General features: G+C 37.1%; 2 protein-coding genes across 5 annotated transcripts; both read left to right on the top strand.

Moving 5' to 3' along the window:
* Positions 1–4,841: 4,841 nt before the first annotated feature.
* Positions 4,842–30,862, top strand: WEE2 (WEE2 oocyte meiosis inhibiting kinase). The gene is made up of 11 exons (XM_037837423.1): positions 4,842–5,171; positions 10,367–10,563; positions 12,362–12,413; positions 17,044–17,216; positions 18,474–18,595; positions 23,615–23,761; positions 24,429–24,536; positions 24,683–24,768; positions 25,508–25,678; positions 27,419–27,561; positions 29,822–30,862. The coding sequence occupies exons 1-11, from the start codon at positions 4,842–4,844 to the stop codon at positions 29,976–29,978; spliced, it is 1,686 nt and encodes a 561-aa protein (XP_037693351.1). The 3' UTR covers positions 29,979–30,862.
* Positions 30,863–45,692: 14,830 nt separating this feature from the next.
* On the top strand, positions 45,693–55,185 carry SSBP1 (single stranded DNA binding protein 1). 4 transcript variants are annotated; one of them, XM_037835998.1, is made up of 7 exons: positions 45,693–45,765; positions 46,459–46,540; positions 49,155–49,215; positions 49,895–50,035; positions 50,223–50,310; positions 51,796–51,884; positions 54,971–55,185. In XM_037835998.1, the coding sequence occupies exons 2-7, from the start codon at positions 46,517–46,519 to the stop codon at positions 55,012–55,014; spliced, it is 447 nt and encodes a 148-aa protein (XP_037691926.1). In that variant the 5' UTR covers positions 45,693–45,765; positions 46,459–46,516; the 3' UTR covers positions 55,015–55,185. The 4 variants fall into 4 exon arrangements, with proteins under 4 accessions (XP_037691926.1, XP_037691927.1, XP_037691928.1 ...); XM_037835999.1 differs by having other exon boundaries at positions 45,736–45,775; XM_037836000.1 differs by lacking the exon at positions 45,693–45,765 and adding an exon at positions 45,822–45,997.
* Positions 55,186–61,049: the final 5,864 nt, after the last annotated feature.

Below are 61,049 nucleotides of genomic sequence, written 5' to 3'. Positions count from 1 at the left end.
CAAGTTTATGGATGGATGAGTAGAAAAATGGGGGAAGGAAACAAACAAACAGACAAAGGCAACCAGTGTTCTTTTTTACTTTAATTGCTCTTTTTCACTTTAATTATTATTCTTGTTATTCTTGTGTGTGTGATAAAGAAGGTGTCAGGGATTGATTTTGGTGATGAATGTACAACTATGTAATTGTACTGTGAACAATCGAATGTACGATTTGTTTTGTATGACTGCGTGGTATGTGAATATATCTCAATAAAATGAATAAAAAAAAAAAAGATTGAGGCACAACAGATCCAGCTCTTAGAATGAGTGTTTTCCATCCCTACTGATTTCTTCCCTGAAAAGCTGTGTGTGTGTGTGTTTGTGAATGAGAAAGAGAGAGAGAGAGAGAGAGAGAGAGAGAGAGAGAGAGAGAGAGAGAGAGAGAGAGAATGAGAGAGAGAGGGCTCATCTGTGTGGCAACAGGGCTAGGCTTGGTGTGAGTCACATAGGCAACCCATTGCCTACTCTAATTTTATGAAATCTGGCATTGATCAAATCCCTATAAATTCTCCCAATTGTGGCTAAAAGAGAAAAGGTCAGTTTAGTGAGTCTATACCATAGCTTTAAAATATCTGGACCTGATTATGGGCAGTGCATCAACAATCTAAATTATTGAAATATCAGGTCAGAAATCTGTTCCTGTTCTAAGAATACTATCTTGTGGGTGGACAAGGGGTTTTCTATTATAATAGCTATTTTGATGAATATCCTCTGGTTCTAGTAAATGGGAAAGTTTAGCAAGAGAAGCAATTCATTAAAAACTATTTGATTTATTCAATCAGGTAGATTTATAGTAGATTTCTAATTACTAGATTCACCTATGGATTTTTACTAATGGTGCTAAAGTGTTCATGGGTAATGTAACATGCTATCTGTGATCTGCTTTAAAATACCTCAGCACCCATCCCCAACAGCTATAAAGGAAATCAGACTGTAAAACTGTCCATAATTTTTGAAGCTATGTGATGGGTACATGGGAATTGATTATACTCTCTCTATTCAAAGTGTGGTTGACCATGTCCATAAGAAAAAGTTAAGCAGAAAGATGAAAAATATTAATAATACAGTTCTCCACACTTTATCTTCTCTAGCCCACCATCTGTCCTTGGCATTTCATTCTGCCTGCAATGCTACCCATTAGATATAGATGGATAAGCACGTTGAAACAATAAATGTGATGTACAAATATAAAGTAATGTTAATGATTTATATAATTATCACTAGATTCACTGTGACTGGCAGGTGTTTGCTTCTGTGCACTCTCTCTTCCAGGGAAAAAGGAGATAAAGAGAAAGTCCTTTCCAGGATCCTGGCATTGCTGACCACGCTGGTCATAGAAGAAGAGCTGTTAGAGTGAGGGGTACAAGAGGCTCTCTTGCTCCAGTGGATCAGGCTTAGGTATAGCTGCATTGTCTGCACCTGCTCAGTGTCACCCCTGCTGACGGCGCATATATGTTTGTAATGAAAAAAATTCTGCTTTTCTCAAAGGTACTGCTAACTTTCGGGTTGAAGCAGCACTTCCAATTGTGATGAGATATTGAACAAGGAAGAAAGCAAGCAAAAAAGGTTAAAGCTGGCAGGGACCTTAGAGATATTATTGCCTAGCTCTCTGATTCATCATTGGGCTGTAGATGATCCCTCCACATCGCAATGAGACCCACAGGCCTTTGTCAACAATGCTTTGTTGCTTTTCCAGGGCACATTCTGGCCATAAAGGTCAACTTTTTATCTCCACCACACTTGAGTTCCCTCAAGTTTGTCTTTGGTATTCACAGTCCAGGTCCAACAGTCTGAAGAGTTACCTTCAGCCTAAACTCTCTTCAAGTCTTCAAATCCTATCCTAGAATCTGCCAGCTTCCCAGGAGAAAAAAAAATTGACAGAAAATAAATGTCCATTTCTTGCTGGGGAAACCAGACCTCCCAATGGTCCCCAATGGGACAGTCCCATCAAATATATGACAATCCAATATCAATATTTTCTCAGAGCCTGAATTATTCAACCTTACTCTAGTCTTAAGTAAATAATGTGGTACAGCTTTGCTTTGGTCTATTCAAGTGGTTTTAAAGTTCTTTGCCCTGACTGAAGGGGACGATCAGGTTCAGATGATCAAATCTGGAGCCACAGATTATCAAAAAATATCTCATTTCCCATGGCCTTAATTTGATTTTTGCAAAGGAACACTCTACCCCAAAGATGAATGCAAAACTCCACCTCTTGTAGAAACAATTTGAATTGATAGGTTTTCCTGCTTCCATTCTTCCCATCAGTGTTTCAAAGACCTCAGAACCAAGATAGGGTCAGAACTGAGCTCTGAGTCCTAGGAGCTTCCTCACTATTCAGCAGTATCTGCCAGAGGAGAGCATCTATGCACATGGTTTAGGGAAGTCATCTTGAGATGCAAATTGGCTTTCTTCTTGTACATTTTTCTCCTGGGAACACTGAATTTCCACTGTACAGCAACCACTGTTATAGCAAGAAAAACAATTGAATGTTTAAAATGGCCAGTGAGTATTTTAAATAAAGCTGAGATATATTATTTCCCCAAATTCCTTCATTCAGTGGGTGATTTATTGAACACCCATTATGTGTCAGTCATCAAGGGGGAAAAAAACCTCCTCTTTTCTTCTTATTGCCACAGATTACGTGGGATTATGTGTGGGATGACACATCATCTCAACTGGGAGGTGAAGCTTTTTTCTTAGGATGCATGCCTGTGGTGTTATCAATGAACTGAAGCAAAAAGGAATTTTTTATAATGTGAAGAGGGTAAGAATGAAGAAAATAGTAAAGCATGATAACAAAATAGTGGGGCTGTGGGCCAGAGGCAATATGTGTGCTTCCAGGGATCCCCTTGGGTTGTCAAGATCAGAAACAGTTCAATTCTCATTATTTTATTTTTCAAATTAAGAATATCATTTTTGTACTTGTTATTATACTTTTATTATTCTGAAGCCTTAGTCACAATCATTATCTGCTGAGTGGGACAATACATGGGAATGTGATGGTGCAAGTTTCTAACAGAATTACTGCTGATAAACACAATGGTGGGTTTGCCTCCTTATGCAAACAATGTAGTCATAAATAAGGATAATTAAGAATTATAGCAAGGCAGAGGGGAAGGACAGGTGGTGATGGTAAAAAATAACCTGGCCTTTTTGGGTAAAAATAAACCAGCCCCTTTGCCCTACCTGCAGCCTCTGGTGCCAGGTCTAGTCTGCTTGAGAGCAGAACCAGCCCCAGCTGGCCTGGAGAGGCGGTATTGATTAGCCACGCCCTACGAGGGGAAACTGATCAACGCCAGAGCTGTAGGGAATGAATTGTACCACCTGGCCTGCAGGTTTGTAAACAGGAAACTCTCTCCTAGGCCCAGAATCTCAATGGTAGTGATTTCTTTACTGCTAACTTATGTGTCCTCCTTTTCCTGTTGGTTCCTGTGGGATGCTGAACCTCTGACAAAGGTGAGCAGTAAATTACTGTAAGAGCAATATTTTATCCCCTGCTGAATTATTTGGGAAAATCTATATGGCAGGGAAGGGATAGGGAAGGGCAAAGGAAGGATTGGGTGATGGTTGCGCCTAGAAAGAGCTGGTCATGGCTGAAAAAATACTTTCACACCCCCCAAGTTAGTTTTCTTTTGCATTAACACCCTCAGTTCTGGTTGGAAACAGGAAAGGAGTGAGAGAGGAGGAAGGGTTGGAGGGGTTGGTGAGGAGAAAGAAAATGGAAGAGGGGGGACAGGCAAAGGGTAGACCGAGGAATATAAAGAGAAGGGAAATAAAATGTTTCAGTCAAGATTCACCTCATGAACTCAGCCTTGGATCCCCAGTGCCTCTCTTTCCCCAGACCCACGTTTATCAGAGACTCTTTCCCCTAAGGACATCGAGGGGCTCATGTACATTATCTTCCTTTTACATGGATTGCTTTTCATGTGTTTTTCTCCAATAAAGTGATATAGGTGTTATTTTAAAATTTTCTCATTCAAAGTGTTTTAACTGAACAGTAAGAAAAAGGGTTTTATAAAATAAGGAATTTTTGGTGAAAGTAATTTCCATTTTAAAGTGGTCCATATTTTCATCTATGTATCGGTGATCTTTCTAGCCTTTCCCCTGTTGGTTTTAAAATTTATCTGATTCCCTAAAAGCTTTGACTACTAATACCTGGAGGGGTATGTGTGGGTGTGTGTGTAAATTAGGGCAAGTGTGTGTGGTAAAGACCTAAGGTGTGTCTATTAGGGATATGAACTCCAGCCAAGATCTGTCAGAGGCTCTTTAAGGATCATTATGATATTCAGGTAGTGCTGAATTCTAATTAGCTGCTGTTAGCCTTCAGGTGGGTGGGGGGGGGTAGACGCGATATTTAAAAATGGTAGGTGTAAAAGAATGAAAATAATTCTTTCTAATAATGAGTTAGTTCCTGAATTGGCTAATGAGTATTTTTGAAAGCCATAGCTCAATGAAAGGAATCTAATCATCTCACTACTATTTTTGTAGCACGTGGGTTCAGGGAGAATATGTGGGCTATCCAGAACAATTCTATATATAAATTGGATTTAATTGCTCAAAGAGTTACTAGAGCTTTCTTTAATCAGAATAGGAATAAGGATAAGCTGAGGTCTTGCAAATTTATGACGTACTTAAGGGAGAATACTGTCTCTTGGAGTAGCTGTTAATTGGCAGAAGGAAAGGCAAGCTAAAATTTTGGAACTCGCCAGTTTAATCTCTTTTCTCCTCACTTCTGCAGATTATATAGCATCCCCTTCTGATAGATCTTCTTACCTATGCTCTGAAGCTCTTTAATTGAGATGGATGACAGTGATATTAACAAAGAATTGAAGCAGAAATTAAACTTTTCCTATTGTGAAGAAGAGACTGAGAATGAAGGGCAGAAGAAAGCACAAGAGAATAGAGAGGCCCAGAGTCAAACCCCAGAAAAGTCTGAATTTCAAGCTTCAGAGGCAAAGTTTACAAATCCCCAAACCCCTGAACCCAGCACATTTCAGGGAAAAGACAAAGGAAGTCCAGATGAGATTCTGAAGACTCCAGTATCGGGCTCTCTCAAGTGTCCCGAAACACCGGCACAACCGGACACCAGGAGAAAACTGCTGCACTGTGACAGTCCCTTTACTCCCAAAGTAAGTAAGCTGTGAGGAAAGAGGGACCAAGGTCTCCAAGATCTGTCTTCCTTAAGTTTAGCTGATAAAGAGGACTCAGTAGTTTATGTGCTTATGATATATTTGTCTAACATGCTGCATAGCGTCAATTATATATCTACTAGTGAAAATGAAGAAGGGTTTAAAGTTACCAGAAAACAGAATTGAATGTCTTGTCCACTGTCTTCTCAAAACCACTGTTGCCAGCAGCTATTCGGTGTAGGCCACAAACAAATCTTGAGTGGGAAAAAATTCTTAAAGAAATTGGAGCTGAAAGGAGTATTTGAGATCTAGCCCAACTGCTGCATTTTACAGATAAGAAAATCAGGGCCCCAGAGATGAACTGGCTTATAGTTCAGCCAGTGGCAGAGACAAAGCTAGAAACCTGATCTTTTGGGTTTAGTGTATTATTTTTATGTAATTACTTACTAATATTTCTTATTAGAAGAATGTTCACATTCGCTGTTTGAACATATTCATATCTCTTTGTTGCTGCTCTTCCCAGAAGAACTCTTCTTTCCTCCTTGGTTAGTGAAGTACAGGTACTTCTATTGTGACCAAAGAGGTAACTTGTTGATACCTCTATAAACTGAGGCTGACAGATGAACAAAGATCTCCAGCAGTCAGCATATTCCTTTATTCCTGCTATCAGTCTCTTATTACATCTTTCACGCTATTAAAACCATGGTGGGGTTATGGTTCTGTCTCTTAGATTCTGGTGTCATAGTACATGATTCCCTAGGACTGGTATTAACGCTGCTTCCTGCTAGCCCAGCTGGAGGTACTTAAGATTATCATAAGAACATCTGTGATCCTGATGCAGCACGGACACTGTCAGCATGTCTCTTTAGTACATGCTGAGTATGGGTACCACATCTACCAGGAAATACTCAGTTTCTGGTTTGAACTCTAGGCAAACTACTTTAACATGGTCGTGTGTCCACTTGCAGGATTATCAGTATTCCCAGCATCAACCAATCAGTCATTCATTTTTTCATTCATTAATTCATTTTTTAAAAAATCCACTGTGGGCAAGGAGCCTAATTCATAACCTCTGCCCTCAAATAGCTTACAATCTAGCAAAAAGAGAGATGTGCCTACAGACATTGTATGATAAGAGCTTCAAGAGTGGTCAAATAGAGACCTCTGGGCAAATTGCTTCTTTAATGAGGTGCTCAGGAAAGACAGATGAAGCAAGCATATAACTGGTAATGAAAGTTGAGTAAGATTTTGATTGGGAATTAGGGAGAGAGTGGGCTGATAGTTCCAGACAGAGAATGTGACTGACCAAGAGTACACAGGTAAGAAAACATGATATGGGTCTGGGAAATGGTGGGCATATTTTGCACTCAAAACCTAACTGAACACCTTGATAAGCTAGCAGGCCCTCTGTTGGAAAAACTCATTTACTGCCTTTAAAAAGTGCCCACAAAATGAAGATGAGTAAGTGAAACAATTAAAGTTCAGATCATGTGTGCCAGAGGAGTGGGTAGGGGGTAATAAGGAAGCATAGAGGAAGAATTCTGAATTAAGTCTTACAATATCAGGGAAGTCTTTTCACAGAAAGTAATGTTTGAAGAAGGCTTCAAGGATGAATTGAAGTTAGCCAGGCAAAGAAGAGGCAAAAGGAATAGCATCCACCAAGTTTTGGAGGGGAAAGAGTTTGCTGCACTTGAAAAACTGCATGCTAATCAGTATGGCAGGGGTCTGTACATGAGAGGATGCAGGAGATGAGGCATTTTTGAAAAATCATGGCATCCATATGTTGGATGGACTGGAGTAGGAGAGAACTGGAGGCCGGAAAATATCCACAGTAGTTCTGGTGAGAAAGGAGAAGGAACTAAACTAGACAGCGCTGGATCAGGATAAATTAAGAGATGTTTAGGAATTGGTAACTGACTTGAAAGGAGGGATCTAGGATGACTGAGATTTCTTTCTTGGCTAACAAGACCGGTAATAATTTAGGATGTATGGAATTGGGAAAAAGCAGGGATGTTGCATAAGCAGTTAAATAAGTGGTTCTGGAGCTCAGGAAAACAATATGAGTTGGAGATCTATATTTGGATCTCATTAGCATTTAGGAAGGGTCTGAAGCCATGGAAGGGGAATTAGGCCACCTAGCCCAAGTGTCAGAGTAAGAAGAGAAGTGGTCCAAGATAGGAATCTGAGATAACACTAAGATTTCAGGGACAGGTAGAAAACAGAGCTTGGGAGGGAAACTGGGAAAGCAACTGGGAAAGTACACACTATATGAAGAATGTAGTTTGGATCAGGGTCAGAGGATAGAAGCGAATGTGATGAGAACTGGAGACCTTATCCTAAAGACAAGACTGCCATAGGAAAGAAGGATTGGTCTAGCGTAGCCTGCCCGAGGGATAGAACCTGAAATCAAGAGAAATTGACTTCAGTCAATAAGGACTCCCTAGCCTAATTATCTAGAGATAGAAAAACTTCCTTAGGAGGTAGAGAAGTCCCTGTGACAAAACACTAGTTGATAAACACTAGTTGATGACTACTGAGTGGAAATATTATAGAATGGATTAAAGCATCAGGAGACTAATTGTACTAACCAGGCCTTTAAAGTCCCTTACAGTTCCAAGATACTATGATTTTGTATCTATGTGGGAGGTTGCCTTCTCCTTTTACCATCTTCAAAAATCAAGGAGATACCCCTCAAATTTCCTGACTCTTCCTTTATCTCCTGTAATAGACCTGTTACTTAAACACATTTATACTCTCAATGTGTGTCATCATTCCACAAATTTTCTATCTGCTTTACTTCCAGGTAGAACTTCCTTTCATGAGTCTTGCCCTGAACTTTGTTCTTTTAGATTTCAAGAGGATTAGTCATATTTCTACTATTCTGGCAATAAGAGCCATAGTCGTATAATTAACATCTTTCCCTACTTCATAACTGGAAATCAAAAATTCTCTCAGTCTTCATATTTCCAGACTAGAAACTCTAATATTATATGCCCTGATACAAATACTTTCCTTTCTTTTTATCTGAATTTTTTCTAGGCCTTCTTTGTTTTCCTTCTGATTGCCACCAGAAGAACGCGCAGTGTTCCAGGTATAGATATCCCACTGTTTCATATGGGATAGATGCCTTTTATTTTCCATGTGATAAGCAGCATTACAAAAACCTGTTTCTTAGGGAATATTTACTCTAATTTTGAGGCTCCTTTCTTGATTCCCACTGAGAACTGAGAACTGTCATCCCATAGTGTAGGTTTACTTATTTTGAACCAATACTCAGCCCTTAAAATAAACTTATAGGGAAATTGTGGGTTTGTCACTGAGGGCCTTATCTGTCGATAGCCCAGGGTTATTCACCCTATGAACTGCAAGAAGTATGCAAAACCCTTCTAAAAAATCTTGACTCTGGCAGTGACTTATTTTTATTCATTTCTTTTTTAAATGTTACGTTACTGGGTATATTCTACAGCTTCTTTCATTTCTGCTTATATCAACCATTTAGTGAGTATCTACAATGTTCATTCTTTAATCATGTTGTAGTTTAGCTTCTGCACTGAAAAGTCACAGGCAGAGATTATCAAAACAGAACATCTGTACAAAGAGCCTCACAGTACAATGATTGTACTGTGAGGTTCTATCCTGGCCTCGATGTATACTGCTGTTTTCTTAAGGAATACCCAGGTATTCCTCTGACCCCTTACACTTAGGTCATAATGGCATTCTGCCGTCTCATCAGAATTCTTTGTCTGTGATTTAGTTCCAGAGGCCAATTAGGTTTCAAGCCTATGATCTCTTACTGTACCCGACTTGGAACGGTAAGTTCTGTATATTTTTCTATTTTTTGGAGTGCTAGTTACAGTCATCGCTAAGTCCTGAATCTTAACAGTTTGTTATAGTGTTATTATTCAACCTCTTTATCCCATTTCATAGTGCTCTTCTCATTTAATTTATGCTCTTCATAGAGCTCTTCTCAGTTAAAAATTTAATGCTAAATTTTAAGTGGAATTGGAAAACTCTTTCATGTTTAGACTGTCTATGAAATCTTTCCCTTACAAAGTGATTGTTTCTGAAACATTGATGAACTGCTGATTAGCAGACCATGCATCCTTGAGAGCTGGAATTCATTTCTGTAACCATCAACATCTAGCCCAGCATCTGCTACTTGGTAGATGCCAAACAAATGTATGAATGGAAACTTGAGGGGAAATTAAAGCATTAAACTCTAAGAGGACAAGGACTAGGTCTTCTACAGAATTATTTTGGTTTGTCTCAACTTAAATATCCTCATCTTCAAAAGTTGAGGGTATCTAGATGTTAAGCATACAGCTGTCATGTAACCTAGTCATTCCATTACTAGGTAGTTACCCAAGAGAAACACAAACATAAGTTCACAGAAAGATGTATACACAAATTTCATAGCAGGTTTATAATAGCTGAAAACAAAACAAAGCCAACCTGGAAACAACTACAACTGTCCATCAACAAGTGAATGGATAAACAAATTACAGAATAGCCATACAATAGACTATTACTCAGCAATAAAAGGGAAAACACTATTGATATATACACATTATGTTGAGTAGAGGAAACCAGGCAAAAATAGGACATACTGAGTAATTTCATTTACTGAAAAGTTATAGAAAATACAAACTACAATAACAGATAAAGATCAGTTGTTCCTTGGGAATGTGAGTAGAGGAAGGAACGGATTACAAAGGAGCATGAGGACACTTCTGGGGATGATGGAAATGTTTATCTTGATTTGTAATGATGGTTTCACAGGTATATATGTATGTCAAAACTGATCAAATTGTATACTTTATGTGGTTTACTGTCCTTCAATTATGCTTCAAAGTTCTAAACTTTCTAAAATGAGAAAACAACAACGAAAAGTTGGAAGTAGGACTACAATTGGTGGTTTTCATAGCTAGCTATCAGAATTGCCTGGGGGGGGGGGCGAGGGGAGTGGATCTTAACAAAAGCATATATGAATCAGAAGATCTAGGTCTTCATGAATCAGAAGATTTAGAGATAGAGACCAAGAATCTATATTTTTTTTTATAAGAGGACCAGTTAGGGATGAAATTAGTTTGCACTGAAACAGGTAATCTCTAAGGCCCCTTTCAACGATAACATTCTTTGGTTCAAATATTAACTAACTGATTGATTCTTACCTGCCTTCTGTTACCCTCATTCAGGGCCTGCCGAGCCAGTCGGTGATTTCCTCAACAGGGAAGGTCCCCTCCCGAGGCTCTAAGCATCTGCGCCTCACACCTGTTTCCTCCATGGATGATTTGACCTCATTGGCTCTGGTCAACATTAATCCCTTCACACCAGAGTCCTATAGAAAATTATTCCTTCAATCCAATGGCAAGAGGAAAACCAGAGCAGAGCTGTAAGTGCACTGTCTCCTATGACTTTTAAGAACTGATCATACCAGAGCTCAAGTGGTAAGAGGAGAGAGTAAGATTAGAAGCAAGAATTCTATTCAAATGAGATTGTATGATGGCTTACATATTCTCCCCTCCCTCAGTGTCATTGTTGGTTTTAACCTGCTTTGTCACAGGGATTCTGGCAACTTTCTATTCTGATGTGTACTGTGGATGCCTTCTCTGCAAAAGAGCAGGACAATGTGTGTCATAGAACTCAAATTTCATTAGGAAGTTGAATGGGCTATGGAATTGCATTCAAGGGGTCTCCTTTGCTTAGCATGAGGCTAGCAGTTGGGAAAGCTGTAGTTAACACTTCAAAGAGTGAGTGTATTGCTGTTTTGAGTCTGGCTTATGCAAATGGTGATGAGAGTTGATGAGCAAAGATTCAAAAGTCTCAGCAGGTAATGGAAGATTGGCTGAAGAGACAAAGATAGTATTGCTTTCAGAGGTGCTAAAAAAATGTGAAGCCACAAAGCCCACTGAATGGTAGAAATTGTCTAAATAAGGGCTTTGCATTCTATTTAGGGACAATTTACAATGTCCCTTGAATGTTTCTTTTTTTTATAGAAGTGGAAACATTTCTAAAATGGGACAATTTCTTTAGAATCAATGATTATAGTATTAACCAACCTTGTGGCTAGAATAGGTTTACTTAACACTATCTCCTCGATCTTAAGTAAACGGGACATCAGCACAAATAACACTGGTCTACTTATGTTACCAAGAATTCTAATGGTTTTAGTTCTTTAATTTTGTTTCCAAGAACTCTAAAGGTTTCACTTCTCATTGAAGTCATCAGGAAAAACAGTTAATTTGAATTCCTGGCAATGAAAGTGGTGACACTTTAATCACTTAGTGCATCTGAAAAGGTATTTTTCCACTCTTATTTATTGTATTTTTGTTATTTTATAAAGTATCAGAATGTAGTATTAAATAAAAGTCACAAATTCCAAGATCAATTTCTTTCCATGAATATAATGTTCTGTTTGCCTTTTCTACCCTGTTCTTCTATGGAAGAAAAGTCTATACCTGGCTGATCCAGAAATTGAAACACTGCTTAAAGATCCAGAAGGCAACTCTTCATGCCAAAGAGAGGGTGTTGGGTCAATGACTTCGGCTTGTCAAAAAGTAGTTGAAAAGATCTTAGCTGTGGATAGGGCTCATTCTGCTGTAGAGTTTACCTGTGAACCTAACAAAAAGCCAGCTTCTGGGGGCAGGTGGGTGTTGGAGGGGCAGTGGATGTGGCAGTGAAGAGCAAATGCTTTGGTGTCAGATGAGGTTTCAAATTCCATTTTTGCCCCTTAGGAATTGTATGACTCAAAGTTATTTAACCTCTCTATGCCTCGTTTTTTTTTTTCAATTGGGGATAATAATCATGTGTGATCTGTATTCTCCCTGCCTCCAAGTCTTAGCACATGTTGTCCTACTTGCTTAAAAGCCTGCTCTTTTCTATTTCCCTTTCCCTTAGCTAGCTCTTTCTCATTCTTGGAATCTAAGCTTACATACTGTCTCTTCTGGGAAAGACTTCTACTCTTAAACCATGGTATAGCTAGTTATCCTCTTTTTAGGCTATCCTGGGTTCTTATATTGAAACTTACTGTTTTGTTATATCCGCCCCCAAAATAAATTGAAGAGGGGAAGAAATGGTCTCATTCACTGTTACAGCCTCAGGACTTAGCATAATACCATAGTACCAGGCTCAAGAAGTGCCAATCGCACATTGATAACACTTGTGTTTATTTTTGTTATTGTTTTTTTAAGTGAAGAAGTTGATCCAGGGGAAGGCAAGGCAGAACAAGGGCTGCCTGCCAAGGTAAGTATGGTTCCTTGTCGCAGCTGTCATAAACTTAGTAATTTCATCCTTCTGCCTCTCTCCTTCCTCCATTCCCTATCCCCTTCCACCCATTTACATGCTTCGTAGCTTTTCAAATGTGCTTTGCATCTGAATTTTCTGAACTTTAAACAGGGTCTATATTCTTTGCTATTGTTAGTTTTCCAGGAAGTGTCTGATGTATATATTGCTGAATCATTACCTTGGAGTATTTTTAAATTAAAGGTTGCTGCTTCTATCTTTGATCTTGGGAATAATTCTGTACTTATCAGCTAGAGAAGTGAAGGGAAAATCAAGATATTTGAAGTCCCCAATGGAAAAACAGAACAAAGAAAAATGGCATGAAGCAAGAGAAATGGTTTATTACATGTACACATTTATCAATCCATCTGTATTAGGGGATAGTAAAAATAGTTCTTGTAGAAAGCAAGACTTGGGTAGAAGAGAGAGCATATTATTGCTGAGATAATTCTCGGCAAAGGAAATAAATAACTTTTAATGCTATGAAGGCAGGATAACTGGTTCCGAGTGTAAGATGGGTGGGGTGGACTGGTGGTGGGGAGGCATGTGGATGGCAAGCTGGCTTATTTGGTGTCTGAGAAGAGGGTGGTGAGGGAGTGCATGTGCAATTGAGGCCTTTGAACAGAGCTTGAATTTCTCACAGGAGGCAATTAGGTATGTCTGATTCCACAGCATCATTTTGCAAAAAATAATTCTTACTATTGGAAGAGATAGAGAGAGGGATGGGTAGCTGTAGGAAATCAAGAGATAGCAGAAACAGATTGGGATTGGCTAAGGGCAATGAAAATTGCAGATCTTACTGATGAAGACTGATTGGAGCTTGATGTTGAAAATGAAAAGCTGGGAAAACTCAAGATTTTAAAAAAATTAGATGAGAAAAAAATTCCTGCTAATAGGAAGAGATGACTTCAGGTCAGCTGGATTGAGTCACAGACATAGTTGTAGATTTTAGTCATAATAGCTAGCATTTACTGAGGATTTACTATATTCTTGGCATGACATTACGTTATTTACATATTTTCGTGTGATATTTAAGAGATCCCTGGGGAATAGTTGCTATGATTGTCATCTTACAGATGAGTAAAGGAGTTCAAAGATTTGCCTGGAGTGGGTTATTATTAGCCAGGTAATAAGTGATGTTGCCAATTGGCCAGTAGGGGGAGGGGTTGCTATGACTGAGCCCATCTTCAGAAATACCCTGACAATTTTGTTCTCCAGACTATGATGAAAAAATATTCGTGGAAGCAAATTGAAAACATGTATGTTTATTCAGCTCAATATGAAAACATTAGCTGGATTGTGAGACAGGTAGAGAAGACAAAGAGAGGACTCTTCTTTTTTTTTTTTGTACACAAATATTTGTAGCAGCTTCATTCACAACAGTCCCAAACCATCAACAACCCAAATTCCTATCAACAGATGAATATATAAAAAACTGTGGCATATTCCTCCATAAAATGGAACACTATACAGCAACGAAAAAGGAACCACGTATACACACAGCAACAGGGCTGAATCACAAAAACATGCCAAGTTAAAAATGCAAATATGAAAGAGGATGTTACTGTATGATCTCATTTACATGAAACTATAGGAAAGATAAAATCTCTAGCCATAGAAAGCAGATCAGTGGTTACTTGGGGCCAGAGATATGGTTTGTGATGACTGGAAAAGAGCCCAAGGAAAACTTTCAGGATGGAACTGTTCCACATCTTGATCAACATGGTTATACAGATTTGTGAAAACTCGTTGAACCATACACTTAAAATGTTTGCATGATATTTTTCATAAATTATACCTCAAAAGAATTTTAATTGTGTTTTCATACAGAGTAACATTTAAAAATTGAAATTTAAAAAATCCCATTTATAATAGCACCAAACATAAAACACCTAGAGATAAATTTAACAAAACACGTAAAAGACATACACTGAAAACTAAAATTTGGTTTACTTCAATTTACTTTAAAGCTTATTTAAAATTTGGTTTATTTCAATTCTGTCATTCTATGTGACCACTTGGAGTTTTGGGGTTTAAATGTTAAAATAATTCAACAGAGTGTGAACTGGAAAGTTTAATATTTTTGTTTGGAAATACAAATTTTAGATCATGAAAAATTATTTTACTGAATTTTAATAATACCTTTAAAATTGGTTTTTCTTTTTTATTGTTATTTTAAAATTAAAGAAGAAATAAAAGAAATATTATTACTTTTTAAAATAATTTTGTCATATAGAGGAAGATGTGTTAAGAAATCACCTGCTCTGTCGTGTAAAATATACTACATATGCAACTTGTAGTATCCCCAACATAATGTCCCGAGGATGAAATGACTTGTAGTGAGGTTCTCATAATTATGTGCCTACATTTGAATTTTGGTCCCACCACCCACTCTCTTTATAATCTTAGGCAAACTGTTTTAGTTTCCACATCTATAAAACAGGAGAAATAATAGTAACCCATACCTAAACCAGAAGCTTGTGGAAATTAAATGAGTTAATGCACAATGCCTAGCGCATTGTAAGTACTCAATAAATATTACTTTCTATGATGACAATCATGCTCATAATATATTTAATGATGTGTAGTAAGCCCTGAAATATTAGTCACCTAGTTGTGTGACAAGATTTTTTCCCTTTAGTTTTCTTTATTGGTTAAAATTTTTGGAAATGACTGTATTTTTAATGTAAGTTAGACCTAGCAGAAACCCTAAAGCTCACAAATCTATGAATAAAGGTTAAGTGATATGCCCCAGGTAGGAGGATTACAACCAGAATCCAGAATGCCTAACTTTTGATCTTGTCTCTTCATCTTGGTACCAGGCTATAACCCTCATGAACCCTTTTCAAAGGTGACTCTCTAGTTAATAGAATGAAAACAAAGTACTGCTTTTCTAAATAGTATGTAATAGTAATAATAATAATATTTCACAGCTCAACCAGTACAGTTCTGAAAGCTCTGGACATAAGTTCCTAAAGCTGATGCTAAAGTTTCCCTTGACCCACCCTGGGCAGTTAAATTAGATAAAGGAATTAATCATCAGTAAAACAGAAAATTACATTTATCAGAGCGTTTCATCCCACTGACAAAAACATGAGGTTTCTAAAGCTAAAAAGAATGTGTTGGAGCAATGATGAGGAAAACTCTACTACCCATAAAATTACCAGCTGCTCCTTAACAAGCAGCTGGTCTTACCTACTCTGAGCTGTATCTCTTCTGTAGTGATTCTTAACCCTGGCTGTACATTTGAGTCCCCTGGAGGAAACTTTTGGGAGAAAAAAATGCCTGAGTCCCCTCCATGAATCTTTGGGGGTAGGGTCCAGGCTTGAGAATTATTGCTCTATGTTACTCGCCTAGACCTCAGATTTTGTCCAGTCAACACCTATACCAGTTCAGTGCTCTATTTATCCAGGAAACTTTACAATGAGGTTTTCTCTTCTGTCTTAAAAACAGGGAGCAAAACATGACCTAGCTAAAACAAGAGAAATTACAAATAACATCTATTCAGTATTCACTTATTTTCTCTTTAAATCCTTGCAACAGTTCTATCAGGTAAGCCAAGCTATCAGTATCCTCAACACACAGGTAAATTGCTCATAATTGTACACATCTAGTAAATGGTGCAAATGTTTTTTATTGCAATTTTATTGAGATATAATCACATACCACAAAATCCATCTGAAGTACATAATCAGTGGTTCACAGTTTCATCACCACAATTTTAGAACATTTTCATTACTCAAAAAAAAAAAAAAAAAAAGAGAGAAAGAACCCCAAACATCCTATAACCCTAATCCACTCCCTCCCTCCCATCATTAACGTCTAGCATTGGTGTGCTACATTTGTTACTGGTGATGAAAGAATATTAAGGTATTACCGTTAACTATAGTCCATGATTTGCAATAGGTGCATTTTCCCCCATATACCACTCTATTAATAACTCCTTGTAATAGTTTCATACATTGATTCTAGTTTGTGGAAGAGTTTTTTTTATATTTGTACTGTTAATCACAGTCATCGTCCACCACAAGATTTACTGTTACACAGTCCCAGGTTTTTACCTCTGGCTCTCCTTCTGGTGACATATATGACTCTAAACTTCCCCTATCAACAACATATACACACCATTCAGCACTGTTAATTATACTCACGGTAATGTCCCATCATCACCTCTATCCATTTCCACACATTTAACTTCGGAGATGTCTTTTTAAAAACATTTTTTTAACGTACTCCCCCCTGCTCCCAGCCAGGACTTCAGCTGAAAACAAAAGCTCTGGTTCTGAACAGATGTGTCCCCTGTAAGAGCATATAGAGAATAGTAGGGCCAGGCAGAGGAACGTTGAAAAATACATGAAGGAAACATCAGTACAGAATTGTGTGGAAGGTTACAAAGATCACAAAAGAAGGTAGCCAATAATTAGGGAGATTCTTGCTATCATGAATACTGACTTAAATAGAATCCACTGGATTTGCCTCAAAAATTTTTTGAAAACCTTGAGCAGTTTAAGAGTGAATTATGACTCAATTTTATTGCTCACAATATGTTAGGAAGAATTATTTTAACTTCCTTTTTGTCAAAATATTTCAGAGATGTGTCCTACGAGAAACCAACATGAATTCTCGCTATGAAAAGGAATTCTTGGAGGTAGAAAAAATTGGAGTTGGAGAATTTGGCACAGTCTACAAGTGCATTAAGAGGCTGGATGGATGTATTTATGCAATAAAACGCTCTACAAGACCTTTAGCAGGATCATCAAATGAGTGAGTATTCTTGAAACACGTTAGAAGGATTTTAGAATACCAGAAAAAACTTGAATCTGGAGAGTCCTTTCTTGTTAAAATATCTTAAATAATGGCACTGATGTCATTAAAAAATACCATTTGCTCCTTTTTTCTTTATTCCCTCTAAGTGGATGTTGTCTCATATCCATAACTTCCCTGAGTTTTCCATATCAGAGATGAGTTATTTCCCAAAATATAACATGGTCGTTTCGGATCATGTTGTTTTTTTTATGGGTTTTCTTAGCTTTTACTTTCAACTACTGGTCTTGTTTTTGTTTTTGTGTTTTTAAAATCTAGCGAATAGATATTTGGAATAATCTTTTGGTGCATTTTTAGTTCATTGACATTATTGTTAACTCACTGGTATATCTGTATTTTGTATTAACAATGAACTCAGTAGTCAAATTTCAAAGACTACATGCAAGGAAAAATTAACAAACATTTCTATTTCATTCCCAGAACTAACTGCTCAAAGTTCTTCCTTGATCATAAGGAAAACAGATATTTTCAGATTCAGACAAAGTCTTTCATGAACCGTGAGGATACATACTTAACATGCTGAATCTGAAATTATAGGCATTAGAATTCTTCATTTTTATACTGAAATTCATCAAGTACTATATTTTGCTCTTCTTGTTTTGGACTTTCCTATCTGCAACGAATACCTCTCCTGTGGACTGTCCCTATGACACTATATTGTATTGGCTGAGTTTAATATTGACTCTAATAACTGTCTAGCATTCATAGAGAAGATTCAGGGCCCACCACAATATCCACAATGAAGTCTCTCCTGGCATTCTCAGCCCACTAAGGTTTTTAGGAAATCTATGGCTATGCTAATTAACCTCTTCTTCTGGAGCTTATGATACAGTGAAAGTAGGACCTGAAGCATGTCTGCCACTGAAGCAGAAACCACCTTAAAGCCCCTCTTTAAGAATGCTATGTTCAAGTCAAAAAAAAGCATGGACTTTGTTACTGGGAAGACCAAAGTTCTGGTCTTAGGAACACCATTTGCAGTCTGACTTCAGGTCAATCACTTAACTTTCTAGAGCCTTAGTCCTCCCAGCCTTACCTTGCCAAGTAGTTATGAATATTAAATAAGATGAAACAGTGAGTAGCAGGCACTTGATAAATGTCCTGCCATTGTTGGACAATGGCAGGACATTTATCTTGTCTTTTCAAAACATTTTAAGGTATATAATCTTGATCAGTTTTTCTCAATGCTTTCTGTCTCAGGAATTTGGCTTTGCGTGAAGTTTATGCCCACTCAGTACTTGGGCATCATCCCCACGTGGTACGTTATTACTCTGCATGGGCAGAAGATGATCACATGATCATTCAGAATGAATACTGCAATGGTAAGTATGCGAACCGGTACCTGTGGAGAGGAAGATGGAGTAAATCTTTGCCTCCTCTTCACAGTTTATGACAGGTGTAGTAGAATCATACCTAATAATGTCTGGAAGCAGAGCTGAAGAAAATGAATGGAGCTGAAAAGGAATTTCCAGGGTTCATTCTAGTATCTTACATCTTTCGAAGCTGGCATGTAACTGATACATAGAAGCTATCATTCCCCTCACATGTGATGCTTCAAGAGAAAACTTTTACCTTAGTGGTTTCAATAGTAAATCATCATTTTACCATTTGCTGGGTATTCTAAAAAAATACAACACAATATGTTTGGGGAGGGGTGTTAAACCTTTTTCATCATGCCTTGGTTAGATACATTGCCAATTTTGATTAATCTTCAAGTGGTACCTGCATTTAGGTATTGTTCATGCCACTTGCTGCTTCTTACCTTTTGAGTGCTAGTGATCTTATCAGAGTAAGGGTGGGGTGGGGGTGGTGCTGGGACTATAACTCAATGACTTCAGATATATTCTCCTAAGTCCTTTGGGACCATATATCCACAGTAATCTAGTAAAACTCTCTTTTCTGAGCTACTCAAATCACAAAGAGAGGTCCCTTTGGTTTAACATCTGTCTACTCTACAATAAAGGATTTAGCGTAACAGTTGTTACATCCTGTTAGTCTTGGAAATACTTTTCATCAAAATTTTCATTGGTAAAGTAGACAAGTCCTACCAAATTGAATAGAAGCTTACCCTCATTTTGGGAATGACAATCCGTTTTCTGGCTACAATAATATCTAATACCAGTCCTCCCTCACCCCCAATACACACACTGAAGTGGTTGAAAAGAGCAGTCCATCCTTCTGTAATTTTAGTACCACTGGATGGCCCCAAGTACATATGTCCTGCCTAGCTTCTGAGGATAGTGATCACTGATAAAGTCTCATCATTATATAAATAAACGAGTAAACATCTAGGTAAATAAATAACATTCTGAGATGCTAGAAACATAAAATATGGTACCCATATCCTGCAAAATAATGATCTGGCATTTTCCTTATTTTAAGAGTAATGCTTCCTTACAGCCTGATTTCCTTGCAGCTTTACCTATGAACATGTGGGTTTTTTCCTCTAAGCTTACCTCCAAATCTTTTTCTCTAATTGTTTGTTTAAAAAAACAAAGATTCTTTCCCTTTACTTGTGACTGAGAGGTTGAAACTCTTCTTAATCATTTTTTCTTCTTAATTCCATCTAATCACATCCTGAGATTACTTATTCTTTTTTGTTTCTTCCCTCTTTCTGTGAGGAAGATTGCATTTCCATGACTTTTAGCTACTGACAAAGATAATATCAAATATTTATTATCTAACAAAAATTATTAAAATGAAACTAGTATTAATCTATTTAACCTGATTTACAGCAATGTAAATACCTCAATTTTCAACAACAAAAAAGATGGTGTCATTATTCCTATTACAAATCATCTAACTCATCTCAACAATTGAACACCTTCAATAGGCTGGACATTCTAGGTTAAGCTCTAGGGTGAGAAATACTCTGGAGAGAAAAAGGTGAGTCCTTATCTTCAAAGAGCTTTACTCCACTTGTTAGGTTACAATGACTGCACAAGAAACAATTAGGTGGAAAGCTAGAGGGTATACCTATAGATAAAAAGTGTTCAGAGAAAATGAAGGTGAGCAAGAGGTGAGAGGTGGGAGACACAGTGTGGTGGAATGAGCCTGGGGTTTAAAGTCAGGCAGGATTCAAAGCCTAGCTCTGCCATTGACTAGTTGTATGATTTCCAGGACATTGCTTAATTTCACTGAGTAAAGGGATAGTAATACTTCTAAAGGAGAAGTTTTTGAGAATTAGCAATATATATTCAATGCTAGCACAGTGTCAATACCTGACACATAGTAGGAACTCAATTATAGTTGCTATTAGAGTAGCTCAAGAAATTTTCATAAAGGAGGCTAGTAGTAATTAGGAGTTGCAGAAGAATTACTAGAGTTTAGGAAAGTAGAGGGAAGGCATCCAGTTAGGGGAACAGAATGCAGGCAAAGGGCATGATGTTGGGAATGGGTCTGACTAGCAGACAATAGGGGACTAACTTGACTGAGGTGAACCTTGTACATTGTTTAGTTGTAGGAAATAAGATTAGCAAGGTAGAGTACAGGAAGACTATAACGAGCCAGGCAGTAGATTTCAGACTAGATGTGATAGATTATCTGGAATTATTGTCCATTCATCATGGTCCACTAATTTCAGTGGGTACCTGCCAATTAAAATTGAACACTGATTTGTCAAAATGTAATTCACATACACTGAACTTTTCAAATGTGTACTGATTGTGGAAAATAAAGCATGCCCCTTACACTTTGTATTGTCTATAGTTTTAGATACTCCATGTTGAGACTTTACTCTGTGACTCTAAATAGACAATAATAAATCCAAAGTATATGTAAGGTAGCATGCTAGCCCAGTGCCTCATTCCTTACTCCCTCTATCCTCTACTTCTCCTTCCTTACCTCATCCTTTTCATGTCCTGCCTTCCAATTACCACCCTTAACCTGGAATCTCATAGCAGTCAGACTGGAACATGGACAATTATGGTTTTTATTTAGATTATGAATTAGATGACTAAAATAACTTACATTATAAATTGGATGACCAGTATTCATCTATTTTTCCCTACTGGTCCTCCTGAGTCCTGAGTCAAGCTTCCCTACAAGTCACCTATGGGTCAGCCTCAGAAGTCTGAAGGTTTTCCAGTAGTAGGTTGATTCTTCAACCCCCTGGATTCTGACTGATTCAGGATTGGACTATTAACCTCTCCTTAAAGGCAGCATTTTCTTGTGGTGTCTTGTGTCAGGGAAGTTTTACTAAGCACAGTCAACAAGAAGAGTAGTTCTCACACCTGTTTGGGTGATGAGACGTCCAAAAGTCAGTGTCCTCTATGGGACAACAGGAAGATTGGTTATATTTTTACATCAAACAAACAAGGAACAACTTTACCAGCAAAGTGTGCCTGTGCTTATAGGTTACATCATAAAAATGATGATTGTGAGAATATACATGTATGAACCAAATGTCCTGTTGAATTCAGCATGATCTGCCCTTTACATCTACTGATAGAAGGCATTTGCTTTCTATTTATTTTAGTATCTGTTAGGCCTCAAAAGCAGACAAGAAAACATGAATATATTTTCTTTCTTTAAGATTTTCTGCCAAATGGTTAGTTTTTGTATTAACGGGGGAACTCAGTAGCCCATCTCACAAAGATGGTTTGAGAAGAGCTGTCCAGGAGTTGGTTATTTCCCCCTATGGCACAATGCTTGCAATTATAGTAGCCAGCACTAGGCAGGACTTTAAGTTAGAGAGATGAATCTTAGCTGGCTGAGATTAGGAGAGATGAAGCACACATTTGATTCAGTATTGCTATGTCTATAACAATTAATTGTGCTCTTCTATGAGAGATGGATGGTTAGTGTTAGCTACAGCAAAATAAGGGTATTCTAATACCTTTGCATAAACGGGCTCTTTTAAGTAACTTCTAATATTGTTATTTATTACTTGACTGATTTTAACTCTAATTTTACATACAGAACTTTCAGGTATAGAAAAGTGGTACTAGCACTCCTCTAGTTACTGGGAACTCAGGGGATTAGAAATACCTCTGCCTATAATCTATAAGAACATATTAAAGCATTTTAAGTACCCCCAGGATATATCTTTCTTTCCATTCCTTTTAAGGGGCTCTTGACTTATTCTTTCACTTCCCTCTGATGCCAGAGTAGACATACAGTTCAGAAAATATTTATTACATGCTGGACCTCGGCAAAGTGAAGATAAGATGTGGGCCCTGCCCTTAAAGAACACCCAGTTCAGTGGGAAGCGAGAGTTTCAATGGACACAGAAGCCCTAGATGCAGCCTTCCTCCTCTTTGTCGCACTTCATAACCTCACCTTTGAACTCAGTCACTGGATGACTTAGTTTTTAATGTGTCCCTAGACACTCTCTGTCTTTACTTATTCTTCCTTTCTAGTCAATAGTCATCTATAGTAAATAAATTCTTTTCTAAGAAGATTCCTGGGTGGATGGATGGCTCTCTTATTTCTTAAAGTGCCTGAATTCTTTTCCTTCTGAACATTTTTTTAAGCATGACAGATCAGTCTTTAAATTCAGTTTTATACAGGATACTTTTAAATGCAGGTTTACTCAAAATTCTATTACCATCTCAAATCCTACTGCTCTGATACATGCTTGAAGGGTGGAGCTAAGGGCTTTAAAACCTCAGTGAGACCTACGACCTAACAATTTGGCTGAAGAGTCTGCCAAAGAATGGTAATTAATGAAATAAAGTGTGCAGAGCATTCTAATACCTTAGGGCAGAAGCATCCAAGATCAGGTAGTCATATAAATCCAGGCCTTATTTTTATTTTTAGATAACTAAGATCATGAATTGGATGGTTAGTATTCATCATATTTTCCCTATTGGCCCTCCTGAGCCATGAACTAAGCAAATTGTGGCTCAAGTGGGATTTAGTATACAGAGGTTTTATATTTTTCTTGAGCTAGCAGTCACTAAATGTTCTCATTTAATGACAACTTTTAAAGGAATTAATCTTAGAATTAATGGTTTAATTAATGGAATAAATAATCTATATTAATACTAGCTATATAGTTAGGTCTGGTGGGCCTCTAGTTTTTGTGGGCTTAATAATTAGGTAATACCTTAAAAATATTATTTGGGGAATAATTCAGGCAGTAGGGCCACATATTGGATATGTTGGATACTGGAATTTTCTTTTCCTCTTTAAAAGCTCTATAGCTCTTCTTTCCAACATGTCTGTGATATATACAGGGGGCAGAAATTATATTTACCACTGACACTGAAGTAAGTAATCTAGACTAGTTGGACTGAAGCCATCCAAGGAATTTACTGAACATTTACATATGCTTTTATCTATAAGACTTATATGTTTTCTGTCATTCTGTGTGGCTACTGTCTGTTGTTCTTTACCAGGTGGGAGCTTGCAAGTTGCTATATCAGAAGCCAAGAAGTCTGGCAATCATTTCCAAGAGCCAAAACTCAAGGACATCCTTCTACAGATTTCCCTTGGGCTTAAGTATATTCATAACTCTGGCATGGTGCACCTGGACATCAAACCAAGTCAGTATGGCTCCCCTTTGCCATATTTTGTTCTTTCCATATTGTCATCAGAATCTGTGTCTGTGTGTTTATCAAGTGTCAAAAAGTTGTTTGCTGGCAGAATCCCTTCTTCCATTTGTCTCCCCTAAAAAAAATTCAGTTAAACAGCTTTAACCATTTTCTTCCTGGGCCCAGGGGACAGAGAGACAAAAGGCTTTTTCCAATAAAGTAAGGTCAAAATATGAATACTACATAGGTATGTGACAGCATGTGGGCTGCATCCTGATTGTGTTCACTACCAGTGCTAGACTCTTCACATTTCAGCACTAGTCAAAGGGAGTATGATTAGCAGATTTTTCATTTACTAACATGAAACTCAAAGACAGGTTATTATTTTGTTTTTGTTGTTGTTGGGGTTGTCGTTTGAGGTAACATTAATCTGCCACCAGCCTCTTCAGAGGATGGGGAAAGTATGGGGTCATATTAACTTAAACAGACCTTATCAATACCTGAACTATTCAGCAGCAATGGGAGAGATCCCATGAAAGAAAAGAAATGTTGGTAGTCTTGTTACATGTACACAGAGGAAGAGAACAGGAAAGAATCTGAAATGTCAGATATAGAAAAGAATATTTGGGATGAAAACGCTTAGGAATCATTACATAAGTCAAGTCTGTATTTTTTTCAGGTAACATCTTCATTTGTCGTAAGATGCAAACTGACTCTCCTGTAGATCCAGAAGAAACTGAAAATGAATCAGATTGGTTTCTCTCTGCCAATGTGATATATAAAATCGGTGAGTTTTCTTTACACCTCTACCAGTATACTCTCCTATAAAACTTATACTGATGACTCCATTTATTCCAGTTCTAAGAAAGACATGCTTTTAAAGAGCTCTCTATATCTCTTTCTCTCGCTTTTTTTTTTTTTTTTTTCTTTTAGGTGACCTGGGCCATGTGACCTCAATAAGCAAACCCAAAGTGGAAGAGGGAGATAGTCGCTTCCTGGCTAATGAGATTTTGCAAGAGGTAAAGATTGGGAAATGCAGGATATTTCATAATTCATTGAACCTTTTGACCCCAAATAAAAGCTCACAGTACAAGAAGTGGAAAGTAAATATTTATAATTTAGACTTATGGTATCTCTTTTCCTATTCAGAATAGACACCAAAGGAAAAAATAATAAAAAAAGATCCATCAAAAAAATTGGCTTAATCAAGGATAAATCAATACTCATACTTTTATTTGGACAGGTCCTTTACTGTTTTTACTATTTCTTAAAACTCCTAAACTCATTGTCTATTAGAAGGGAGCCTTTTCTCAGCCCTGATTGGTCCCACCTATCTTTATCATATTGCTAAGCTTCTGATAGCACCACCAGCTCTGGTCATTGCAATGATCTTCAGTTCTAGCCCATCTTCTAGGATGTGTTACCAAGTCAGACCTAAGAAGGATAAAACTTCCTCCAGGCTAATAGGAAAAACATGAGTCTTCCCTTCCTCTAATCAGGCAATTTATGCTTCAAGCCTTTCTGAACCTGACAGAGCAAAGTAGTGCTAAGATTCTGCCTTGGACTCTTCAGGGCCCAACACTGTTAACCAAGTTGATTTTTGCTTCCCTTATCTTCTCTAGAAATAAACTAACTACAATGAATGTGACCTTTCTGCTTAGATGCACTCAAATGAACCTCTTCTACTAGTTGTATTTTAGTCTAGACTCACTTTGCTTGGCAAATTAACTGCTGGCCTTTCTGTGTTCTGTTTTGAAGGATTATCGACATCTTCCCAAAGCAGACATATTTGCCTTGGGGTTAACAATTTCAGTGGCCGCAGGAACAGAATCACTACCCACCAATGGTGTTGAATGGCATCATATCCGCCTGGGTAACCTTCCGGACATTCCTCAGAAGCTCTCAGAAGACTTTTACAATCTGCTCAAGGTGATATCTCTTATGAGATGATGAGAAGATGGAAATGTCTATTTCATTTTAAAGTGATGGCAAGTAGTTGGGGAAAAGGAAATGAAGGATATTGGTAGTGCCATTAACAGAAGGAAGGAAAAAGGAACTGTGACTAGATAGCCCAGAAAAGCATAGGACAGATGGAAAATGTCTCAAGGAAACTTAAGAGGATATCATAAAATCTTTTGTGTTACAGTTCATAAAACATTTTTTCTTTTTATTTGCCCTTCCTAGCATTGTAAGATAGGCAGGTGGTATCCCATTCTGCAGTTGAGGAAACCAAGACTCAGAGCAGCTTGTGACTTGTATTTTCACCGTCAGTTGCTTAACTCCCAAATCCAATGTGGGGTCTTTGGGCTCCTATTTCAGAGCAAAAGGATGACAAGTTGTTCTTTCAGCTCCTATTTATTAACTATTATCAATGGTAACAATGATGATATGACTAGAAGAGTTAAATTTTGAGGGTAGAGAAGAAAGTGTAAACTACTTTATTGATTAATAACTGATGATACCACCAATCATTTGAAGTATTGGAAGAAAGGCATAATGTTAACTCAAGAATTTATGCATTAATTGTGCCTACTGATATCTGAGGCATGTGTGGTGACAAGGAATGAAATGTATTACTGAGAAAAGAGAGGTACAAAAAAACCTTACACTGGTGAGAAGCTTAGAATCATACCAAGGTAGCAAAATGCATATATAAGACTTCATGACTTAAAGAACAGGAACAGATTAGGATTCCTAAAATAGCTTCAGAAATATCTACTCCTCTGGAGATTATATTTCAGTTTCTCAGGTCAGCTGAAAACTACAAAAGTAGTTAAAACTTGTCCTCGTTTCTGACTTCTTTTAGTTTCTTAAAGGAGGTGGCAAATCCTTCTTCATATTGCTCTTTTGTTCATAGTCTAATCACCCATTTCTGTACAGAAACTGATTTTAGATTTAGTCAATACTTACCGAGTACCTAAATGCTGACCCTGTGCTAGGCAATACATATATGTTAATTCACTTAATTCTCACAACAGTCCTGGAAGATGAATACTGTTGTCCCTATTTTCAGGAAAAAGAAACTGAGTTTCAGCAAAGTTAAGTGACTGACTTAAGTTTACATAGTAAATGGTGGAGCTGGCTATGAACCTTGGTCCCCAAATGGAAAGCTCAGTATTGTGTTCATTACATTACATTGCTAACTGCTATATATAATCAGTTATGTTCAAACTATATTCATGTCAATTTAGGTTGTAGACATCCTCTGCCTGATGATAACTGCTTTAGGGATACTGTCATGGTGGGAGATTCTTAATTTTAAGAGATAAAGGAGCATGATATAGTTTCATGTAGGATGAAAGCTGACCCAGGAGTTGGGTAACCTACGTTTTGGTCTTGGCCTAGCCAATAATTTGGCCAAGTCAGTTTTTATTTCAGGACCTCAATTTCTTTTTAAACTTAAGGGATTAGACTAGTTAATCATCCAGACAGCTCTAAAATATGATATTTAAAGGCAAGTCAAAGGTGTGAACAACTGATGGTACTGAACCGGGATGATCTTCCTGTCCATGGTGGAGATAAGTTTTAATTTATTTCTTCCCCTGCACAAAGGAGAAGCAGGGTTCACAAAATCTACCAGCAAAAGGTGGGATGGAATTGGCTTGTGGGGAAGGGGTGGGTTCCCCTTAGTGAAACTTCTATTTCTTTCCTTTTGGTCTACATCATCAGAATATGATCCACCCTGATGCAGAGCACAGACCTTTTGCAGCAGCTCTGACCAGAAATCGAGTTCTCCGGCCCTCTCTGGGGAAAACTGAGGAGCTCCAGCAGCAGCTGAACTTGGAAAAGTTCAAGACAGCCACACTGGAAAGGTAGATTTTTTTTTTTTTTTGACTTACTACCATCTTTATAAAAATCGAATATACACATAAACACATCAACAATTATGAAACTATATCCAATAAACTTTGGTAAGACAACACAAAAGAACTAACAAATAGCTAAGACATTGCTGAATTGAAAGCATTTTCAATAACATTTTAATTTTAAAAGGTCCATATTTACGTAGTATGTTAAATGCTTTTTGCATCTTATTTTAAATGCATGATAAATAAAGAACAAAGATAATGGTTGCAATGGACCTTCCAAGAGGGTTCAGCCTAAGGTGCTCTGATTTAACTGCTGCCATTAATTTCTAATTCTGCTTTTTTCCTTTTCCATAGTTTCCTTCAAGAAAACTAAACTTTTATTACTCGGATTGTCTCGTACTAGCAGAGTCCATTTACAATGGTTATTTGTGTATTAAGACAGGCCAGACTGCATTTAGGCATTCTAGTCAGTGCTTTATTGTAGACCCAGTTCTACTTCATCTTTTCAAGAACATTATAGATAGGAGAAAGCTCACTTACGTATATGTGTAGACACTTATAGACACATACATGCTCCCATGGCCCTGTATCATACTCAGCTAATGCCAAAAGCAGACCTTAAGGTAGCCATGAAATTCAGGCTTGAACAATGGTGCCCAAATAGTATTTAGTGTTATCATGACTAACTAGAAAAAAAAATCTGCTTAAATACCTACTTTTCAGAGACAACACTCAGATTTTTAATTTCAAAGTCAACAACTCTCTCAGACCATTTCAGAAAATGGCACAAGTTTGTTAAGCTGATTTTACTGCATCAGTTAAGTCTTCCCTAATAACGTAAGTTCATTATCTGTAAGTCTTCTCACTGCTTTGGAAAGGTAGATTTTGGATGTTGGGGTTTAGAAAGAATCTATCTGTATGCTACTCACAGTGGTATGACTGACCTGGTGTGTCTTCTCCATGGATTTACATGGAATCAAACATTCAAATACACAGTTCCCTGCCCAAGGAGACTGGCATGGGGTTGGGATGCTCTGAGTAGGCTGCCCAAGAGAGAAAATTCCAGTTAGTGCAAAGGAAGCAGAAGTGAGGAGAGCATGGAAATATAGCTGGTGAACAAAACTTGGGAGGATTCTGAGTGATATAGCAGGTACCCAAGTAACTGCTGGGTGATCACTTAATGTAAGGTGATCCCCTAAAGTAAGATGATCACTAAATGTAAGATAACCATAGGTAAGGTGGGCAGAGACATATTTTAGAAGACCATTCAGTTTCAGGGGCTGGCAGGCAGATACCCTGTTCTGGTACATGTTTAGATGCAGAGGTATTTCAAAGCAAAGGAAGAGTCCAATCTTTTATTCATGTATGCATTTATTTATACCTTCATTAAACAAATGGAAATTAGATGGGGTAGGATTGGGGAAGAAGTCAGGTGGTGATGTTTAGGCAGAATTCTAAAGGCATTTTAAACTGATTATTACATAACACTGTGTACTGTTGAAAATATAAAAGAAGGCACTGAAAAAGTGGATCCTTGCCTAAAATAAGCTTAGAAATCCAACTTCTCTTGGATGGTTAGCTTGAAAAGTCCCTCAAATGATTCCTTGGTAATTAGTTAAACAGATGCTAAGCCTTTAGTCAGGTAATTCTTCCTGATAGTCAATTGAATTTTTATATTATCAGGGATGCATCCACATATTCGTGTGGGGCAGATGTCCTCTTGAAATTTTCTAGACTGCTGGTGGTTGGAAAACTTTCTCTGTAAAGGGCCAGGTAGTAAATATTTTACACACTGTGGGCCAAATGATCTCTGTTGTAACTACTCAACTCTGCTATTATAAAGGCAGCCATAGACAATATATGAATGAATGAATGTGGCCGTGGTCCAGCAATGCTTTATTTACAAAAACAGGTAGTGGACTGGATTTGGCCTATGGGCTGTGACTTGCCAACCCCTGTAGCCTTCATATAGAGCTTGCAGAGTTGCTCACTTATTATTATTATTTTTTTTTTTTCGGAATTTTCAATACCAAATTATGCCCTAATCATTATGATTTAGAAAACTTAACCTGTTATGCACTATGGCATGTGTGTCAGCCAGCTTTTATGATTATCACAGGAACTGAATTTTCTATTCATACTCAAGCTTGTTTTTGAAAATATTGAAATAAAATGAAAAACTGATTTCTATGCTAGTTTTGATCATAAATATTATTTCTAATTAAGAATCAGATAACCTATATTTCCCTCCTTTCCTTACCAGGGAACTGAGAGAAGCCCAGCAGACTCAGTCCCCCAAAGAAAATATCCATCAAGGTGACCCTGGGTTCTCTGGAGCCCACACAGGAGCAAGAAGCACCAAACGCCTGGTGGGAGGAAAGAGCGCAAGGTCTTCAAGCTTTACCTGTGGGAAATCTTGAAGGAACAGTTTTGTTTTCCCTTTCCCATGCTCCATAAGAATTCATTTACACCAACCATTCTTCTACTGTATAGATTCCAGAAATATTGTCCCAACCTTTTTCTTATAAAATTGAAAAATTAACCAACTTGAATGCCCAAAGATTTCAAAAGCCACTCCTAATCCTAAAGCTATTAAGGGTTTTTATTACCAATTGTCCCAAGTATAATAATTGGTAGCCATTTCTCTTCTCTTTTGTTATATTCCCAACACCACCTTTCCACAATTTATGTGCTTCTCACATTTGTTCTAACAAAGGGAAAGCATGGGCTTCTGAATTGAAAGAAGAAAAGGAAGTTGCCCTGGGTGAGGCTTATGGAATAAGAGGCTGTTGTTGCCAATTATCCACTAAGGATCCCAGGGCTCCCACTGTACATAGAAAAGAATAAAACTTGGTTTTGAATTAACATAATAGCTTATGAGAAAATCTGCCTGGATTTCAACAGTGCTTCCTGTGTTATATGATGCTATTCCTAAAAGAAAATTCTTAGCCACTTTAAACTAGTGGTTCTCCTAATATATTTTCTGGATGGAGACAATTGCTTTTCCTGATATTGCATTTATTAAATAAATGGCTTCACCAGTACGTGAGATAGTTAGAAATAAGACTACATATAACTTGAACATTTCTGAGCTGGCTGTTAACTTGTTGGACAAAAAAACTGGGAATAGAGGGTTCGAGAGAAATTTGACTTTGCCATTCTCCCTCAATCTGTTTGCCTGGATTCTCTTGTGGCTGTTATGACTATTCTTGATTTTCTGGGTGTCACTAATTTCTCTTGATCTTTTGATCAGAATTTGGCTTTGTTTCCTGTGATTTTATCATATTTTATTTGAATCCTTTTCTCTGTATATATTTTTAAAGGAATAGAATATTTTTAAATAAAGGTTTTTATCTCGTCCAAAGCCAAATATGGGTAAAGCACTCTTCTTCACAATATATAACTAATAAAAAACTGAGAACTGTATGATGGAAAACATTTCTTAGATAGATAGATGAGAAAATTGGGTAGGTTGGTAGTAATAGGTCTTAGCTGCAAGGCCCAGGATCACAAGCCAAAAAGCTAATAATGTTCAGGCTCTGCTATAAAACGTTGATCATAAAGGTATTTGATAACTTACATTTTATTATATTTTAAAATATTTTTGTCATATTAATGAAGGTAACCTGTTAGTGGTTTGTAGGCGTTTTCACCACCTTTTCATTTCATTTTTTAAAGCAAGTTAAGTTTTTTATTGAACAAACCCTCATACCATTCATTGTTCTACCTTGGAATAGCAATTCTTTCTAAGCAATTGAATTGGGTTTAGTGCCCTATATGGTACATTGCCATTTAAAAAAAAAAACTAATTTTTATTCCAGGTTTTAAAATGGGTTAGTTTATCACTTGCTTACCACCCTCCCCCTCTACATAAAAAAGGACATGTTCTTTGACCACAGTTGGTGATTCAGAAAAAGCTATATTATTATGTGTATGCAATGTATAGACCAGAATACTTGGGTTATACTTGTTTTGGTTATATTTATCAGTCATGATAACTGCTACTATTAGGGTCCACAGCCCCTTCTCTTCTGTGTTCATCAAAGCCTAGCTTAGCACCCAAAAGGACTTGGTGCCAGACTGTTGGTTTTTCTTCCTCTATTTTTCCTGGACTGACAGCAGCAGGAAGTCAACAAAATAGCAAGTATCTGCATATACCTCTTAAGTGTGAGAGGGATTGGGTATTTACTGGTGTCAGGATTTAATCCTTTCCCTTTCAGTTAGAAATTTACCTTTCACCTCAGCAAGAAGCTCCATCCTCAGTCAGAAAGTTGTTTATGCACTGAGATGACTATATAATTCAGGAACTAATTATCAGAATTATTTCATTAACATCATTGAGTTGGCAACATTAAAGAAGTTAAATTTAAACACTTCAGGGGATAAATAAGCTGCTTTTCTATAGATACATCTTAAATGCAAACACTGACAATAAGGTGTCAGTAGATAATCTTGTGACATAGTTAAATAAATACTATTGTACTTTACTGGCCTGAGCTCTAACATATGTACCAACTTATTGAAGCCACTTATATAGAGCTGTAGAAAGACTAACACTGAAAGTCAAATGTCAACATTTCAGCCTGAACAATAAAGCTTTTTTATTTCTAGATCAATCATAATTTTAACCATGCATTACATAAAAGTTGTCAGCTTGATTTTTATAACTCAACAAAAAAAATAGCTTTATTAACTCCAAAGTGTAAAACTGCTTTTGAATCACTTTAAAATATATGCTAGTACTGTAGTTTTGATGATGGATGATGGTGATGGTAGCAAAACATTGTGAATATAATTAATACCACTGAACTGTATATATGAAAGTGGTTAAAATGGGAAATTTTATGATGTATATGTTACCACAATAAAAATTATATATACATATACCACACACACACACACACACACACACACACACACTTGCTAGTAGTTTAGGTAAGTGCTGCAATTTTCCAACAGTTATTGTGAGGCTTTAGAAAAACTGATTTATAAGCAAAGTGAAAAAATTAAAATTTCAAAAACAATTTTTTTTCAACAGCAAAATTGTCCAAACTAGGAATCATCCTATCTAAGATCTCTACCACTTGAGGACTATGGTTTAAATTCCCTCTCTCTTTTTGCCTTTTTTTCATCAGTTTTGATGGGAAATAATTAAATTTTCTTACAATTTAGGGGGAAAGTAAAGGTATGGCTAAAGGTAACTCTGTAGCCCTGGGCATATATATGATATACTACTACATGATGTACTTCTCTTTCTTGTTTAGCTTTGAATGGATGAAAGCCCTGAGTTATTCCATACTGCCAGGGCAATGGTACCTGATGAAAGCCGCAAATGTAGAACTTTGTCAATGCTACCTGTCACCACTTCTCACATTGGGATGGCCCAGTGTAGTTCTGAGGTCATGGATGAACTACAAAAAGTCTGATTATGTAAAATAGTATGTGTGCACATGCACAGGCCCACCTGGAGAGGGTACAAGGCTTCCTCATCAAAATGCAAATTGTAGTTCTCGCAGGGGTATCCCTAACACACACGTGCACACAAACACACACAAACTGGGCTGCTGTTCTAGGTCCTTGATCATTTTTTGTTTGCTTTTAGTTTAATCTTATTTCAGGCTGATTTGAGTTTCCTTCTGGGTTCTTCCTTTTTTTCCCTACCTCTTTGCTCTGGCCGATAACCTTCTAAAGACAGTCCTTGTTCAAAAGCATAAAGTCAATTGAATATTAACAAGGTCCTTGACCTCCAAGAGCTCACAGTCAATGGGGAAAGGAGCAGATAACTTTGTGATCATTTAAATGATAGACAGATTGAGCATGCAAAGAAGATGAATGGGAGAACAGAGGAAGAAGTTATATGAGTAGAGAAGCTTCAAAGTATGGGAGAAGGGCATTCTAGATGCAGAGCACAAAGAGAATAAAACAATGTCAAAGCATTTGTTGTGTTGGGAAGAGGGACCACGTGAAATATGATAATAGGAGAAAATGCTTTAACTCTGAAGCAGGTTAAGGTGCACCTAGCAAACCATGCTAAGTAGTTTAGACTCTTACTCTGTTAAGTAAAATAAAATGGCTACCTGCATTAGGCACTGTTGGGAGGAGAGCCATTTCTGAAAAGGGCTTTCCAGAGGAAAAAACAATTGATCTACAGGGGTTTTCTGAGAAAATGGAACACACTCTACAGGGTTGCTGATAAGCAACACCTGGTGATAAAACTAGTTTCAGTCCAGTAGAGACAGTTTATCAGAATGGACAAGCATGCCATACTAATCAATGTAGATTTGCTCCCCAATGTGTAAAAAGCCCCTCTGGAAAATGGAAACTTAATCTCAGCCAATCACAACATTTCTTCACTTCCATGTTCACCCTGTATGAGCTTCCCCCTCTCCACCTCCTTGAGCTCCCTTCTACTTTCTGAATTGGATGCTGCCCAATTAAGGAATCGCTCATTAAAGCTGTGAGGTCCTAAACTGCATGAAAAGTTTTATCAATTTTGGCGTGAAGATGGAATTTAAAGGTGACTGCTAACAGCTCTAGTGACAAGAAAGACAGGCAAAAAATTAAAAGAAAAATTTATTAGAGAAGCTGTGGGTTTACAGAACAATCATTCATAAAATAGAGGATTCCCATACACCACCCCACTACCAATACCACCTGCATTGGTGTGGAACATTTGTTACAACTGATGATAGCACTTTTCTATAATTGTGCTTTTTTTTTTTTAACAGTAGTTACCTTTGTTATAATTGAAAAAAATTATTAAAATAGTCTTATTAACTTTCATCCATAGTCTACACTAGGTGTATTTTTCCCCCACATACCACACTATCATTAACACCTTGTAATTAGTGTCATACATTTGTTATAATTCATGAAAGAATGCTCTTGTACTATTAACTATAATCCATTGCCTACAATAGGATTCACTGTATTATATAGTCCAATGTTTTATTTTTAAATTTTTATTTGAATAACATATGCGACCTAAAGTTTCCCTTTTTAACGACATTCACCTATATAAGTCAATGTTGTTAAATACACTCACAATATTGTACTACCATCACCACCATTCATTTCCAAAACTTTGCAATCAACCTAAATAGAAATTCTGTACAAATTCCCCATTCTCTAGTCCTAATCTATCCCCTGGTAGCCTATATCTAGATTCTAACTCTATGAGTTTGCTTATTATAATTACTTCATATCAGTGAGATCATACACTATTTGTCCTTTCATGTCTGGCTTATTTTAGTCAGCATAATGTCCTCAGGGTTCACCCATGTTGTTGCATGTATCAAAATGCCATTCCTTTTTATAGCTGAATAATATTCCACTGTATGTATATACCACATTTTGTTTGTCCATTCATCAGCTGATGGACACTTGGACTGCTTCCATCTTTTGAAAATTGTGAATAATGCTGCTATGAACATTGGTGTACAAATATATGTTTGAATCCCTGCTTTCAATTCTTCTGGGTACATACCTAGTAGTGGGATTGCCAAGTCGTATGGTAATTCTATACTGAGTTTCCTGAGGAACTGCCAAACTGTCTTCCACAGGGGTTGCACCATTCTACATTCCCACCAGCAATGAATGAGTGTTCCTATTTCTCCACAACCTCTCTGACACCTGCAGTTTTCTATTTTTTGTTTTTATTTTGTTTTTACTGATAACTATTCTATTATTTCATTGTGGTTTTGCTTTGCATTTCCCTAATAGCTAGGGATGTTGAGCATCTTTTTATGTGCTTTCTAGCCATTTGTATATCCTCTTTAGAGAAATGTCTATTAAAGTCTTTTGGCTATTTTTAAATTGTGTTGTTTATGTTTTATTGTTGAGTTATAGGATTTCTTTATATAATTTGGATATTAAACCTCTACTGGATATGTGGTTTCCAAATATTTTCTTCCATTGAGTAGGTTGTCTTTTCACTTTCTTGACAAAGTCCTTTGAAGCCCCAAAGTTTTTTTAATTTTAAGGAGATCCCATTTATCTATGTTTTTTTTAATTGGTTGAGCTTTGGGTGTAAAGTCTCAGAAACTATTACCTAACACAAGATCCTGAATATGCTTCCCTGTATCTTCTTCTAGTAGTTGTACAGTCCTGGTTTTTATATAGCTCTTTGATCCATTTTGAGTTAATTTTTGTATATGGTGTAAATTAGGTGTCCTCTTTCATTCTTTTGCATATTGATATTGAATTTTCCCAGCACAATTTGTTGAAGAGACTATTCTTTCCCAATTGAGTGGTCTTTGCCACCTTGAATAACATACGCGACCTAAAGTTTCCCTTCTTAATGACATTCACCTATATAAGTCAGTGCTGTTAATTACACTCACAATATAGTACTACCATCACCACCATTCATTTCCAAAACTTTGCAATCAACCTAAATAGAAATTCTGTACAAATTAAGCATGAAATCCCCATTCTCTAGTCCCAATCTATCCCCTGGTAGCCTATATGTAGATTCTAACTCTATGAATTTGAATCTAGTTTGAATCTAGTTCATAAGATGAGTCATAAATATGAGTGTTGATTTCTGAACTCTCAATTTTATTCCATTGGTATTTATGTCTGTCCTTGTGCCACTACCATGCTATTTCGATTACTGTGGTTTTGTAATAAGTTTTTTTTTATTGTGATTGTTCACATACCATACAATTATCCAAAGATCCAAAGTGTACAATCAGTTGCCCCTGGTACCCTCATAGAGCTGTGCATCTATCACCACAATTAATTTTTGTTCAATTTTTAAAACATTTTCATTACTACAGACAAGAAATAAAGAGAAAAAAAAAAAAAAAAAGAAAATGAAACTCAAATCCTCCCGTATCCCTAACCACCCCCCCTCCATTGTTGACTTGTAGTATTGGTATAGTACATTTGTAACCGTTTATGAAAGAATGCTGAAATACTACTAACTGTAGTATATAGTTTGCAATAGGTATATATTTTCTCCTTATATGCCTCTCTATTATTAACTTCTAGTTGTAGTGTCATATATTTGTTCTGGTTCATGAAAGAGATTTCTAATATTTGTACAGTTAATCATGGACATTGCCCACCACAGGACTCAGTTTTATACATTCCCATATTTTAACCTCCAACTTTCCTTCCAGTGACATACATGGCTCTGAGCTTCCCCTATTCACCACATTCATGCAACATTCAGCACTGTTAGTTATCCTCACAATGTGCTACCATCACCTCTGTTCATTTCCAAACATTTAAGTTCATCCTAGCTGAACATTCTGCTCATACTAAACAACCGCTCCCCATCTTTAGCCTCATTCTATATCTTGGTAACTTATATTTCATGTCTATGACTTTACATATTATTATTAGTTCCTATCAGTGAGACCCTGAAATATTTGTCCTTATTGTGTCTGGCTTATTTCACACAGAATAATGCCCTCAAGGTTTTGTCATCAACCCATTTTTTTTTTTTAAGATGGTTTTGTTCACACACCATACATTCCATCCTAAGTAAACAATCGATGGTTCCCTGTATAGTCACATATTTATGTGTTCACCACCCTCACCACTATCTACATAAGGACATCTACATTTCTTCCACAAAGCAGGAGGAAGAGTCAAAGTAGGTAGAGAAGCAAAAGAAAAAAAAGAAAGAGGAAAAAAAAAAAAAGAACATGACAGCTAGGAACAGCAAAAGGAAAGATAACCTTAAATCAAAGTAGAATAAAGAGTCAGACAACATCACCAATGCCAAGAGTCTCACACCCCTCCCCTATGCCCCTCTCTTATCTGCAGTTACTTTGGTATATTGCCTTTGTTACATTAAAGGGAGAAAAATACAATGATTCTGTTAATTATAGTCTCTAGTTTACGTTGATTGTATCTTTCCCCCAATGCCTCCCTATTTTTAACACCTTGCAAGGTTGACATTTGTTCTCCCTCATGAAAAACATATTTGTACATTCTATCACAATTGTTGAACACTCTAGGTTTTTTGAGTTATACAGTCCTAGTCTTTATCTTTCCTCTTTTCTTCTTGTGTCCCACATGCTCCTAACCTTCCTCTTTCAACCATACTTACAGTCATCTTTGTTCAGTGTACTTACATTGCTGTGCTACCATCACCCAAAATTGTGTTCCAAGCCTCTCACTCCTATCTTTTCCCTTCTGTCTGTAGTGCTCACTTTAGTATTTCCTGTAGGGCAGGGGTCTTGTTCACAAAGTCTCTTATTGTCTGTTTGTCAGAGAATATTCTGAACTCTCCCTCATATTTGAAGGGCAGTTTTGCTGGATATAGGATTCTTGGTTGGCAGTTTTTCTCTTTCAGTATCTTAAATATATCACACCACTTCTTTCTTGCCTCCATGGTTTCTGCTGAGAAATCCACACAGTCTTATTAAGCTTCCTTTGTATGTGATGGATCGCTTTTCTCTTGCTGCTTTCAGGATTCTCTCTTTGTCTCTGACATTTGATAATCTGATTATTAAGTTTCTTGGCATAGGCCTATTCAGAACTATCCTGTTTGGAGTATGCTGAGCTTCTTGGATCTGTAATTTTATGTCTTTCATAAGAGATGGGATATTTTCATTGATTATTTCGTCTATTATTGCTTCTGCCCCTTTTACCTTCTCTTTTCCTTCTGGGACACCAATGATACATACACTCTTGTATTTTGTTTTGTCCTTAAGTTCCCAGAGATGTTGCTCATATTTTTCCATTCTTTCTCTATCTGTCCTTTTGTGTGTAGGCTTTCAGGTGTTTTGTTCTCCAGTTTCTGAGCGTTTTCTTCTGCCTCCTGAGATCTGCTGTTGTATGTTTCCATTGTGTCTTTCATTTCTTGTGTTGTGTCTTTCATTTCCATAGATTCTGCCAGTTGTTTTATGAACTTTCAATTTCTGCCTTATGTATGCCCAGTGTTTTTTTTTTATAGCCTTTATCTCTTTTGCCATATCTTCTCTAAACTTTTTGAAATGATTTAGCATTAGTTGTTTAAATTCCTGTATCTCAGTTGAATTGTAAGTTTTTCCTTTGACTGGGCCATAACTTCATTTTTCTTAGTGTAGGTTGTAGTTTTCTGTTGTCTAGGCATCTGATCTCCTAGGCCACCCCAATCAGGTTTTCCCAGATGAGAACAAGTTCAAGGCACAGAAGGAGGAAATATCCAGTATCTGGTTTCCCTGGTGGTGTATCTTAGAGGATTGACACACCCTGTGCCCTTCTGCGCAGCAGGTGGTGCCTGTCAGCCTGTCACTCCAGGCTGGTATAAGGAGGTGTGGCCTGTGGCTCTCCTCCCCCAGGCTCTGGGGTCTGGTTCTTAATGTAAGGCAGGTAGTAAAGCTGGGCCCCTCCTCTTTCCTCTTGGGAAGATATACCCATACAGAGAGGTCATTTGCACGTAAATAGAGTCTTTGTTTCTCTGAGTCTGCTATCTCCAACCTTGTGTGGGTCAGAATGCTGTGAGATTAAAATACCTGAGGCTTTCTCTACAGCAGAGCACTGCGAGCTGAAAATGGCTGAGGCTTTCTCCACTGAGCCACCCAGGTTGACAAAGGGACGAAAGCCCCTGTCCACAGCCCCTAGATTGACCTGTTGGCCAGAGATAGTACTTGATCCTTTGGGCTCCCCGTTCTGAGACAGATATGTCCCCTGACTCTCCCAAGGTCACTTGTCTCCAAAAGCCTCTGTCTGCTGTTTGGGGATTTGCTGTCTGTATTGAGCAGTTAACATTAAAACCCCAGCTGAAGCTGGGCTGAGGTATATTCGCTTGTTAAGAGAGTGCTGCCTTCTAGCACTGGGAGGCTTCCATGAGGGAGGGGCTCTCTGCTCGGTCCGCAGTTTTTACTTACAGATTTTATGCTGCAATCTCGGGCATTCCTCCCAATTCAGGTTGGTGTATGATGAGTGGACAGTCATGTTTGTCTCCCTGCAGTTATTCCAGGTTATTTACTAATTTTTCTGTTGCTTATTAGTTGTTGAGAGGTGTTTGATTATGGATTCAATCTCTTTACTAGTTGGTTTGTTTAGATCTTATGTTTCTTCTTGAGTCAATGTAGGTAGTTTATGTATTTCTAAGAATTTGTTCATTTCATCTAGATTACCTAATTTATTGGCATACAGCTGTTCATGGTATACTCTTGTAGTCCTTTTTATTTCAGTGGGGTTGGCAATAATGTCCCCCCTTTCATCATTGATTTTTGTTGTATTCTCTCTTTTTCTTTATCAGTCTAGCTAGTTTTGTCAATTTTATTGATCTTTTCAAAGAATCAACTTTTTGTTTTGTTGATTCTTTTTATTGTTTTTGTTTTCTATTTCCTTTATCTCCACTCTAATCTTGTTATTGCTTTCCTTCTACTTGCATTGGGTTTAGTTTGCCCTTCTTTTTCTAGTTCTTCAGTTTTGAGGTTAGGTCTGTGATTTGAAGTGTTTCTTCTTTTTTAATCTAAGCATGTAGAGTTGTAAATTCCCTCTCAGCACTTCCTTTACTGCATCCCATAAGCTTTGGAATGTTGTATTTTCATTTTCGTATGCCTCAAGATATTTCCCTATTTTGCATCTGATTTCCACTTTAATCCATTGGTTAAGAGTATGTTGTTTAATTTCCACATATTTGTGGATTTTCCATTTTTCCCTCTGTTATTGATTTCTAGCTTCATTCTGTTGTGATTGGAGAATATACATTCTATGATATCAATACTTTTGAATTTATTGAAATTGTTTTGCAGCCCAACATATGTTCTATCCTGGAGGATGACCCACGTGCCCTCAAGAAGAGCATGTATTATGTTTTCATTGGGTGCAGTGTTCTGTATATGTCTGTTAAGTCTGGTTGGTTTAGTGTATCATTCAAGTCCTGTACTTCCTTATTAATCTTCTGAATAGATGTTCTATTCATTATTGAGAGTGGTGTGTTAAAGTCTCTTACTATTAATGTAGAACCATTAATTTCTCCTTTCAAAACTGTATTTGCTGCATTATTTTGGGGGTTTGCTGTTAGGTGCATGTTCTAGTTTGCTAATGCTGCCAGAATGCAAAACACCAGGGATGGATTGGCTTTTATAAAAGGGGGTTTATTTCGTTACACAGTTACAGTCATAAGGCCATAAAGTGTCCAAGGTAACACATCAGCAATCGGGTACCTTCACTGGAGGATGGCCAATGGTGTCCGGAAAACCTCTGTTAGCTGGGAAGGCATGTGGCTGACATCTGCTCCAAAGTTCTGGTTTCAAAATGGCTTACTCCCAGGATGTTCCTCTCTAGGCTGCAGTTCCTCAAAAATGTCATTCTTAATTGCACTAGGGGTATCTGTCCTCTCTCAGCTTCTCCAGAGCAAGAGTCTGCTTTCAACGGTTGTCTTCAAACTGTCTCTCATCTGTAGCTTTTGTGCTTTCTTCAACGTGTCCCTCTTGGCTGTAGCAAGCTCGAGCCTTGTGTCTAATCTTATCTAGTGCGCCAGTAATTTAATTTAGGCCTACCCAATGGGTGGGCCAACACCTCCATGGAAGTTATCTATTGCTGACAGGGCGGCGAAGGAATGAAACACGGACACAAAATATAAAGTTCTGGGAGCAGGGGACTCAGAGCCTTGTAGGCAAAGAGCACCTCTGCTTGCTCCACAGCATATTTATTAGCTTCACTTTCTCACAGAAAATAGGGGAGTTACTAACAGGCTAGAGAAAGCAAGATAGAGAAGTTAGCAAAACAGGGAAGTCAAGGACAGACCATCCAAGACTTGCATTCTTCTCGTATCAACAATGCGGGTGCTAGGGAAGTCAAGGACGCGTTCCCAGCTCAGGCTATTTTCCCACATATCCCCCTTTTTATTTTTGTATGAGGAAGAAAACTGAGCAAGTTTTTGCTTTTTGCATTGCCGATGTTTACATCTTGTCGCATATCAGAAGGAGCAATCTAGGTACAGGACAGTAGCAAACGTTGTCGTCATGTTCCAAGACACATATCTTTATGAGGAGTTCCTGCACAGCATTCCATGCAGGCATGTGGCTTAGCATTCCAAGCCACCACCCCAGATATGGCTTAAGCAACATGGAAGACTCGGTTTCCCACAGTTATCCAATCAGAGTCATCACCCACAGTTGGGTGAGGCGCATCTCCATGGAAACACTCAAAGAATTACAATCTAATTAACACTGATAGGTCTGCCCACACAAGATTACATCGAAGATAATGGCGTTTGGGGGGACATAATAAATTCAAACTGGCACAGTGCATATATAATTATTACATCTTCCTGTTGAATTGTCCCCTTTATCCATATACAATGACTGTCTTTGTCCCCTGTACCTGTTTTTGATTTAAAGTCTATTTTATGTAGTATTAGTATAGCCACCCCAGCTCTCTTTTTGTTACTCCTTGCATATTTTTCCATCCTTTAACCTTCCACTTACTTGTACCTTTGACTTTAATGTGAGTCTCTTGCAGTCAGTACATATTTGGGTCATATTTTTTATCCATTCTGCCAATCTGTGTCTTTTGACTGGAGAGTTTACTCCATTTACATTTCAAGTCACTATTGATAATACAGGACTTTTTTCTGCCATTTTGCTGTTTAGCCTCTGTAAATCTTATGCCTTTTTTTGTTCCTCACTTCCATTAATGCTTTTTATATTTATTTGCTTTCCTGTGTTATACCATATTGAGTGCCTTCTAACTTCTAACTGCATATATTTTTCATCTATTTTTCCTTGTGGTTTCCATGGGGTTAAAACTTAACATCCTGAATATATAACAATCACATTTGGTTTGATAGCAACTTAACTTCAATATCTTTGTTCATCATGTGTCCAAAAACCTAGATTTATCATTACTTCTTAGGCATTTGCTTTTTTGCACCTGTAGGAAATGGACTTACATAACAAACAATACAATAATAATTGCATTTATATTTACCTGCATGGTTACTTTTACTGCAGGTCTTTATTTCTTTATGCTGCTTTGAACTACTGTCTAATGTCCTTTCCCTTCAGTCTGAAGATTTCTCTTTAGCATTGCATGTAGGGCAGGTCTAGTGGTGATGAACTTTCTTGGTGTTTATCTGGGAATGTCTTGATCTCAACCTCAATTTTGAAAGAGAGTCTTGCTGGATATAAAATTCTTGGGTGGCAGTTGTTTTCCTTCATCACTTTAAGTATTTCAATCCACTGCCTTCTTGCCTCCATGGTTTCTGATGAGAAATTGGCACTCCATCTAACTGGGACTCCATTGTATGTAACATGTTGCTTTTCTCTTGCAGCTTTCAGAACACTCTCCTTGACCTCCGAATTTCACAGTGTAATCAGTATATGATGGGGTGTATTTTTCTTCAAGTTTATCCTGTTTGGTGTTCTCTGAGCTTCTTGGATGTGCATATTCACATCTTTTGCCAAGTTTGGGAAGTTCTCTGTCACTATTACTTTGACTACTCCTTCTGCCCCTTTCTCTCTTTCTTCTGTTTCTAGGACTCCCATAATGCATATATTTGTGTGTGTGATTGTGTCCCATAGCTGTCTTAGGCTATTTTCCCTTTTTTCTTTATGCTCCTTAGCCTGATTCATCTCAAGTGTCTTGTCTTCAAGTTCACTGATTCTTTCTTCTGCTAGCTCCATTCTGCTCTTGAAACCCTCCTGGGCATTTTTCATTTCCATTATTTTAGTTTTCAATTCCAGTAGTTCCGTTTGGTTCCTTTGTAAAATTTCTATCTCTTATTTAGAAATACATATTGTTCATTCATTGTTTTCCTAATATTCTTTAGTTCTTTCACTGTACTTTCCTTCATCTCCTTGAGAATTTTTAAGAACACTTTTTTAAACGTTTTGTTTGGTATGTCCACATTATCACTTCTTCATTGATGTTTTCTTTATTTTTACCGCCTTCTTTGGATTGGCCGTCATTTCCTGTTTCTTTGTTTGCCTTGCACTCTTACGCTGCACACTGCACATTTTAATATTTTAAAATGTTAACTCTGGGATTTACTCCCTGGAATGTCTATTTCTTGGTTTCATTACCAGGTGTTGATAAGACAGAGATTTTCTTGAGTTTCAGCCCTCCTACCAGGAAGATATTCCCAAGGCAAATGCACCGTGCAAGGTTTTCCCTGTCTTTCTACGCCTCTGTCTTGCCCTGGGTTTTTGCTTGTTAGTTGTCTTGAAGTTCCCCTGTTTACAGGATTTTGGTTGTCCCCTCTTTTTCCCAGGATACAGACCTCCCTCTCCTCATTATTTGATGTGACATGCCTTTGTCCCCAACTGTTCTTCTCCACAGTTTTTTACACACCTTTTGTTGTCTCATGATGCTTCTGCCTGGAGGGCAAATTCTGGGAGAAGAATTTCTCCCTGGAGAGGACTTTCCTAAATTGGTCTTTCCCTGCCATAACAGGATCGCCTAGTGTGACAAAGGGGGTGCAGAACAGCTCCAAAGTGTTCTGGGAAGGGATCAGGAAGGGTGACAAAAGGTCTTCTGGCAGCTCTCCAAAGCTGAACTTTCTTGGCCTGCTCAGCAAATGCAGACCTTCAGCTAACTGGTCCCCGCATCCCTAAGGAAGCACTGTGTCTTTAAATCTCCACTGCCTCCATCCCTGTCTGGGGAGGTTTAAAACAATGGCTGCTGCAGCCTTTATCAAGGGCATGGGCACACTGAAACAATAGCTGCCCTCAGTGCTGGGACTAGCGATATGAATTTGCTAATCAAAAGCCATGATTAATGAATTGCCATGTCCACCCCTGTTCTTTGGGAAGAAGATTTTTATGTCCCTTTTTGTCACAAGTAGCTAGTCATGGACTGGACACCATGGTGGCCTGGTGCAAGAGTGGGGGGTGGACCCTTTTGGAGAAAGCAGTCTGGTACCTGGCTCCAGGGTTCCCAGCCTTACAGGTCAAAAGAGAAGGTTACATTCTAGCAAGCACAGGCACTGTCCCTGGGGATGTCCAGAAAGACAAATTCACCCAAATTTATATGTACTTCAGCTGAAATCTAATGTCAAGTTTTGGTTGGCTTCTTAGCCCTGAGAGACTTTTAAAAGTTCAATTGGAGATTCCCTATGAACTTTAAAGTCAAGAATAGACCACTGAAGGGTTTAAGTTGGGGCTTGAGGAGGCTATCTGCTGCTTGTTAGGATGATTCTGAGGGAAGAAACAGTAGACACCATCCTCCTTTAGAAGCCAGACAATGCCCTGACCTGGAGATGGAGAAGGCTGAAGAGGCCTCCTCTGGCCTGGATTTCACTGGACTCCACATAACCATCTTTTCCACCAGGGCCAGGATTAGTGTGAGTTAGACAAAATTTAAGGGATACCAATAAATTCAGTAATCAAGATTAATGATACATTAACAATATTTTTTAAAATTAAAATTAATGAAAAAAAATCCATGATAACATATCAAAATTTTAAATAAAGACAAGATCAGTAAGCTGAAGTTAATTAAAAATTAAGATTATTACTTGTTCAAAAATATTGTCAGGCATGGCAATTCTGTTAATTGGAAAACAAGCAAAGAAATGTATTTTGAAAATATTGGTAAGTTTACTTATAGTCAGGAAAATAAAATTAATAAATTCCATTTTGGGTATAAATAAAATATTTAAATTTAAACAATACATCTACTTTCCAAAATTTTAATATTCAACTACTTTAATGTGACAAAAATAATTAAAAACACATAAAAACACGGATATGGGGTGAAAATTTTTTCGTGTCTCAGGTTCCAATGTGGTTTGACAAGGCACTGCTACCTATCCTGTTTTTAAATAAAAATTTTAATATTTTTGTTCACTAATTTTTTTGCATTTTTATTTTTTTAAAAAATGTTGCATTAAAATTTCCTTACGTCCGCACTCCTGGCCCTTTCCGTAACTCCCAGTTCTTTTTCTAGTTTTCTTAATGCTTTTGGAGGCCGGGACCACTCAGCTTTTTTCCAGGTCCGGAGCTACCCTCTGCTTATCCCGTCTCACTCATTCCTCGGCTCGGTTAGGAATCTCATCAAATAATTTCCTTTGATTTAGAAACTTTAAAATCATCTCAAGTTATTACCTCGCGGCGTTGACTCATCCATTCCCGGAACTCCTGAGTTAAGTGGCCGTGTTTCCCATGGTGCTGGCCGGCAGCTTTTCGACGACACACGCTGCGTACTCTCCTTCCTTGTGTGAGCCTCGTGTCCTCTGTTCACCCGGAACTGTTTCCGTGGCTGGAGACTGTGGGGCGGAAGCATCAGGAGCGGTTTAGAGAAGAAGGGAAGGTGCGAGTCCGTACGTGCAGACGTGTATTGGTCGCGAGCTGTTGCTTTACCTGTGTCTGGCCGGTCTCTTTTTACCCTTGCGGAGTGCTACGCGTTTACCCTTGCTCCCCATTCTCCTTGCATTGTTGGTTGGGAGCGCCACCTCAGGGGAAGGGCGTTCTTGCCTCTGGGAGGCGAAGCAGGGGAACCCGGGGGTCTCTGGCTTTCCTTGGTCTTTGCTAACGAGATAGAGGTAGTCATTTTTGCAGCAACTCGTGTCAGATTTGTCCTTTGAGGATATTGTAATATTTAGTGAGCGTTTACTATGTGATCGGGACTGTTTTAGGAGCTTAGGATATAGTAGTGAATAAATCAGAGGAAAATCTCTTCCTTGAGGGTGCTCGCGTTTTAATGAAATTTGAGAAGACATGGATCTGAAATGGCAATATGTAAGTCAGAATTTTTCCATGGGTTAGAACAATAGGGAGTTAAGGGGTATCTAAAATCTCAGAAAGCAGCATACAAGCGTAAGGTGTTTTGTTTTTTGTCTTTTGTTTTCTATTCGGAGGGAAAGGAGATTATTCTCGAATGTGCAGGGATGTTGATGCTAGGGTTTCAACTTTTGAGCGCGTAAAAATCAGGAATTTAGGAGTAGTAAACGTGTACTCTTGCTATAAGGTGTACTATTTAATTTGTCCTTTTTTTTTCCTTTAGGAAAAGACTACGTGTTAGATTAAGAAAAGAAAATAGAAAAGAAAAGAAAATAGAAACCATGTTTCGAAGACCTGTATTACAGGTTAGTCTCGTTTCCATGTTAGTGCTGGGATGTGTTAATATCAATTACAGTGGTTTCAGGATTTCAACTGCAGAATCAAAAGACCTTTGAGTCTACCCACCCACTTGATGTGTACTGATCTGACATGGGAGGTTGGGGATGAATTTTGCCTGTGTAAATAATGTTCATGAAAACAACAAAAACTTAAAATTTATTCACATATATAATAGGAATCATTACTTTTTAAAAGGTGTGTGTTACTTGGATTTTAGTTAGAGAGCCGTTAAAATCTTTTTCTGTAGGGAGTGTGGTTTCTTTCTTGACTACCCCTTATGCCACTTACCCTCATTCCCCATGTTCTTGCTTTACGGACAGCAGCTGCAGTCTCACCATCACCACAAATTCAATATGTCCAAAATGGAATTCCTTCTCACTCCACCTAGTCTGGCTGCTCGTTTATCCAGTCACCCTAGTCAGCCTTGACCATCCTAGGCTAACTCTTTTCTCACTTACCACCTTTGGGCACCAAGTCCTTTAGATTCTAAACAACTTTTGAAATCTCTTTCCTACTCCCTATCCTGTTAGACTAACCAAGAATCAATTCCTCTATGAAATCTTTCCTCATGGCCCCACCCTACTGTAGAATTGACCTTCTATTCTTGTGTCTGCACTTTATCCTGTACATACTTTTAACATGCTTTTTTATATTTTGAAATATGAAGTATGGAAAAGTTACTGCTACCTGTTACAGTAGTAAGTTGTCTTTAAAACCAAATATAAGAGGGTTAAATGTCTAATTTTAAAAATTAACCAAGTTAAATAATCCTTTCCCTATTTCTACTCCTCTACCAGGTTTTGATTTTTGTGTGCTCCAAATGAGATATGTTGTTATTCTGTAAGACTTATGAGCCCCGACTCACCTAAACATTCAAATTAGTTTACATTTCTGGAGTCATGACAGAAGTTAATTACCAGTTTGATTTTGTAATATGTTGTAGCTCACATCTTTATTTTCTTACCCACCCTCTGCCACAAAACTTAGTGATGGAATTACATAGCCAGTAGCTCTCCAGGTATACATTTGATAGGTGGGCTTTTGCTTTTCATATTAACAGTACTGCACTTTAAATGTGTTTCTCTGTTCTAATGGTTAACTCTCTGAATTCTGAATTCAGTAGTAACGTCCAGTGATGTATACTCAAATCTTGGTAGTAGTCCTTGAGCAGAATGTTTTTAAGGAGGTGTGTAGGGCAGTGGGAAAATCAGCAGTTTTGGTTTCAAGACAGCCCTGGGGTATGGTCATGACTTCTCCACTCATTTGTGGCAGGATCTTGGGCAAGTTATTCAATATCTCTGAGTTACAGTTTCCTTACTTCTAAATGGGGATTATTTACATAGTTTATAAATTTATTCTTAAGATTAAGATTAAGATAATAGGTCACTTAGCTGGTATTTAGTAAAATAGTAATGATAACTATTTTCATTAAGCATAGCTGTTATGTGGTACTGACTACCCTTCTTTGACAACCTGACTTAGGCATGTCTTTGTGCTTCATCAGAGAACCAATTTATTTATCATAGATTAGTTTTCTGTGGTCTGTTGAAAGCATGACTTTTCCAACAAGTATTTATAGGCTACTACACAAGCTGCTTAATTCTTACAAGAGCCTTGTAATATAGATATTATCATCGTTTTGCTCAGTTTTTAATGGAGCACTTTAAACTAACCATATTTGAGGTATCTCCTAATTCCTTTTGAGTTCTGAAGCTATAACCAAAGGAGAGCAGTTTATAGTTTCTGTAAGTTTTATCCATAGGGTGTCTGACTTCAGTATTTATGCCTATTGCCATGTCAGAAAGTCATTCATATAATGTTTAAAGAATGTATTGTTTTGTTGGAATTTAAACTAACTGCCTCATTCTCCAGAATGTTTATGGCTGAGAGTGAGGCATAAGTATGAATCAGCATTGCATTTATTTTATCATATCCTAACAGTTGTTGGCAATTGCTCTGTATGTAATTAATGAATCTGTTTCTTAAGATATTGTTTATAATGCATTGATTTCTTTCCACTCTTTGGTCTAATGACTGGCTAAATCTGTATCTACTTGAGTTAAATCTAAGTTAACTGATTTCTAAAGTCTACTATAATAAAATGCCAGTACTTTTCAAAAAAATAAAACATTAGTCTACTCTATTGAGTGCCTTTTGCTTGTTCCTGTGTCTCTTGCTGACAAAAGCTGATTTTTTTCTACTTAGTAGTGATTCTTAGATACAGATTGGATTTACAGTCAATGTCCTACTCTCAATTCTGAAAGTCTTACCATTTTAATTTTACCTTTTGTATGCAAACACAAAAGGACCACATTCAGGAAGGTTGCCACAAAAGATATAGGAAAGACTATAAATTAACTTTTTTGGGCATGCTCTGTGGTACCTCTTTTGTACCTTTGGGCTTTTGAAGCAGGCTGCTCTTAAAGTGTTTGATTGGTCTTTCTGGTGCTGTATGTTGGGAGAACCTGGGAAGATCATTCCTCCCTTGTGGGAGTATGCTGTAAGGGTTACTTACTAAATGGTAACCAAATGTGAATTCTTAAAAAATTAAAACCATGGTGCTCATTTGTTCCACTTTAGGTACTTCATCAATTTGTAAGACGCGAGTCTGAAGTAGCTAGCAGTTTGGTTCTTGAAAGATGTAAGTAGCTTGTATAACTTCCAAGTTTAAAATATGTTATTTACAGTAATGTGCTAATATTCTCAAATGTGACACATAAGAGTGTACTTGTTGGGTTATTGGGTTAGAATCTGTTAATCATCATACCTTTGACTTATATTTGCTCTTTAGATCTTAGCCTTGCTTCATCATTTTACAGGAACCTAGTATAAATTGGGCCCTTCTTTGATCAGTTACTGCTCACTCTTGTCACTTTCCCCCCATAAGAAATCCCTTCAGTTATATATGGTTGTCTAATCTTCTAAGGTTAGTACCATTAGGCCAAGATAGTGAAAGTTTATGAAAGTATCGTTTCACAGATAAATTATTCCTTGCATTTATAAAGATTTTCAGGTCTCAGATTTGTTCTTTTAACCAAACAGTTCTTTAAAAAAGTATTTCAAAACAGAATTTAAGATAAAGAGCTTACAGTTTGTTTTGTGAGACTTTCTCTATGAATGACTTCTTGCCAACCCCCTTCCCTTCCAGCCTCCTTTTATTCTAACCTTTCAGCTTATTTTATGATCTTCTAGAACTTTGGTTTTGCTTAATGCAGAGATTGATATTGAAGTGGTATTTGTAGCTATTCCTTTTCTGCATATTTCTTAAGATCTCAGGTGTTGTATTCTCGACCTCATTTTATCTCCACATTGCATTTCAGCTCTAAATCGAGTGCAGTTACTTGGGCGAGTGGGTCAGGACCCTGTCATGAGACAGGTGGAAGGAAAAAATCCAGTCACGATATTTTCTCTAGCAACAAATGAGATGTGGCGGTCAGGGGAAAGTGAAGTATACCAAATGGGTGAGTATTAAAGACCGGGATTTTAATGTTATTCATTTGTTGCAAATTGTCTAATCAGAGATAAGCTATTCTTTTAGAAAGGGTCTTCTTTAATTCTGTTCTGGTCTCTTAGAAATTGTAACATTGGCTTTGCTAGGCATGTTGTCTGTTGGCATTTGTAATGATGTTTCTTCTTCTTGTGATTTAGGTGATGTCAGTCAAAAGACAACATGGCACAGAATATCAGTGTTCCGGCCAGGCCTCAGAGATGTAGCATATCAGTATGTAAAAAAGGGGTAAGTTGAGGAAAGAAGGATTTTTCAGATGAATGGTTTCTACGAACCGATACAAATGTTCTCACGTTGAGGAATTTGGAAAGCCTTTATCCTTGAGTGCTACTAATTCTTTGGTAATTCAAGAGATGTTTGGTGCTTAATGCTATATGCAAGGCACATTGACGTGTGCTGCAACTAATTCAAAGGTGAATAAAACATGGCCTTAGCCTTCTAAGAACTTAGCATTTCAGACAAACAAAAGCGTGTATATAAATAGAAGCAAATGAGGCTTCTAGAAGGCAAAATGTATTAAGTGCCATTTGAGTAAGTATAAGAGCTTTTTGGAGCTCCCACGTCACCATTGCTAGGAATCCCGAGGGTGGTCTCTTGCCTCTTGGTACCTACATGATGTCTTTATCAGAGGATCTGGAATGTTTGAAGTCTTGACATAGTGAATTATGGTAATATTCACATATCTTATGTTTGATAATTTTCTATAGACTTAGTGGTTCCCATTTTGGATGCTTGGATTGATTATATATAAAAAGTGTCTTTTCTAAACCCACAGAAGGACAAAAAGATATGTTTATTTTGTAATTAATATGTTTATGTACTTGTTTTGTAGAAATAAAATATTTTGTGAAAAAGAATTTCAGCAGTGACTAAAATTTCTATTTCTCTTCAATTGCTTTTCTTCGTATGTATTTGCATTGCCCTTTGTGTAAATGTTATGTATGTATGTATATGTGTATACAGACACAAACACATAGGAACGTTTCTATGCAATTTGACTTACTGATTGACGAATGTGTGTGTGTTTGTGTGTGTGTGTGTGTGTTTTCCTTTGTCATCTAATCATTTCACTGGTTTTGTCTACTTTCTGTATTGTGCTTTTTTGGTCATGATGAGCTCTGAAAACTGGTAACCGCTATAGGCATTTTTACCCCCTAAAATCATAGTTATAATTGTCTTCTAGTTCAGGCTTCTAGATAGTGCAGAAATAGTCTTAGCAATTCACTCTGAATGATATATACATATGTATTTTGAATTCTAATAATCCAAGTTCCTTGAAAATAAGGTCATGGACCTTACTATAAAAAGGAATAAAAAAAATCAGTAAAAACCAATAAGTTTATTAGGGTGCCCAAAGTCAAGGTAAAGGAAAAATGATACATTGTTAATTATTCCTAGATTTTTAAAGGATATGGCTAGATTGGCTCCTAGTTTCCATCTTCATTGTACTTTTTTTTTTTATGCCTATGTATTTGAATAGTTTTTCTTTTTTTTTAAACTCCCATAAGTCAGTTTAGATATGAAAATATTGTCCTTTTTACCTAGACTTATCAAGTCTGTTTTTATATTCTGTTTAACTTTGAGAAATGGTAGATAAATATGGTTATGTGTGATTATATGCTTTGTCCTTTCTCATTATTTCACTTGACCTGACTTTTTTGTAAAGTATATTACAATTTCCAGACTAAAAACTGTAAATTTTGTTTATGTCAGGTCACGAATTTATGTGGAAGGAAAAATAGACTATGGTGAATACACAGATAAAAATAATGTGAGACGACAGGCAACAACAGTCATAGCTGGTAAGGAGCTTGTGATGATAGCTGTTCTTTTCTTCTCCTTTCCTTCCTTAGAAGCTTGGCTGTATTGTGACTTTAATTGGAGCTATATGTACTGATACTTATGAGGTGGTAAGGTAAACTAACCAGAAGAATTCTATGAGTGTGGTTTGTGGGTTTGCTAAGAGTTTCTACATTTATTTATTCCTTTAGAGTTACACTAATGTGAGGCTTTAGAAATCTGCACCTATTTATTTAGAACCTCTTTGGTACTTAACATGCCAGTTTTGTATGCATGTGTGTGGTAATTTTATAGTTCTCTTTAAACAAAAAACAAAACTACATAGGTAAGATGGATATATAAAGCTGAAAGAAAGTTGCGAAGATATCCCTTATGGCAGAATTTTTAAACTTTTTTGAAAATTCTGTAAGAGTTTTGAAAACAATATACCACTTTGGACATCAAGTGGACATTAAAGCATTTTTCAATATGAAAGTATCATCACTCTGAAATGTATTAATGGAATCTGAATATCATAGCAATTTAGTACCGTCATCCTTTAAAAAATATATGAACAACTTCTTTTTTAACATTTGGAAATTTCACATTATTCTTCTTTTCTCATAACTTGGCTTTCCATCCAATTTGCTCCTCACAAGTCTACCTTAATATAATCTATAGCTGGGAATTTTTTATTATTCATGCTGTTATATTTATCCATAACAAAAATACAAACATAAGTAGAAACTTAAAAATACATTTTTTGAAATCCTGTGCCAGTATGGCACCAAATGTTATGTTTCTCTTTGATTGGGTTATCATTATAATTGTTTTTAGTGTAGAGTTGATCAAAACAATATATTAAATATTTTGATATGTAAGTATCAAAACTAAAATTTTATTGGAAATGCATTTTTTAATGAAATGGAGGGTGCTTTTTTCACTTCTTGGATAAATTGCTAAAATGAGACAGTGTTAAGCCTTAATTCGATTCTTTGATTTGTTCGTTAGTTTTTATGGATATAAATGCTGAGAAACCTAGTTTTCATAAATAAGTAAATGGGAATGAAAGAAAATTTATTTTAGCAATCTTTCAAGTGTGTATTGAAATTCTCAAATATGCCAAAATTGGGTAGTGATATATTATTTAAAGTTTAGTTTTTTATTATGGAAAATGTCAAACATAAACAAAAGTAGAGAGAATAGTACAATGAACCTCTATGATTTAGCTTCAACAATTATCAATTGGTGGCCAGTACCATTTTCATTTATGTCCCCACTTTTCTTCCACCTGGATTTTTTGAAGTAATATGTTGTTTGAAGTGTTACGTTATTCCATCCATAAATATTTCAGTAGACATCTCTAAACAATAAGCACTCTTTCCTAAAACATAGCTATAATGCTCTTATCACACCTAATATTAAGAAATTATCATTAACTCTTTTACCAAATATCAGTGTTCAGATTTTCTTGATTGCTTCATAAACAAAAGTCCATGCATTATATTACTTTGGTTTATTTGTATCTTAAGTCTCTTAAAAAATCTGTAGATTCCTCCTTTATGATTCTCTTTTTTCTTGCTCTGGAGTTTGTCTTAACCACAGGGCCAAATTGATAAATTATAATTTGTTATAAGTAATAATTAAAATATGTATATTCTCATTGTAGGTTTCTTTGAAAGTATTTTGATCTTGAAAACCAACATAGTTACCTCTCTTATTAACAGATCTTATATTAGAATTTGTCTGACAATTTTGCTTTCATATCATTTGCTTTACACCCTGTTCTTCCTTTGGATCATGTCTCCAGAGATGTCTACTTGTTCAAAAGTTTTTTCCAGACCTCTAGATGGTATAGGACCACAACTATGATTTCAGCTTGGAAAATCAAGCTTTCCAATCAGATAGTTGTTGTTTCTAACTCTCTACTGGTTGTTCATTTATTTATAAAGCATTTAACACTGTCATATTTTTCACTATAAACCAAGTATATTGGCAGGGTTTGGAGTTGGTTATTATGAACCAATCCTAATAGACACATTTCCGATTATGTCCCCCCCCCCCCTTTTTTTTTTTTTTGTCATCACTTTTCGTGCATGGTGATTAAGCAGTTACTTTAGGTTTATGGCTAACGGTAAAAATGAATAGACTTCGGTAGCATTTGAGTTTAATTTGGTTGATACGTTTTCCAGGCCTTAATTTTTCTTCTAGGGATAATATCTGTAACTTCAAAATAACCACCAGTGGATGGCACTCTTGCCATGTTACCCAGTGATGTCAACCTAATAATCTTTTCTGAAGAAACCTTTCTATACCAGGATATTTTTTTTTAGAAGACATAGTCATGAACAGGAATTCAGTAATTACATAATAAAGTAGTCACTTTTTGAGTCATTTTAAAGTTATAAGAATCTAGATCTTTTGGAGGTATATAGGAAATTATATATACTCTTTTCCTTTGTTCATCCTAAACTATCTCCCTCTGGGACATTTTAAGAGCATGTCTGATGTTGTTTATAATATTGATTAGTAAAAATTTTCCCAAGAGTAAATATGTAAAAGTCACTGTTTTAACATCTAAAAATAAAATTTCTTCTTTATGTGTTTTTAACTTACTTAAAAATATAGGTGAAATATCAGTAATTGATGACATGGCCATATGTTGACCCCTAGCCTTTCCTCCATACCTCCAGAGCGTGGAGTGATGTGTCTTGGTCCTCTTCTATGTGAGGATGTGCTGCCTGGTTTAATGCCATCTGTTCGAGCATTGCAAGCATTCAATTTAGTGACCGATTCTTTTGCAGGAAGTTGTTGCTGGAAAGACTTGCTCTTAACTTTCTCAGGGAAGAGAGGGCAAAAAATATCCCATCTCTTCTAATAAAGTCTGAATTGTCAACCAAGCAGTTGTAGCCCAACCTTTAACTCCATTTATGCCTAACCTATGTAACTTCTCATGAACATAACAAGAGTTATTTAATATATTGAGAATTTGTTTCTCTAAAATCCATTTTCTGAATAGCACTATAATACATATGTATTAGGGAGAAATGATTAAATGAAATGGAAAAAGAATTCTGAAAATAATACTTGTACTTTGGCTTCTTTACAGATAACATTATATTTCTGAGTGACCAGACAAAAGAGAAGGCATAGAATGGATGATTCTTCTTTGGCTGTTGATTGGTCTCATTTCCAAATCATGTATAGTCTTTATAGTTTCTAAGGAAAAGAATTAAAACATTCTTTTATATAAAATGAGTGATAATATTTTCCCTGATTATTGCTCCCCCTCTTTTGGTGTCATAAACATTGGTAGCTCATGTCTACTGTGGTATTTAGTGGTTTGTTTTTTCTTTAAGGAATAATTTCTATGTACACATCTACAAAATAGATTTTCATGTTCATTTGTCTGTTATAAAAGAGAAAAATGTTCTCTGAAAAGTGCCCTGGTTTTTTTGCCCACTTATATTTTAGTATTTATTCAGCCACTCAGTATTTATTGAGCACCACTATGTGTCAGGCAGATAGTTATCCCACTGTTGTAAACTTTGCTTTTCTTATTTGTCTGCCCTATTAGACTCAAAGCTAGGGACTAGATCTCTGTGTCCTTTGCACCCTAACCAGGGCTTGCTACAGAATAGACACTCAATAAACGTTGACAGGTGAATGATCCAAATAGGATTTAAACTTTAGTCACAGTTGAAGGAGTTGCTGAATAGTGGTTAGTGTCTAACTTAAATGGCTCCAAGACTAAGCTATCTTCTAAACAGCTTTTGTTTTTGGGTAATTTCACTAGTAACATTTACTAAACAGTTTACCAGCAGTAAAGACTGAAGTATAGCTAAGGATGTACTTCATGTCTACATGGTGACACAGGGGTTCTGGTTCCGCTATTCTCTATCTTTACGCGCCCCTATTCTCTGCTTTTTAAAGTCTCTCATCCAGAAGTCTTGAGGGAGTCCCCTTTGCTCACTAACATTCTTTGTCCCCTAGGTTAGATAGAGCCTCTGGTATATGGCATTTTCCTTTATTTTTCCATGTAGTCTCTCAATCGACACGCAGATCATTGGGTACACGCAATTAAGTGTACCCTAAGATTCAGAAAATTGCAGAGCACTAACAATTTACCAATAAAGTTTGTTTTAAATTCAGTTTTTCATTGTATCTTTTTCTTCGGAAAGTTTGAATCAGTCCTCTGCAGGTTTGCCTTATGCTAGTTTACTGCAGTTTCCCAGAGGTCTGCTGAGCAGGTTTTCTATTTCAAATTGTAGAAATCCTCCATTCTATATAGGTCACTCAGTCTCCAGCTTGGCTTCTGACTCAGACTATATTTCCTTCCTCTCTTCCAAGAGTATGGTATAACTGTTTGTATCTTAGGTCATGTTGGGCTTTTAACAGGTTCAGAATTCACATGCTGTGTTCTGGACCCTTTATCTTATTTATTTGTTTATTTTTTAAGGTATTTCCTGTACCCTTGAGCACCTTTATGTACTTACACTGCAGATTGGTTAAGGAAAGGTAGAGTTCCTTAATTTTATCCTCTCCTTGCCCAGGAACAGTAGAAAATTGTTACTTCCTCTTACTAGCCAACTTTTTTTCTGCAGCTGGGCCAGTAATCTGCATATTAATTCTACTTTCTAAATTCACACAATAAAAACTTCCTGGTGATATAGGCCTTACTTTTTTTTTTTTTTTTTTTTTAATTAAATTCAGTTTTATTGAAATACATTCACACACCATACAATCATCCATGGTATTCAATCCACTGTCCACAGTATGATAATATAGTTATGCGTTCATCACCACAATCTATCTATGAACATTTTCCTTACATCAGAAAGAACCAGAACAAGAATAAAAAATAAAAGTGAAAAAAGAACACCCAAGTCATCCCCCCCATCCCACCCCATTTGTCCTTTAGTTTTTATCCCCATCTTTCTACTCATCCATACACTAGCTAAAGGGGGTGTGATCCACAAGGTCTTCACAATCACACTGTCACCCCTTGTAATCTACATTATTATATAATTGTCTTCAGGAGTCCAGACTGCTGGGTTGGAGTTTGGTAGTTTCAGGTATTTACTTCTAGCTATTCTAGCACATTAAAACCCAAGATGTGTTATCTATATAGTGCATAAGAATGTCCACCAGAGTGACCTCTCAACTCCATTTGAAATCTCTCAGCCACTGAAACTTTTGTCTCATTTTGCATCCCCCTTTTGGTCAATAAGATATTCTCAGTCCTACGATGCCGGGTCCACATTCATCCCTGGGAGTCATATTCTGCATTGCCAGGGAGATTTACAACCCTGGGAGTCGGGTCCCACGTAGTGGGGAGGGCAGCGAGTTCACCTGTCGAGATGACTCAGTTAGAGAGAGAGAGGGCCACATCTGAGCAACAAAGAGGTATTCAGGGGGAGACTCTTAGGCACAATTATATGCAAGTTTAGCCTCTCCTTTGCAGTAACGAGCTTCATAAGGGCATGTCCCATGATCGAGGGCTCAGCACATCAAGCCGCCAGTCCCAATGTTTGTGACAACATCAACACCAGTCCAGGTGAGGAAGTCCAACACATCTGCACCTTCCCCCAGATCCTCGGGGCTGGGGAGGGGGAGGCTGTAAATATATTTTTTATTATCTGCCCAAATTACTCTGGGATGTGTCACTATTTCACTCCAGCCTATACTAACCTACCATATCTCACTTCCTATTCAAAGTTCCATGCAATTGTGGTGTTTGAACAAATCGACTGTAGAGTTGTACTGTTTAGAAAATTTAGATCCTGTACCAAATGGATATCTCTTCCCTTGGTCTCATATGGAAGTTGAAGTTTTAAAACACAGTTTCAACCTTTACCCTTTGTAGGCCTTACTTCTTTATGCCACATTCCTTACCTTAAGCAAAATTGTAAAGTTGATAAAGTTTATCTTTTGGGCAACTCTTTATTTCTTCCCTCAGCAGAGCTGCTTTTATACTCCTTAAAAGTTGTGAGAAATTATGGAGACTAGAATTCCTGTTTAAACAAGGTGATAAATTTGTGCTTTGGGGGAAAAAAAAAAGGCTAATTGCCAACCTCAAATAATTTCTGAGTTCAGGGTACAGGGACAGAAAACCGAGTCCTGCAGGATCACCGTAACCCAAGGGTCTCGTCTCCAAATTCTCTCTCCCACTGGACGTTCCCTTTTATTGCTATGTCTCTGTAAGTTTATGAAGCTTAGAGAGCAAGTACATAGTGTTGACTCCTCAGTGTGTATCTGTATTGGCAGACCTAGTGGTCCAAACTCAGGTCAGACCTGCTTCAGGAGAAACTCTGCCCTCCTCACCAAGGCATTTCCATTTGCTGAGAAACTTTCTACTGCTCCCCAGCTGGTCTAGGCACAGAGTAGACTTGGGGAATCCAACAGCAGTAGGAGACTGTAGGGGTCTTCTAGTCCCAAGTGTTCTCTTCTGCATTTCCCTTTTTCATGTTGTTATGGTGTCAGGGAACAAACCTGCAGAAAACTGCCTTGTGACTTTGATTTGGAGTGTCCATGGCAAGGTGAGTATGATACATAGAAAAGTAGGAGAAAAAGTATTAAACAGCACATGTAGTGTTATCTCATTTTGAAAAAGAAGCTATGATTAATGTAAGTATATGCTTAGAAAAGTCTGGAAGGAAAAACCTCAAAATGTGATTATCTCTGGATAATGCAATTAGTGATATTCTGTTATTCTTTACGTTTCTGTGTATTTAAATTTTTGTTCTTAACATTAAACATGTATTACTTTTATAATAAGTAAAAAAAGAAAAAGCAATTTTCATTTTGGGAAAAAAATCTTTACATTATTTCCAAGCCAGGCTTACTCTGCTCATTCATCTTCTGCCAGTACCCCTTCAGGTACTGCAGGTGATTAGGCTAATCTATCATATATTTTTCCCCACCATTTTCATCTTAGCATATCTCATGCTTGGACACTTTGTTTACCTCTTACTACATATACATAACCCAGAATGACAGACTTCAAAGACCAACCCATATGAGACCTACTGTTTGCTGCCAATACTGTAGTTTTGAGAGACATCCATTTCTTAAAAATCTCTGGAATATTCAGTAATCATGCAAAGCCAACAAAGACATGTTTCTGTGTCTGTTTGGGGGATAGAAGTACATGTTTCTTTGAGAATCGTTATTGCCGACTGGATTTTAGCCTCAGGAAGCTGTTAGGAGAAATTAATGGTAGTTTCTGTTTGTTCCCAAAAGAGATGATGAGATTCTTAAAGTAGGGCTTTTTCTTACTCAAACGACCCTTTTCTCCCTTGTCCAGCTCAGCCTCGCACAGCAACATTATAGGCTTTATAAATGTTTGGTTGGATTGAACTGAAACATTGACATGAAAATGAGGTCAGGATCAGTTAACTTATTTTTCTTTCAGGGTTTGCGTTATGTGCCATGAAGATTGATGGGAGTAACAGCAAGTAAATCATTATGGAAAATGAGAAGTAATCCCTGGGTTAATGAGTTATAGGGAAATCTCTTAAGATGTAACAATCACATGTATTATGACTGATAGGTATTCTATGCTTACTACGTGCCAGGCACTAAATTAAGTGCTTTTCATATGTAGTCTCTTTTAGCAATTACCCTAAGAAGAAGGTACTATTATCCCCATTTTACAGGTGAGGAAACTGAAATTGAGAAAGGTTAAGTAACTTACCAAAGTCATGTAGCTTTTAAGAGGCAGACCTGGAGTTTTAACTTAGGTATGTGAAGTTTGCATTTGCTTTCTGCTCACTGCCTGCTTCCAGCTGCCCTCATACTCCTACTGGCACTACATGTTCACAACCTCCCACTGTTAACCTTGAACAATGCCCATGCAGGATACATCTGAATCACACTGGGAGTTTCATAAATATAGATCTTGGTTGGGAGGAGTGTAATATGTGAGGGAGAAATACTTTTACCTCTTATTCATTCTGATTCTCAGTTTGATGACCTTAATGGAAATAATTCACAGTTAATTTCTCTACAAGGTTATCTTAGCATATTTCTCTCACTTTCCTTTTATCAAACAGTGCCTCCGCTGTTTAGAATAAGTTGAGTGTCTTTTGTTGTTTACTTACTAAGAGTTGAAATTGTCAGCAAGGTTGTTCAAGAATTAATCAGGTTCACTTTTTAGAGAATGAGATTTTGGCAGACATCAACAGCATTGAAGTCCCTCCTCTAATTTACGTCTGTACCAATTCTACAATCTGTGTATCTTTTTAGGTTGTTGGTATCATGCAACTATTATAATGAAACTTCTCTTTCTGTCTCCTTACTCTTTGTCCATTTGCTTTCTGCCATGGTTTGAACTTATTTTGCTATAGACTTATACATCTTGACATTTATTGCTTTTTCTCTGCCCCATCTGTCATTTGAAGAACAGATAGTTTATAATAGTTGCTTAGAGTTAAGATTTGGCAGCCTGGATTTGAATCCCTGCTTCTTCACTCACCAGTTGGCTGGCTCTGGTAAGTTATTTAACTTTCCCAAGCCTCAGTTCTTAATTTTTTTTCCCTATGAGTAAAATAGATATAATAGTAGCACCCACCTCATAGCCTTGCTGTGAAGAGCACAAGAAATAATACAGTATGTGTTACTTACATAGCATGAAGTACTTGAAACAAATGCTCGATCCATGTTGGCAATTATTGTTGTAGTTATTTTATACAGGGTATATCACTCTTTCAGTTACTATGCCCATTTCACCGAGTCCTATGTGATAGTTATGAGAGCATACTAACCTCAGGTTAATTTTTTATACTTGACCTTTTGTTTTTAAAATTTTTATATTCCATAGATTACTGTGCACATTCCCACTTTGGTAATGTTTTATGGTTAGTGTTTTAAATCTTCCAGGACTATTTACAATTAATCTTGACATCTTCTTTAATTCAAGTCATTTGGGTACCTGCTATATGCCATGTACCTATATGGGCTCTGCATATAGGGATGAATTTAACAGGACTCTTGCATTAAAGGAACTTAAAATTCATGAGTGTTGAATGGGAGAAATAAGAAGCCTATGCAGCTAAATATGGTACAGTGTGAAGAGTATGCTAGCTAACATTGGTAGAAATAAAGGTTTTATGGGAGCACAGAAGAGAACGGTTAGTTAGTTTTCAGCAGAGGAAACAGCATGAGCAAAGATCCAGGAACTTAAAAGT

This window comes from Choloepus didactylus, chromosome 5 (assembly GCF_015220235.1).
Source record: "Choloepus didactylus isolate mChoDid1 chromosome 5, mChoDid1.pri, whole genome shotgun sequence".
NCBI lineage: Eukaryota > Metazoa > Chordata > Mammalia > Pilosa > Megalonychidae > Choloepus > Choloepus didactylus.
This window is presented reverse-complemented; position numbering and strand designations above follow the sequence as displayed.

Bases quoted from the DNA above. Each gene is read 5' to 3' on its own strand.
- WEE2 (XM_037837423.1), top strand. From the start codon at position 4,842: ATGGATGACAGTGATATTAACAAAGAATTGAAGCAGAAATTAAACTTT. The intron at 18,596-23,614 runs GTAAGTATGCGA...GTTCTTTACCAG, and splicing joins TCAGAATGAATACTGCAATG to GTGGGAGCTTGCAAGTTGCT. The intron at 25,679-27,418 runs GTGATATCTCTT...CTACATCATCAG, and splicing joins ACTTTTACAATCTGCTCAAG to AATATGATCCACCCTGATGC.
- SSBP1 (XM_037835997.1), top strand. The intron at 49,216-49,894 runs GTAAGTAGCTTG...ATTGCATTTCAG, and splicing joins CAGTTTGGTTCTTGAAAGAT to CTCTAAATCGAGTGCAGTTA. The intron at 51,885-54,970 runs GTAAGGAGCTTG...GCTTCTTTACAG, and splicing joins GGCAACAACAGTCATAGCTG to ATAACATTATATTTCTGAGT.